The sequence below is a fragment of the Beta vulgaris genome, chromosome 7 (genome assembly GCF_026745355.1).
Source record: "Beta vulgaris subsp. vulgaris cultivar EL10 chromosome 7, EL10.2, whole genome shotgun sequence".
Classification (NCBI taxonomy): Eukaryota; Viridiplantae; Streptophyta; class Magnoliopsida; order Caryophyllales; family Amaranthaceae; genus Beta; species Beta vulgaris.
This window is the reverse complement of record NC_079208.1, coordinates 52,231,075-52,298,884: the sequence shown is the minus strand read 5'-3', so window position 1 is coordinate 52,298,884 and position 67,810 is coordinate 52,231,075. Positions and strand designations below refer to the sequence as shown.

The following is a 67,810-nucleotide window of genomic DNA, read 5'->3' as shown; positions in this document are numbered from 1 at the left end:
TTTATGTTGTGAGGCCATCTGCGTCGCACTTCGAACCCATGCGACGCACCATCATTTTTTTTATTTTGGTCATTAATTCACCCAACACATCTGCGTCGGATGGACCTCTTCGTCCGACGCAAATCATCCTTTTGCAACGCACCTTCATAACGTGCGACGCACATTGGTTCAATAATCTCTCCAGCTGGTGCGCGGTATATGCGTCGCACCTTCGCGACAAGCGACGCACATTGTTTATTTGCGTCGCATGTGAGGAGGGTGCGACACATATACCGCACACCCGCTGGAGAGATTTTTGTGATTTGCGTCGCACAGCTTCCCCACATGCGACGCAAATCCCAACTGTGCGTCGTTTCCGTTTCTGTGCGACGCAATTGAGGGGACGTAAATCGTCCTTTTTCTACTAGTGGTTGCATCGTTTATATATAATTGGCTAAGAAGATTAAGAAAGTGAAAATGTAAGTTGTTTTATTGGTAAGTTGGCCACTATTCACAATCATGTTTAGAATTCTTTGTTAAATTAGTTTCCCTTCACAACCAAGCCTAGTTTTCCCCTGCCGGCGTTTAAGTTGATATTAGTCCGACCAAATTAAACTAATTAAGCTAGCGGGTTATGGCTTTATACTCTTTTGCTTAACTTATAAGTATTCCACGTAGGCTGTAAAAGTTTTTCCATGATTCTTCTATAAGCTAACTTTTTTATCTATTTTTTTTTTTTTGTATTTTTCAATAATGTTTAGTGAACTAATACCTGGTTTCATCAAATAGTCTCATCCTCGTATGATTGTTAAAATTCAACATTAACCAAGTAAAAAGTTGCCAATTTGCATCAAAATCCCTTAGTTCCCCCCCCCCCTCTCTCCCTCTAATGGTGGATAAATTGTATATGTAATTCAGTTGTGATGTGGCACATGATAACAAGTAGAAGGCGTGCAAAAATGCATAAATTAAATAGTAACTTTACAACTATGCTTCATTATTAGTGTTTTAAAACCTTATACCTTATTATAGGACGATGTAATTGGCCGGCAATTATTATTGCATGCAATGTCCAAACTCGACAGTGGTCGATTAAGGCGTCGAAGCGACGCATATACGTATCATACCAAGTGTTAGAAGGTCATTATATGAGTAATTATTTATCATCAACATGCATAATTAAGGATATTGCACAACAGCTTACAAGTTTTAAGGTGATGTATAAACTTACCTCTTGTTTACGATAATTTGATAAAAGGATCTTGCTAACGGACCCCCCAGGACGCTAGATAAGAAATATATTGTTGTACTTAATTATTCATATTTATACAAAATAATAGAATAATGTATAATTCCAATGCAAAACATTTAATGTTTTTCAAAAGGAAAGGGGAAAACAATGCAAAGCATTTAAATGCATTGCATTGGAATTATACATTATTATATTATTTTATATAAATATGAGTAATTAATTAGAACAATATATTTCTTATCTAGTGCCCCCGGGGCGTTCGTTAGCTTTTGCCTTGATAAAAATGCATACAATTAGCACATTACTTACAAGTAACATATAATTCTACTACATAATTAGAAGATCAATTAATTATTGCTAATTATTATGCTTCTTACCAACTTGGCATTGAAATGACATTATACTGTGTCCTCAGTCCTTGCACCCTCTCCGGCTCTCCCCGTCCTATCATTTTAGAGAAGGGAAAAAAATTTGGAGATTGATTGAGTGATCTTTATGGATTGTCAACTCTTTTATTATTGAATTTTTAGTGGTTAAAAATACATTAAAAATTATTTTTATATTACTTCTCCCCTCATTTATTACATACATATTATTATTATATTCCAATGTGTCTAAAAGGGCTGGCAATTCTAAACATTAATCAAATATTTTCCAAAAAATTTTGGTCCACAAAATAAATTTAAATTCTAAAGGTTATATGATTGCAATTGCTGCCTCTCTTTGATAAAAATGATTCTGAATCACAAACTTGTCGACGACCATTGATGTGTATATATTCTTTAACGAAAAGAAAGTTTACTTCAACGAGTATATAATTGGCTCAAAGACTATGTATACGAAATTTTTTACATAATTACGCTAAATTAGCTTGTACTTCCTCCGTAACAAAGTAGTTGTTATTTCTAAATATAGTTGTAACAAAATAGATATCACACTTCCTTTTTAGGCAACACTCTCTCTTTATCTCTCTCCTATTACATGGATCCCCTTTTTTCTTTCTCTCTATCTCTCTCCTATTCAAAAAATTGCTTAGAAAAATATATTTTTGAAAGTGTAATATCTATTTTGTTGTGGAGGAAGTATTTATTTTGTACTGTAGTAAAGGAATATTTATTAACACTGCATCAAACAACACTTGCAATAACAATGTACGTACATGGAACTCGACTGTGTTCATTCTTGGCAAAAGATCTTTCCGGACTCCTTATTAGAAGCCTCAAATCTAAGAAATGGTCTTCTCCAATCCTTTCCTTTGAGAAAAATGTAGAAATTTTTTTTAGATCAATAATCTTATCATTATATTAAAATTTTGCAAGGTACATAGTACTTATCAGTATATGTCTGATCTGTGGAAGATCCATCTACATTGAGGATGTTAAATTTAGAAACAATACGAAACGAGCCTGGGTGATCCGAACAAGGAGGAGAAGAGATTTGGTCCACTTTATAAAAACCAAAGGAGGTTCCATACTAAATCAATTTTTTTTTTTTGAAAGATCCATACTAATTCAATTGGTAATACTAAAATGTAACAATCTATCTTCTTTCTCTAATGTGGGACACTTATAAGTGGACTTTTAATGGGTTTCAACAATGAAAAATATTAACATTTTGTATTTTCACTATATATAATCTATGACATAACATTCGAATAGTTAGGGGGTTTTACCAATTCTAACAAATGCTAAAGTTGATGCAATACAACAGTTGCGTTAAAATATTTGGTGTTGCACATTTTTTCCTTCATTATTTTCTCTTTCATCCGTCACATATCTCTCTCTCATAGTCTCATGCTGTCATTCATAGACATCCTTGTATTCTCCATCATTCAGTGACCTACGTACACTGTTCTTTCCCAATGCAAGATGATGAATAACATCGAGAACAGCGCTAACATATCTCTCTCTCAGACACTGTTTCTTCTCTTTGCTGCGGTTATGACGTCTCTCAAGTTCTCATATATTTGACTTAACTCCAGGACAGATATGAGACCATATATAAATCGCATGAAATACAACATATATATGGTGTATAATAATGCCAACTTTTACGGTCTGTTCGGTTAATGGTATTGAATGATAACAATTTGATAGAGTATAAATCTATTCTTATTTGGGACTCCAACCATTAGCTTGAGCTTTTGGTTGAGTTGGTCCTTTGACATGGTATTAGAGCCAGCGTGACATAAAGGTCACGGGTTCAAATCTCATCTACCCATCATTTCTAAGTGAAATATTTAGCGTCAGGTATTGAGGGAAGCTAATGGTTAGAGTCGCAAGAATAGATTTATACTCTATCATGCCTCCTCACGTGAGAGCTCATTGAACTTAAAGTGTGGATGCAGCATAATTGTAATGGTTTCTAGTGTAAATTTATAAAGACATTTTCATATTAACATACATAGTAATGCCAACTTTTAGATACATGCATGTCCATAAAATAAAAGAGTGGATACCGATAGCATACCAATTACAATGTTTTATGGTTTGTGACCGACTATATGTCATTCTTCGGCACAACCACTCCGCCCATATCACGTAAATTATGATCAATAGAAATCATTGAAGCTTGTACACTTGTAGTAGTATTAATTTGATATATTTAACTTAATTGTGTTTTTTATTTTCATTCTTTGGTCTTTTATATTATGAAAGTCTCTTAAATGTGAGAGCTTTCATCATTTTCTTTTCACAATAAATTACTACTACCTTCCGAAGTAGTTTCGTTTATTTATTGGTCTTTAAAATTAAAGTTATGTATATTTGACCATTACAGATAGTTTATATGATTAAATAGTTAAAACTTTTTTTATCTATAAAGTGAAAAAAAATATTTTTGAAAGTCAAATTTTGAAGATATTTTTTTATTCTAAGCACACAACAATTAGATTAAACAAAGTTCATATAGAGTTTAGGGTTTGTTTCAATATGATGATATTTTTTCACTAACACGTACATAATATTATCATCGTGGGGTTTTAATTAAATTTGTTTCAATAATTATTTTTTACACGATTAACTATTTAGCTTTTACCAATACATAATTAAAGACATTAATAATTTTTTAAGTGAAAGTATTGGGTCAGACCGTCTGACCCAACACTTTCCGTCGGACGGGCTGACTTTTTTAACTTCTTCTCCACTTCTTCTCCACTTCGACAGGCAATAGTTTTTCCATGAAACTTAACTGCAAGTTCTGATGGAAATCGTCCCTCGAGTCTCCACCGCAACTCGAACTCGAACTCTCGAAGATGAACACCCAAAGAGCTTCTGTGGAACAACCAAACGAGGCAATCCTGTGCGCCAATGGATGCGGCTTCTTTGGAACAGCAGCGACGATGTTTTTGATCCTAGGTTGCAGCGAGGTGTTCTGGGAATTCCTCCACTATGGTTTCAGCTAAAATTGAAGTGGCATTCTTTGAGGGGGAATTACTGAACAATATTTCTGTTGTAATAACATCCAAACTTTCATTGTCTTAGAAACATTTTGAGTAGAGACAGGTGCGTTGGAAAATTAAGTGGCAAGAGAAGGAGGAGGCAGAATTAGCATCATCATCATCTGAATCTGATTCTGATATAGATGAGTTGGAGGATGAGATGAGCTTAATGTCATTAGAAGGGAGAGAAAAAGAGATATATATTATGGACTACATTCAGGCTGAAAAGAAGGAGAGTGCAATACCCAAGTGTTGGTTCCGTAGGAAGAAGCTTGGATTGGTCATCAGATTTCAGATTTACTATATACTTTCATTTAGAGCGAGGTAAGTTACTTTCAGTTAGACCTAAGTTACTTTCAGTTAGACCTAAGTTACTTTCATTTAGAGGTAACTTACTTTCATTTAGACCTAACTTACTTTCAGTTAGACCTAAGTTACTTTCAGTTAGACCTAAGTTACTTTCAGTTAAACCTAAGTTACTTTCATTTAGACCTAAGTTACTTTCATTTAGAGGTAACTTACTTTCATTTAGACCTAACTTATTTTCAGTTAGACTTAAGTTACTTTCAGTTAAACCTAAGTTACTTTCATTTAGAGGTAACTTACTTTCATTTAGACTAACTGAAAAAAAAATGAAAACTAACTGAAAACAAATTCAGACTAACTGAAAAAAATGAAGACTAACTGAAAAAAAAATGAAGACTAACTGAATTTTTTTTGAAACCAACTGAAAAAAATTTGGAACCACCTGAAAGTTGTCCGACCAAAGATTATGGTCGGACGAGTCCGACACAATACGTTCTCATTTTTTAATCTCTATGCAGTTTTTATCAAGCAAACAATAGTAGTAATAGGTTAGTTGGAAGCTTTTATAGTTTGTGTATATATATTAACTTTAAATATCAATTGCAATATTTCATGTTAAGTGCTAAGAAGTAAGAACTAATTAAGACACGGTAGCTACTTAGCTAGGCCGTAGGCGCGTATAGCCATGCTCCCACTAATGCTTAATTTTTTGGGTGCTCTCTAGCCATGTGATTAGGTGATTTAGGTCCTTATTGTTACCGGCCTAAGGAATCTTTAGTTATATATATCGAGTCTTCAATTATGCTATGACATTATAATTTTTCAGCATATACAATTAATTCACATTATCCCTTTGTCCATGCATCGATGTCTCTTATATTTATAGTACACCTGGGTGTACCATGCTCATGGTATACCCAAGATTATTTTCTCCAAATGAGTAAAATGAGTGAATGAACAAATGAGCAAAATGAACAAATGAGCAAACATTTCGACTCATTTAAGAAAATGAGCAAACACTTTATTACAAAGTGAGCAAATGAGTAAATGAGCAAAATGCCCATATGAGCAAATTTGGTGTCAAATGAACATCTGAAGTTCTAATTTATTACAAAAATACCCCTAGGTGTACCATGCTCATGATACACCCGGGTGTACCATGAGTGAACTCCTATGCTAGAGTCACATCCGACGTTGGATTCTTCTATATACAGGACGTTGTAGCTTAAATTGGTAAAATAAATCATGTAATAGGTCCATATACTATTCTAGTTTTTCCACAATATTGCACTTGACTCTATCTTCTTATGTTCCCCATTCTAGCTAACTCTCCTCTTATATTCACACCCTTGCTCTCTTTCCTCAATGCTGTCTTCTTGTTTACATTAGTGTATAAACTCTTGATCGGTCATGGCATACAAATTACGGGTGCATTAAACTCGATGTATGGATACATCCTGATAGGGTGTAAGTGGATTGGACTGGATTGGACTTTGCCAAATCCAAATCCAGTCCAAAGTTTTTTGGACTCGAGAAATTGAGTCCAAGTCCGATCCAAATATTTTTTGAGTCCAGTCCAATCCAGTCCGATAATTTTTTCTTGAGTCCGAATCCAGTCCAGTCCAGTCCGATTATTATATCTTTTTTCCCGATTTAGATTCAATGATTCACAACTTTTTTGAGATGCTTGAGCATTTGACATCTAATTCAATTATCAATATCCACAAATTAGATTGAAAGCTTAAATTAAAGTAAAATAATATGAATAATAAAAAGTTGAATTAGATGCTTACCTTGATCTAAGTTGAGAGGAAGCAGAGAGACCGAGAATTAATTTGAGGGAGAAATAGAGAATGCGAGAGTCGATACAGCAAGGTAGAAAGAAAATGAAGAGTAAGAGGAAGTGAATAGTAAGGACTGAGGAGTGAAGTGAGATAGAATTAGTCGGCTACTAGCCTACTAATGCAGTATTACTAGTATAATTTCCTTATTTAACAAATGGAGCTAAGTGCAATAGTCAGGCGCCAAGTAAAATTGTCTAGCGCCAGTTGAAATATTTGAAGAGGGAAGATTGAAAACTCCAAAATTTTAAAAATATTATTAATTTTTTTTAATGTATACATTATATATGTATTGAATATATATTATATATAAATATATTTTTGGACTGGATTGGACTTATTGGACTCCAAAGGGATGAGTCCAAATCCAGTCCAAAAATATTTGGACTCGAAAATTTGAGTCCGAGTCCAGTCCGAAAAATTTTCAGTCCAATCCAGTCCGACAAGTTTGGACTGGACTGGATTGGACTCTAGACTTTTCGTAGTCCACTTACACCCCTACATCCTGATGTACGATAGCTAGCTACTATAAGTGACCCGAGTTTATAATAAATTTATAGGGACTAAAACATCTCTTCACCTTCTCCAACAACAACTAACAGCCATACCCCCCCCCAAAAAAAAAAAAAAAATTACCATCTTTCGTGATAAAAAGAATCACTTTCAAACTTCCTAGTATGAATTGATGTACCGTACCATAGGAGTTTCTTTTGCATTCAATCAACTAAACACATTTTCACAAGTTTTGAGAAATTTAGTTTGATGTTATCTGAAATCACATATGCAATGTATATACTAGTATGTATTAAAATATCTAACTCTTTTTTTCAAAAGATATCTGTATATTTTACTAGTTAATATGTTCATATAAAGGAAATCAAGATTAATAAGTATACAAGCCTAAATAGGATACTACATATATACTACCAAACAAACAATTTATAATCCGTCGATTTCCTTAAATTCGCTATTGAATTGTTAATAGATTTATAATATGGGCCTTAAAATCGAGAAGAGCCTAACTATATGATCTAATATTTGTTGATTTCAACATAAAACTAATTGGTAACAATCTAATGGATATACTAGAGCTGATCATTTTGGCCCGGCCGACCGACCCGCTTCTTGGGTGGATTTTGGGCAGATTTTTTGGCCCACGGTCAGGCCCGAATATTTTTTAAGTTTTGGGCAAGCCAAAAATGACTTTTCAGTCTATTTTTTTGTCTGGCCCGATTTCGGCCCGAAAAGCCCGCTCATTTTGACCGGAAACAGCGGGCTTTGGGCACAAAATTTTGGCCTGAATTTTGGCTCGATCCGACCGATGGGTAAATTTTTTTTAGACGCGCAATATGAACCCAATCCGACCCATGATCACCTCTAGGATATACCATCCCAAGTAGCTTATATATCAATCACCCTCCTCTTTTAGTTTTTCAATGTTAAGACAAATAAATTATAGTATGATTGATATAAGCTACTTGGGATGGTATATCCTAGAGGATAACACCCACTAAACACGTACATTTCCTCGTAACAATTATAACACACAAATAAATTATAGTCAATTTCTACAGATTTGGGTTAAGATTTCCTTTGTGTGAGGTCTTGTAGTCCCTCGACCACTCGGCCCACCAAGTCGTCACAGTACGAAGTCCAAAGAACTGAAGTAGTAAGACGACGATTATATTGTCAAAAATGCATGTGAAATAATCACTCCATGGCCATGCATGTAGGATTTCTTGGTTCCTGAACCTCGTGATTAGTTTACATTTTCGTCAATAATACCTATTTAATTGATGTCATTTTTGTCCATACCCGTAACTGTCGATGCTAAAGCCATACCGCACGGTGCATAAAATGTAATATTTGTGACTGAAAATTGATACTATGGACTGAGGAGCATAAAAGTTTTATCAATTTGGTAGGAGACACAATCTTGCCACACATGGATTGCCTACACCAATAAGATACTCTGGAGCTATTTCATGAGAGTCCACTGTTTTCTATTTTGAACTTTTATGTGTATGGTCAATTCATCAATTATCAACTCCTTGATCATTTAATTTGTTGTTCCTTAAAAAAAAAATTAAGGTTCCTCTATTCAAAGAATGCATTGAGTATAGCATTGTACATGGCATGAAATATAGGAAATTTTGCAAACCAATTATTCGGTGTATTTACACATAAAGTCGAGTTGAGTTGCCCTATCTCAAAACAATCCTCAAATTTTATTTTCAGTCCCTCTTGTTCCCTATGAGAATAGAACATTTGCCACATGTAATAACATAGTCGAACAATAATTATGAAATAAAGAGGTTGTAATTGAATTTAGTGGGTGTTAGGTTAAACAAAAAACAATTATTTGTAGAGAAATTATCCCCATATATATATGGATTTATTTACTAGGATATGTAAAAAGTTGTGCCTACAGTAAACCCTGGATAGCACAACAGAGATAGCTATGCGTTCTCTGCCTGCAGGGATGGAGCGACAAATTTTTTGAGAATTCAAGAGAATATCACGTTTATTAATGATAATAAGTAATTTTTTTTACAAAAGTTCCTCTTACTTAAGAAGACTTTGGGTAAACAACATACTCTACTCTAATTTATTCGAAGTTGGACTTCATTACTATTGGATAATATTATATGTAAAGGATAATATTATATTGTAAAGGGTAGAATGGTATTTTACTAGTCATAGGTCTGTATTGTAAACATTATAAATATTGAATACCATGTTAACCTACAACAGGTTAACACAATTATTTCCCACTCTTGTACATGGTATCACAGCCTAGTATTTCCTAAAAGAAATTTTTTTTCAACATTAATTTTTCAAGTAAAAGATTTTTTTTTCTTTTCTCCACCGATTTCTTTTACGTACATATTCCCTAGCCATGGATTTCACATCCACACCTTCCGCTGCCTCTGCTGCCCTCATGCAGCCCCTGCCAACGACATCCGCTGCCGCCCCGACGTTCTCGTCGGCGCTCGCATCCGCCGCCGCGGCCACAGTCGCCTCTACTGCAGGCCCGCAGCCCTACGCTGCCACCTTTTTCTCGCGGCCTTTTTTGCCGCCAGCGCCTGATCGTCGCACTCCCTCGGCTACTCCACGGCGACGTTCTCCGGTCTCGACGCTGCCTCACAGGTATCGTCGTCCCGCACTCCTATGCGCTATCCGCCTGGCTTCCCGCGGCCCAACCTGACACCGTCGTCACAATGTTTCTGCTACGTATCTCACTGCTAATCCATTTCATCATGATCGTAGCAAACATATTGACGTGGATTATCATTTTGTTCGAGAAATGGTTGCCAAGGGTGGTCTTAATATTAATCGACATGTTCCTACTCAGTCTCAGGTTGCAGACAGTTTTACTAAGAGCCTTTCTACTGACTTGTTTGCTAAACATCCTACCAATCTATCCTTCGTTTCACCCTGTAAAGATTGAGGGGGTGTATTGGATAATATTATATGTAAAGGATAATATTATATTGTAAAGGGTGAAATGGTACTTTACTAGTCATAGGTCTATATAATAAACATTATAAATACTAAATGCCAGGTTAACACAATTATTTCTCACTCTTATACAATTACCTTAGGTTGATTAATAAGCAAACAAGACTTATCTCACTTGGTAAAAACTTTAAACTTGAATAATAGAAGACCTAAGAATAAAAAAGACGTGAGGGTTTAGGCATGACCAAAGTATCTCACTTCATCACAAGAAGGTTGTTGTAATACTTTAGTTGATATGCTTTGATAGTTTACTACTAGTCCTATATGCACGCGATGCGTACAAAAACAAATAAAAAAGTCAATTGCATACTAATATATACGAAAAATTATTCATAAAGTTCATTTTATATTTTTCTTCTGTTTTCTGAAAGCCAATAAATCAATGATGATGTCATAAAGTTCATTGTATATTTTTCTTCTGTTTTCTGAAAGCTAATAAATCAATGATGATAAAAGATGATGAATTTGTGCTTTATTACTTAAGGGTATAAAAGAAAATATCATTTTTGGTGTCCCCCTCCTCTTCCCTTATATAATAGAGATGATCATCAACTTAATTTGTCTGATTTGTTCTTTTATAATACATAAGGAAAAATATAATTAACTGAGATACTGTTGAATTAGATTTGTTTAAATATTATGTTTTTAAATATCAAATTTATAATTTTCAATTATGCATAATTAAAAATATTAATACTCAAAATAATACATTTAGACGGCGTGAAAACAAAAGGTATACTAAACTCAAAAGATAGAAGTTGAAGAGTATAACTTACTCCCTGGGCTTCCTCTTAGAGCACCCTTACTCACAATTGAAAAATAAGATCAAGTCATCAATCTTAAAAAAAAAAAAAGCCTCTTAATGGTGATTGAGAATAATTGTGAGATGAGTGGGGATGATTGGGGAAAAAAATGCATGGGGTGAGTGAAAACTTGATCAGGCGTGGGGTGGGACCCATTGCCTGATCTGACGAAAAATATTTTTTTTGGCTTTTCCCCAACCAAAACGACGTGTTTTGGCTAGAGTTCAGCCAAAATGCATCGTTTTGGCTTGGGGAAAGCCAAAAAAAATTAACTTTAGTCATATTTCTGACGTGCGCGTCATAATTTGACAGCAGGTGAGAGAAATAATACAATTATAAATATTAAAAATGAAATATCTTAAAAAATACAAAGCGAAAAAAATAAAAAAAAATACCAATGGCTCTATTTTTCAGAGATCTACAATTAGAGACCCATTTTGTAATACTTTGGATAAATTTTTTTCTAACTATTTACTAATTTTCTATAATTTTGCTTAATTTATATGAAATATCTTCCATTTTTACACTTTAAAAAAAATAAACAATATTTTTGTACATTTAATTTAGTTAATGCTAAAAACACTAATTATGTATTTATAAATTAATTTTTTAATCAATTAGTAATGAATATTTAATATTATTAAAAAGTAAATAATAAAAATATTATATAATGGTGACGGGGTGATGAGAGAGAAAAAAGTGGTTGGGTGGGGTAAAAAAAAGTAGTTGAGTAGGTAAAAGTAGTTGGGATGATCTTTTTTTTGGTTTATTGTTAAGAAGATAAGTGGGAAAAGATTGTGGGATGTTATTTTTTAGAGAGAGAAAGTTAGAAAGAGAGTGGGATGATCTTTTTTTAAGATTGTGAGTAATGGTGCTATGTTCAGTTCACCTTATTTTTGCTTATTTCAGATTAGATCATATCAGATCATGCTTATATTTAAAAATTATTATTATTATTATTATTATTATTATTATTATTAAATATCTTTCATTACATATTAGTAATAATTAGAATAATTGAATATTAATAAAGTACGCATTGAGACGAATCAAACAAGACCCCACATGACTATATTTTTTCTTATATATTGAGAAAAATCTAAAAGATAAGATCTTGTAAATCAGATCAGATCATATCAGAAAAAATAAGTTCAAATCAAATCAGATAAGTTCAAATCAGAAAATTTCAGGTGAAATAAACATAGCCTTAGTTGTTGGCTTGTTGCATGTTTGGGCCCAATTTCTAAGACGTTTTTTAACTCTTGGGTTATGTTTAGTTCACCTGAAATTTTATGATCTGAACTTATCTGATCTGAACTTATTTTTTCTGATCAGATCTGATCTGATTTGATTTACAATATCTTATATTTTATAAATTATATTATTACTATTATATTATTACTTTGTAATTCATTATTATGCAATACATTATAAGATCTTATTTATAGTATTACTAGTATTATCATTTTATTTCTATTACAACTTTTACACAACTTTTATTATTAATAATAATTATTATTATTATTATGATTATTATAATAACAACAATAATAATTATAATCATAACAATAATAATTATTACTAAAAATAACTATATAACTCAAGTCATTAATTTATAAGAGCACTTATACAATGTTTCACACTTGAGAAGTCTGCAGACTCAACTCTTTTTTTTCATATAAAATAAAATAAGATATACAAACAACTATGACTTGCGCAAGAAAGAGATAAATAACGTGCAACTTCAAATAGCTAGAGAGATTTGGAATTCGGTAGAAAGAGGTATACCGAATCTAAATTTATAATTTGTATCTCGCACTTAGCTTATTTTTGAAATGTAATCCGAACTTAGTAGTTTCTTGTCATGAATTTGAGTATCATATTTTATATATTTCTTAATTTTGCGTCAATTTTATGTTCTTAACGCGTGGCTTTTAATTTTCTATTATTTAATAACAACAAAATAACTTAAAATAATAATAACAATGACATTTATAATGATAACAAGGTTAATAATAATTACCAATATTAATAATTAATAAGTACAACACAACAATAATAATCTTTTGAACAAATGTACTAGTAAATAATAATACTCCCTTTGTATTTTTTTTATCTTTCTCACTTAGAATCTTGACACTATTCACAATTGAGAGAATCTTTTAGATTTTTCTCAATATATAAGAAAAAATATAGTCATGTGGGTCTTGTTTGATTCGTCTCAATGAGTACTTTATTAATATTCAATTATTATACTTTTTACTAATATGTAATGAAAGATATTTAATAGTAATAATGAGTTTTTAAATATAAGCATGATCTGATCTTATCTGATCTGAACTTATTTTTTCTGATGTGATTTGATCAGATCTGATTAAATCTGAAATAAGCAAAAATAAGGTGAACTGAACATAGCCTTAATATCTCTTATTCCTTCTAACAATTTTAAAATTTGATATCATAAATCTACAAATCGAGACAAATCTAACAAGACTCATGACTATATTTTTAATTATAAAAAATATCAAGATAACCGGTCAAAAATAATAGTGTAATTTTCCAAGATGAAATTGTAATCATTAAAAAGAAACGGATTGAGTAATAAAAAGAAGATCGGTACTGTACAGGTAAATATGTGCTCCTTCGTCTTTTTTTAGTTGCTATATTTTACAATTTAAATATGTGTCTTTTTAGTTGCTACATTTGCTAAATATCTCTACTTTTATTATGTGGTACCCACATATTATTTACTTTCATACCCTTATTTTTTTGTTTTCTTCACGCAAAAAGACAATTATTATTTTATACTTTATTGCTCTACGTTTCAATGGTTGTCACATGTTTCCTTAGGTTATGTTTAGTTCACCTGAAATTTTCTGATCTGAACATATCTGAGATGATCTGACCTGAACTTATTTTTTCTGGTCTTATCTCATCTGATCTGATTTACAAGATCTTATCTTTTATAAAATATATTATTACTTTGTACTCCCTCTGTTTTTTTTTTATCTTTCTCACTTGGAATCTTGACACTATTCATGCATAGAGAGAATCTTCTCAAATGTTCTCAATTTATAAGAAAAAATATAGTCAAGTGGGGTCTTATTTGATTCGTCTCAATTAGTACTTTATTAATATTCAATCGTTATAATTTTTACTAATATATAATGAAAGATATTTAAGTTTTAAAACGTGCATTGGAAGACGCGCACAGAAAAGTAGGAATGATAAAAAAAAAACAGAGGGAGTAATTCATTATTATGCAATACATTATAAGATCTTATTTATAGTATTATTACAATTATTATCATTTTATTTCTATTACAACTTTTACACAACTTTTATTATTACTAATAATAATTATTACTAATAATAATTATTACTAAAAATAATTATATAACCCAAGTCATTAATTTATAAGAGCACTTATACAATGTTTCACACTTTCCCTTAAAAAAAATATTTCACACTTGAGAAGTCGACAGACTCAACTCTTTTTTTTCATCAAAATAAAATAAGATATACAAACAACTATGACTTGCGCAAGAAAGAAATAAATAGTGTGCAACTTCAAATAGATATAGAGATTTGGAATTCGATAGGAAGAGGTATACCGAATCTAAATTTATAATTTGTATTTCGCACTTAGCTTATTTTGAAATGTAATTCGAATTTAGTAGTTTCGCTGTCATGAATTTGAGCTATCATATTTTATGTATTTCTTATTTTTGCGTCAATTTTATGTTCTTAACACGTGACTTTTAATTTTCTATTGTTTAATAACTTAAAATAATGATAACAATGACATTTATAATGATAACAACAAGATTAATAATAACTACCAATATTAATAATTAATAAGTACAACAACAATCATAATAATCATTTTGAACAAATGTACGAGAATCTTTATAGTAGACCTGGGTGTACCATGAGTACCATGCTCATGGTACACCCAGGGACATTTTCGTAATTTATTGCAATTTAAGGTATACACCCAGCCCAAACTTTTCAGCCCAGGTCATAATGTTTCAAATGGATATAAAATTTATCTGATTTCTCTCTCCTCTTTTTCTTTACATTTCTCTCTCCTCTGTCACTATGTCTCTCTCTTCTTCATTTTTCCTCTCTGACAATCTTTAACCGCCATTTTTGCTTGGTTCCAGCTTCTTGCAAGCTCCTTTTGATGCTCATTTTCAAGATCTTTGTTCTTTTTAATTTAATTTCTTCAGTTGTTATATCTAGCAAAGAATAATTTTTTGTCACATATGAGCAAAATAAAATATGCTCATAATACAAACATTTTAAAAAGATAATGATTAAATCATCAAATAACAATGCACATTTTGACAAATGAACATATAAACTTGTTCTTGCTAATGAACAGTGATTTTGGAGAATCAATTTTGCAACAAGTAACTGACACATATTTATTTAAAGCAACAATTGAGCAAAACTCTTCTTGCTCATTTACATTATTTTGAATCATTGTAATATTCATTTATCAAGTTTCAAAAACAGAATAAGAAAAACAATGTACATTTCAATAAATGAACTTATAAACTAGCTCATTTTGTGCTAATGAACAGTAATTTTGGATAATGAATTTCGCAACTAGTAACTGACATCTATTGTCATTCAACTCAACACTTGAGCAAAATTCTTCATGTTCATTTACAGTATTTTGAATCACTGTAAGATTAATTTATCAAATTCCTAAAATAACAAGTAAATTCCAAAAAGAATAAAAAAAAAATCAAAAAATATTGTATGTATGTTATCTACAGGAAAATATGGCAATATCTTGAGTTCATCATTGATGTCTTCATCTTCTGTTTAGGGAAAAATTAAAAATTGCATCACTAATTAGATAAATTTAGGGCAAAAATTTACCTGAATTAGTTTCTGATTGCATGCCAACAGTAAGTATTTCACTGAATGAAGAAATTTGCAATTTTATTGTTGATTCGCATGTTTGAATTGATTCAGCCATTAATTATTTGCACGAATGAGTTGAATCCGTCATTGTTGATTTGCAAAAATGAGCGAAATTAGCTTCTGAATCATCGCTAATACAATTTATTGCTTTTAATAAAAAAAATTGCAACTCTGATTCAGATGTTTGAGTTGAATCCGCCATGAATGATCCGCAAGGTTGTGTTGGTTCCTCCATTTTTTTCTGTTTCTAAGCTTTGGAAGGAAGAAGAAAGAACAATTATTACCCCAAAATTACCAGTGTGCCCCTTAACTTACAATTAACTACGAAAATGCCCTTGGGTGTACCATGAGCATGAGTGGACTCCAAATGTACTAGAAAATAATAATACTTCTTTTGTATTTTTTTATCTTTCTCACTTAGAATCTTGACACTATTCACAATTAGATAGAATCTTTTAGATTTTTCTCAATATATAAAAAAATATAGTCATGTGGGATCTTGTTTGATCGTTTCAACGAGTACTTTATAGATATTCAATTATTATAATTTTTATTTATATGTAATGAAAGATATTTAATAGTAATAATGAGTTTTTAAATATAAACATGATCTGATCTGATCTGATCTGATCTGATCTGAAACAAGCAAAAATAAAATAAAATCAACTGTAGCAATTAACAAAAGCTATGTACGGAAGGAGTAGATGATAATCGTAAAAAAGTTTGCAGACTCCACCTGTCCAGGACACGCCTCACATCCTAAATCTTGGCGATGGTTCTAGAATCTAGAGCAAGAAGCTTGAAGAACTACCCAGAATTTTCCAATTACCTCTCCTCTTACTATTTATCGTCTACAACACCGCCTTCATTTCACACTTATAGCAATCAAAAATCGCACTCTTCTAAAGGTAAGTTAATTCTACACTGTCATTTCAAGTTGTAATCTTTACTCTTCTACTGTAAAGTTTTCTTTAATAACCCAAATCATATGTTTTCAGTACTTTTGAGAAACTTGATTAATGAAAGTAATAATCTTTGGGTTGTTGATTTTAGGTTAATTGGAGCAGCTTTTTAGTTAAAAGGTTGAGTTAATATACGAGTACTGAGTAAAGTAGAAGAAAATGGCAGATAGTTTGGCAAATTTGATGAACAATGAAGATGTTTTGAGAAAGGTATTACACAGAATTACAAAGGGAGACATGAATTATGAGGATAAGACACTTTCTACTCCTTTGGCTGACATTGTTTCCACCTCTAATGAGTACATATTTTACATCGATGTACCTGGCCTCTCCAAGTCTGATATTCAGGTAATCTGTTTTTTAGTCGTAAAGTTATGTAAGATGTTATTGGATTTATGTCATGGTATGTTTTAAAATTTTAGCCTTTTGATTAATATACTATTAAAGATTTTAATCACTAACATAATGCGTTGCACATTTAACTTTAGAAATGTTTTATTTTAACAGGGGTGTGTTCTCTCTACTTCTAAAAAATTGGTAAAATTATAAATAAGATCTAATAAGTTTAGATAAGTTTAAGAGAGGAGAATGTGAACGTAGAAATTGTGTTGTTACTTGTTAGGTTGTTGTATTAAGAAACAATCCATTGTTTCTGAAACGACTTGTCTCATATGTGAGACTGTGAGTGCGACATTCTGAATAGGTTATTCTACTCAACTTCTTTTTAGTTCAATTCAGTTTAGTTCAGCTCAGTTTTGAATAATATTTTTACTTTTACATATCAATATTTATTTCAGTTCAGTTTAGTTGTTTAGTTGTTTCATGCTGAAGAGATCGTGTTAGTGTATAGGTTTGGTTATTTGTTTTTAGCTTTATCCAACAAAATTAATAATATAGCATGATTAATTAAAAATATTATTTTCAGTTAAATTATGGAAAATAATATTTTTAATTAATTATATCATATTTATCAATTTTGTTAAATAAAGTTTAAAATAATTAGTTAAGCTTATTAAGTATTTACTAGGTACATAGCCAACGTAGGTTAGAAAAAAAACGTTTTAATTAAACTTTGAGTAGACCATAGCTTGTTACCCTTTGGTCTTAACTTTTGAGTTTCCTGGTTATATATAAGAATTTTAATTTTCAAAGATTTTTGTATAACTTAGATAATTGTATGTTTGTGCAATTTTTGTTGCTTATTCTTCAATTGATTGATGATGGTTGGACTATATTTTAAGATAGAGGTAAAACGAACGAAGTTTATTGGTCAAGTGTTGTGAGATTTATATATTTCGTTTAAATAGTTCTTAAAGGTTGGCCTAGTAGTTGCATTGAAAGAATTTTCATGAAGATGCTAATGTAATTTGTAAGAATGCAGGTGCAATTGGAGGATGAGACTATACTAGTGATCAAGGCGAACGGGAAGCGGAAGAGAGAAGATGGAGAAGAGGAAGGTTGCAAGTATGTTAAGCTAGAGAGAAGCGTAGTTCAGAAAATAATGAGGAAGTTCAGGCTACCTGATGATGCCGATGTTTCATCCATATCTGCTAAATGTGAGAATGGAGTTCTTACAGTCACTGTTAAAAAGATCCCACCCTCTAAGCCTAAAACTGTTCAGGTTGCCATTTCCTAAAGATGGTTGTAGAACAATCAACAATGGGATCACTCAGTAGGAAGAATTGGGATGAGATTTTAATCTCCTAGTGTCCTTTCCTAGAAAAAAGATGTAGAACTTTTGCTGTCATTGTTGTATATAGAGTATGGTTCAAAGAAATTTGACCAGTTATGTTTATGTATTGTTGAACTAGAAGTATATGCAATCTCGTTTATGGTTTGATGAATCAAAACTATATGCCATCTCCCAGTGAATGGATAGTGGGGGTTAGGGGTGATAATTAACTTGACTTGTTCGTGAACGATTCGAGTACGGTTCATTTAAAGCTCGACTCGTTAGCTCGGATAGAGTTCGACTAGAGATTTTAACGAGCTTAGGTGAGTTGTGGCAAGTTCGGCTCGAGAACTCGTGAACAGGTTCGATTATTTTTTTTTTATGACAATATTTTAGATGTTATAAGCTAATAGTTTTATTGTTAAAAAATAAACTCAAAAAACAAAAATATCTGAAAGGTAAATAAATAGAAGATGAGTAAATAGAAGATAAACTATTAATAATACGTTAAGCTTGTTCATGAATAGCTCAATAACGGTTCCGTTAACGCTTGGTCAAAATTCGGCTCAATTCGTTGAGTTTTTTTTTAGCTCGACTCAAGTTTAAATAAACTTAAACACAAGCCGAGCTAACAAGAGTTTAGGCTCGACTTAATCAATAAACAGCTGGTAGTTGATAGACAACTGAAAATTACCAAATAATAACAGAGGCAGATGTGGAAATCTTGAATGAGAAAGGAAATAAGCCATTAATAATTCATCACAAATTTCATAAATTTCTAGAGCCGAAGAACAGAACTATAATTAGAGCCGTTTATTCCTGGAAAAAGTGTGTTGATACTGTTCAAGGATTTTGAGTCCTAGATAATAGTACAAAATTTTCAATATTTTGGCCTTCTAAGTTACAAAATTGTAATGGCACCAAAAGCCTGTTTCCAAGGTATCCTGAATATATGAAATCTGCCATTTTTCTATCCAAATCCCTTGTATTAAGCCTAAACTCCCCAAATAATGTGCTACATTCTTAAATTACTTGCAAACTCATTTAAACTATGGTTTTCAACTTTAAAATGGCCAATTATCGGAATACAATGACAAATTACAAAGACTAATCAACAGCTTAGTTACCAGTTTTGCTTTTCTTTTTCTTGCGTTTCCTGCTGCCATCTGAATTTCTGCCTTTCTTTTTCTTGTCGCTTTGAACATGTTTTCTTTTCTTTGATGACTCGATTTTCTCCTCCCCATCCAAATTCTCCTCTCCTGAATCGTCGTCATTTAGCAAATGCTCATACTCTTCAAGACTAGCAAAGGGAGATGTTGAGGATTTCTTCTTGCTCTTCTTCGACACACGTGCATCACGACCATCTTCATCATCACTGATGTCGTCAATGTCACCAATGTTGATATCATCATCACTCATATCATCTAGATCACTTACGACATTACCACCATCACTTCCATCAGAATCAAAACCAGGGGCATCGTCATCAAAGGCAGCATCACCATCATCCATGTCCATCTCGTTTTCACTAACATCGCCTATTATATCATCATCATCTTCATTGACAACCCTGTCTAAATCATCATAATCATAATGTCCATCGCCTTCCAGGGGAAGATCAGTGGGATCCAACAAGTTCTCAATCTCTTCATCATCACTGTCATCACCGCCATATAATTCTGCCGCTTGCTCTTCTTCAGCTCCTTTCTTCTTGGTTTTCTTCTTTGGTGCCTTCGTTGACAAACTCATTTTGTTCATGTAGAACTTGTGAAAGACTAGGTCCTCCGGCGCTACATCATCTTCAGCAAGTGCCAAAATTTCAGAACCAATCAAATGCTTGTTCATGTCAAGCTGGAAGAAAATCAGTAACCAAGATCAATATTATCAAATCTCAACATTCATATGTGATATTGCAAACTAAAGCTCATTGAGAAGAATTCAACAGCTTGATCAATAATTGAACAAACCAACAATCACTGCATAAAGAATTAACAAGCACTACCAAGAAAAAGGACAGGCAAAACATAGTATTTTTTGGTTAGATACGGACCTTCTTAGCAGGTTCAATGCGTGAACCACCGTGCCATGTGCTTTGTTTAGGCTTCTTTTCCATGAACTTGTCCAGAAAAGCAGTCAGAGAAAGATCATTCAATGGATTCCCATTGTAAACAATGGTGGCTCCAGAAAGAAGAGTCCTTGCCATGGTTGCCACTGACGGGTGCGTGTGAGAAGCCAGTACAGTCAGCTCCCACCAACTAGTATGGTCCGCATTGCTGTAGAAAAAAGTTCAAATCAGCTTGTTGTACAAGGGGTGCAACTGAAAGACAAGTGTATCAAAGATCAAAGAATGTTTACGAAGGCTTCTCATTTTTACCACTGGGAATACTTATTGGTGGCGATCCCAATGATATTCATCAAATGTGACAAAAACAATTTCCAGTGTAAGACATATAGGAATTAGGATATGTAGCAGAAACATACCAAAAAGAAGGTTCCCGGTGCCGAGGATCATATCCACCAGGTAGTGAATGCTTGGTTAAGGACTCGCGCCGGTTTCCATTGTCCACAGACAACTTACTAGAGTTAGATTCCTGGGGTTTCTCAACATTCTTTTTCATCAATAAGTCTTCATCGTCACCAGAAACATCCTCATCAGAAGAGGCTGAAGAGGCTTCTTCCTCTTGGGCGGAATCATCATCGGAGTCTAATTTAGAATTGGTCTGTTCATCATCAGAGTCCAATTTAGAATTGGTCCCTTCCTTATCGCTATTGTTGCTTATTGGCATGTTAGCTTCAGTATCAGGTGAATTTTCTGTATCATCCGGAGCATCTTCAAAATGTTCAATATCTTCATCGTCCGCCTCGTTTTGAATTGCCATATTCCTGCATCAAAGAGAGCACCATGAGTATACTGACAATATATTGAGATTAAGATTCTACAACGAGACACGAAGAAGAAAATAATCTTATCCTCACCAGAGAGGTGGCCTTGATTTGAGGACTTCAGAGAGAAGAAACAGGCACCCACAGGCGTACTGAGGAGGCTGTTGAAGTGAAACCTGCCGAAGTAGGAAGAAAGTCAAATTTTCTTTTTCTTTCTATTAACAGCCAAGCAGGGCATTCAAAGTACGGCAGCTCTCACAGCCAATTATCCATTCAAGATGGACAAACAGAAAAACAAGAGTGAAAGCAGGAAAGCAGAAAATAAACCAAATAAAGGCTGTCCATATGATATGATGATGTGGGTAAATCAATTAGAGCTGGAGGAAGTCAAGTTCAACAGGTACAGCAAATAGAGTACTTATAAGAAGAAAAAAAAATCAAATGTTAGAGACAGTAACAACAGACCTGTAACAGACGTTTTGAAAATGCAGCTACACGCTTCAAATGTACATCGCTCTTCATAGCTCTTAGTAGAAGTCCTATAAACATTTCTGCCTGTAACATAGATAAAAAATGAGAAAGTTACTTTGAGTAGCACAAGTATTCTATGCAGTTCTGAGTTCACTACAAAGTAAGTTTAATCAAAAATGTGCTTAACTTGTGAGATGATAAAAACTTTAACAAAATCTAAGGCGCAAACAATAAACCACCACAAAGAACAACAAAGACCTGAGCAATGCCCAAATATATTTCAAGTATTCCACCCAAATTCTTTTTGTTACACCACCATCTAGCAAGCACATGCATAGACAAAGCTATACATCTTCTAGATCATGATGATTCAACTTTTTCACAGTTATCCATATCTTGTAGGTGAGTAAAGCTATGCAATTCCACCAAAGCGGAGAAATTCACCATCTTTTGCATTTGAATTATGAAAGTGGATCCTTATATTGTTACTACTTGTGTATCAGGAAAATTTTTTGGGGGAGTAGCAAGCAGATGCATTGTGAACCAATGGTCTAAGGAACACCTATTTGTTATTGTGGGGATAAGATTGCACACATCCAACCAATCATACCCTCCCTTGGGCGAGAGCTTTTCAGAGGCATCAGGTCAAAGCTGATGCTCAAGTTGACGAGCAAAGCTTAAAAATGAAATTCGCTGTCCGTTTAATCATTGAACGTGGAAAATTTCCGTTCTCAAGTTCCATATTCAACGATCTTGTTTTCTTTGTGGAGTCTGTACACTTTAACACTATCCAATCCCTTTAGAGGCTCCCCTCCTCCGTGTGGCAAATGGGTCCAACGTGTGTAACCTTACCCCTGTAATAATCAGTTTCAAGATTAACACGCCTCACGTTAGGCAAGCAAGATGTTGGAAAAATCGCCTTATAAGTTTCAAACGCAGCGTGATACCAAAAGCGAGCCAAGACAAACATGGCACACCTATGTCGAGTCACGGAGCATGCGCCTGGGCCGCCTTTTGTAAGGACGCCCAAGGAAGAAAGAGTTCTGGATATATAAAAATAAAAATAAAAAAACTTAGAAAATAACCAATTTTAGGTCACTTCTCCCTCTCCCTTTGATATTCTGTTCTCTTTTTGTCTCCTCATCATCTATTTTCCTTCTTTCAATCGGGAACAATTCTGACTTCTGGAAAGCAGAGGAAGCCTGTTTCATTTTTCTTCTCTCTTTTGCCATTTTCAGTTAGATTAAGTCAGTTAAAGAGACCCCCTTGACACATGCATTCATTCTTTTTGATAAAAGTTATTTTATTCTCTTCTTTTTTTCTGATTTTAAGTTCTGAATTCTAGAGACAGAAGGTGGTTCAGCTTATTTTCCTTTTCTTTTAAGAGAAAGGCTAAACATCTAATTAGACATCTAAATGTGAATAGAACAAATGGTGGATACTAGCTTTCAATTCATATACAAACATATCCATAGGCTCCTACTAGACATTTAAACTATCAGCGGTTTAGCTATTCTCGTTTTAAAATTGTGTAGTTAGATTAAGGCTCTGCTCTTTTTACCTGAGCTCAAGAATTTATTACTTATCCTCATTAGAACCAGAATAGACCACAAAAATTTTAGACAGTTAGACCACACCAAAAACTCTTATTTCACTTTCTTTATAACCAAATATATACTTGAAGTGAGAATTTGAGAAGTGCTCCCTCCATTTCACAAGTCCCTGTAGTAGTTGTTTGTATAAAGGTGTTTGGTAAGTAATTGATAGTTAATTGCTACTTGATTGTGTAAAATGACCAAAAGGGATGGGTATTATTCCATTTTTATACTTTTTATTGTTTATAAGTTAGATGATTATATATTGGAAATAAGACATATTTATACATAACATATCTATAGAATTCAGGATTAGTCATTATTTTTATTTTTACATATTCAAAGTTTAACAAATTGATAATTTGCAAAATATTTAATTTCAATTATTGCTTACATATAGATATTTATTAGTCGTGGCTATATTTTAAGTTAACCTATTTATTAGCTGTAGCTATATACTACCTTCGTTTTTTATTATGTGCAACGATTTGACATAAAGTAGAGAGGGAAAATGTCTAATCGTTGCAAATAATAGAAAACAAAGGTAGTATTAAATTAAATTATTTATTATTTGTAGCTATATATACTCCCTCTGTTATGTTTTAAATGAAATGTAGGGCCTTCACACACGGATTTAGGAGAGGTCAGAGATAGACAGAAAGAAAAAGAGGGACTCATGTAATGAGGAAAGAGAGATAGAAAGAAGTGAATATCAAATAAAGTAACGTTTCATTTATTTTGAAATGGACTAAAATGGTAAGTGTTTCATTAATTTTAGAATGGAGAACATATATAAATTATTGTGCATATTGTATTCAATATTAGGATTTTTTGTCCGAAACTACTTTTAACTTTCATGTTTTTGCGAGAAACTACCTTATAAAAAAATTGTTGTCCTAAACTACTTTTACCATTTTGTTGTTGACAGCTACCTTATCCCGGTTTTCAACGTTGACTATTGTTTTTTCCGGTTTTTTAATATCACAGTATATCACTTTATCTCTTCGAATCCTTTTTTAATTTTCCCTACCATAATTTCCAATTTCCCTGTGTGCACGCGCTCTATCTCTCATATCTCTGTGACACTTTGTACCACCAACCCTCCATTAAATTCCTCTTCCATTTAAACTAAAATTGAAACAATCACCCTCCTCAATCACCCTCTAAGTCTCCTCGAATCTTAAGCAATTTCCACAAGGGTAATTCTTTTTCCCCTAAATTTTGAACTGAAAAAACAAAAGTTAACGCCGAAAACCGGTATAAGATAGATGTCAACAACAAAATTGTAAAAGTAAGGTGATTAGATGAAGTCAACAGCCGGAAAGTTGACTTCATTGCCGGAATATGACCATTGGGACCTAAACAGCAAACAAAGCAAGTTATTGGGTCCCTCTTCACATTTTTTTTGGGGTCCCTACTCACAACCAAAATGTTTTAAGAGGTCCCTTTTGACAAAAGATTCTTCATAATATACAAACAACAATCACTGTCTCCAACTGAATATGATTGCTTATGGGACTTTGTAATTTTGAGCATTCAGGTCATAAAGTTTCGATCACAACTTCTACAAGTACCCTTGCCAGTTGCCAATGAATAAAACTCAAATAAAATCTTTACTTGAAAACAGCTCGAGACTGTTGTCCATCTTTCTCCTTCCCTGTTACTGCAAACCATTCTCCTGACACTGGAAAAGGTGTAAAGAAATCTGGACGTATTCGGAAGATGACAGCATTAGCAACGAAATTTTTGTGTCTCATCACACTCCACTCTAACCAATTGTCTTTCTGAATAGAGAGCCTGCCTTAGGTATCTTACATAACAGCTTTATAAGGTTACCTTTTTTAACGAATCGGCTTGACTGGCTACTTTCAACTAAGGATAAGAGATTAGAAGATTGCTCTAAGAGCAATTCGAGTGCCTTATGAGAGGTCAAGTCAAAGATCAAGATCATTACTCCAAATGTTAACAAAAATCTACCTAAATCACAGCTGCCAGATCATAAATCAAAATTTTAGTTGCAGACCAAAGAGCATATCGTCACATGTGTCAAGATTTATCGACCATATTGCAATTAAGGTTAGGTGCTACACCGTTACTTCTCCGGCTCTCTAGTCATTACTCACTACTCTTCATCCAAAAACATATTTCCAGCACATAAGAGAAACAACAGAGAGGTGTAGATTATGACAATCCGTTAGGTGTACACACTCAGGTAGTCAGGTGTGTATGAAAGCTGATTTGCATTGAGATGGAAGAAAAAGTATGAAACCACCTACCTTGGAAGTATTAAGAGCAGCAGGGAGTAACAACTTTGAGTACAAAGCACGATAAAATCGATCACTGACAACTTGATTCTTGGAAGAAATTTTATCAAGAAGCATTAATGCTTGGATACCGACATTGAAGTTTTGTGAATGAACCTGCACAGTTGCCACAAATGTTAACACAAAATTTTCAATGGTGAAAACTTTTCCAAACTATATCCAAATTATCTCCAACCTGATATGACCAATACATAATGAGAAAATAGCAATGTTATTTAAAGTATCATACAAGTGAAACACATGACTTACAAGACGGAAAAGCATTGGAGTCTGGACATCAACAATTTCATCAGCTTCATCTCCAGAAACATACGGAAAAGCCCTATTGACTCCCTGAGAAAAGAAGAAATTTTGTGGACAATAATGAGCTACTTCAGAAACTCCAGGCGTAAAAAAAGAGACTCAAGCATTTATAATTCTCTCTTTAAAAAGAGACTGAAGCAAACAGGTGTACTAGTAAATTTGTGCAGAGGGAAAAAAAAAAAAACCATGAACAAAGTCCCCACAAAGCCAAGATTAAACTGAAGATCAATGGCAATCAATCCAGAAACCTCCAACTTTTAGAGATAACCAATAAGTTGTATTCAACACTTGTCATTCAAAGCTTAGATACTGGAATGATTCAAATTTAGAGTTTGACAACTGTTAAAACAACTAATGCGGTAATGTTCGAGCAACAAATAAATTAAAAGAAACACAAAGTCCAGGCTTTACGAGAAATACAGTGTCCTGAACATGCAAGTGAAATCTAACCTAGAGCTTACCAAGTAGCAACCCCTGAATAAGATTCCATAAACATATAAATAAACATTCAAGCAACGTAAAGTCTTTCTTTTGAAATACTTACTGTCAGAAGAGTAGATAGAAGCCGTGAATCCATTTCCACGTGAGATCCTGATGAATTTAGCATTTCCTTGTCCTCATCCGTTGGTTTCTTTGTCTCTTTGCTCTCCTTTTCTTTACTATTTCCCACCCCAGAGATTAGCACCTAAAATTAATAGTCCCGATCCAAGAAATTAACAAATAAGAACATGATTATTTTTTTTCATTTTTCTTTTTTTTTTTGGGGGGGGGGGAGAGGGGTTCCAATTTAAAGAAATTAAGATCCCAAAGTACAAGGCAAGATATCATTTAGAACTAGAAAGTGCAGTCTTGCTGAAAGGAATTACAGTGCAATAGTAGAAAGAAACATACCTTAAACAGTGCAAAATACACATCTACCAAACGCTTTGCTACCTTGGGCCCATCCCCCTTGTGACTTAGGCGAGTTTTACTTAGAAAAGTAACCTGCAACACGAGATGACAAAAATTAATATAACATCCTTCTTATGCCATAACTCACCAAAACCACTGCTTACAACCAAAGATTTACAACAGATGCTGTGAATCTTATACAGTACATACCTAACACTCTGGTGTCAGTTTGAGCTTATAAATCCCTATTTCAACATGGGTTCAAAACTCTGATTCGGGATTTACAACAAATTTAAAAATGATTGAACCAATGGGGGATAATAATTTTCAACCTTCAATGAACAGAGGCTTGAGAAACTGCCCTTTTACCTGCCAACTCTTAAGCAGGCATGACCTATCAGTTGCTCTAAGTCTGAAAGGTTTCCCAGATAACCAAGGATTCTTCAAGCCGTTCAAAAGAAGGAAAAAAAACTGTTCCTCTCTACTGAGAGAACTCAATTCCACATGGATACAATGTTTGAATCAATAGAAAACTGATCAACATCTATCTCTGCTACAATACAGAGGCCATGGGTCAATACATCACAATTGAAAAAGAGTCAATAGAAAAAGAAACAATTAGAATTGCTTGATATTTCTTTCTTATCTTGATTGTACCAGGCACTCTGCACTTTCCTTCGTTCTAAGACACTATGGCTTTGAGTTCGACCCAATCAGATAGTTATATAAGATGTTGTACAGGTGGTCTCGAGTCACGACTGAGTTCCGGACTTCCGGGTGAGGAAAGTAATAAGTCTTATGTCCCACATTAGAGCTCCAAATGACCAATTAAAATCCAGGCAATTCAGTTTCAGTGTCATCATTGAAGTTAAAACCACCAAGATATGAACCATAAGAATATGAAAATTAATGTCAACTCGGTCAAACAAACAGATGGAAGACATACAGCACGATATTTTGCACGCAAAACCAGGTGCGGACGAAATAGGAATGAGTCCACTTCATCAATCACCACGGCCTGAAAGTGTAGGCATAAGAAAAAGTATTCAGACACCTTGTGAGAGGCAGAAAATATGCACATTCAGTTATTCACAACTCACAAATATGAAAAATTCAGGAATTAACAACAATATGACCATTTGACCATTGCACACGCCAAAGAGTATGTTCTATAGTTATTGACCTGAAGAATATGTTAACATGCAAGATAAACATCTCTTGAAGCTAGAAAATCATGACTAATAATTTCTAGATCAGTATCAGATAAGACATTCTTTGACTCAGACAACTTATTAGAATATAGAAGTAAAAAGTCACTAATTGCCAAAAACCAAAACCTACATAAACATGTCTACACCCCAAAATTCGACACCTAGCACATATGCTTCAGAATCAGAATACTAAGTTAAACACCCACCTCTTAGCTTCCTGCTTCTGGTGACAAGCCAAACCTCAAGTTCGACAGATACGGCGATTTCCATATCCATCTTCTAATGCAAAAATTCAACACCTTCCCATATCTAAATGCAATAAAGAGAGCCTGGTTTGAGTTATAGCTCAAGTTTATGGTACCAGAATCATGAGTTCTTGATTAAAAAATGGGAACATTGTGTGTACAATCTTCAGGCTGCTTCAAAGAAGCTGCTGAAGTTTATAGAATACTGGAGCCAATGCAGAATGGAGGTTATAATGATAGCACCATTGTTGTTTGGTTTACCAAGGTTCTATTCTACCATTAACCATACCCTCTCCTACTATTACCCAATGCCTCCACTTACCATCCTGCCAGAGGTACATAGGGAGAAGATAATTACATATGAATGACAATGCAACCTAACTCTTACTGCTGTAAATAAGATGAGGCAGAGTTTGCATGGTTCTCATTTACTCTTTTGATGCCAGAAAGAACAATATTGTGCAACAAAAATATATCAACTGATATTAAAGCCAATAAGAACCTACAGATTGTACGAGTAGGAACTAAGGAAAATATTACTCAGACCTAGATTAGAAAAGAGAGGACTAGGAGTAATAGACAATATATTGGGGAGAGGAAGGAGACAGTGAACCCAAAATAGTGGATAACTGAATGTTATCTATCAGGTCAGAAAACAGCTTACTATTATCAGACTATACATTACCTAGGATGCTTGGCCTCGGGTACGGGTGTCTAACTCGGATACTTGTCCAAGTGTCGGACCCTTCAAATTCAAATTTTAAGGATTCATGGACTCGTTTTTGAAGAGTCCAAATTTTGGATATGGACTCGGGCACACGAGATATAGGTACCCAAATAAAAAAGTCCTCTTTCCAAAGAAAATAAAAATATAATAAACCCAGCAGAAATGCAGAAGTATTAACTCCCTACCTGCTAGGTGGTTTCAAATTTCAAACCCCACAGCTATCCCCCACTCTCCCTTACTCTCTTTTTTCTAAAGAAAAAATATAATGACCACTGTCTCCATTCCCCCTTTCTCTCTGCTCTTTATAACATTAATCACACACGTGACACAGCCCCTCCATCCCCTTTTTACTTACATCCCTGCTTTCCCACTGTCGAGCTCTTCAATAACCCCATCTATGGCTAGCAAAAGCTCAACTGACACTCTAAGCTCAGTAAATGCCGTGTCGCTTTCTCTTCCCTGCGTCCAATCCGGATTCCGTGTCGGCACCGGTACGGAGGGGTGGCTGGCCGATTCCGAGCTTCCCAGTATATTACAGACTATATACAGCTTTTTCCAGATTACCCTTCCGTGACTTTGTTCTTCATCGTTCCTCCTACCCTTGCCTTTTCCTCTTTTTCAAAAAGATGGTCCTATACTATTTGTGACATGCATAACACCGTTTATAGAAATACAAGTAAAAGTGCAGTCATGTTATAATATATAATATATACAGTTCTACCTTCATGTTTGGATGATCAGATAGAAGGTTGGTCAAATAATAATCAGCATTTGATGCAGCCTTGCTGTCAGGATCCCCTAGCTGTAGGTCATCAAAACAATGAAAAGGATGTCAAACAATATCCAATACTTCTTCTGAACAAACAAGAGTATCTACGAGAAGAGAATATTGGCTCATCAGAGAAGAAACATTCATCAGACTTACTTTGTTGACTAGTGCCGTGAGCAACCTCCGCTCTTGCTCTGACTTAGTGCTTAGTAATGCATACATAATCTACATACATTCAAGAAATGAATAAAAATAAAATAATTTGAACAGAAAAACCACGCAAAGCTACCCAATTTTCCTGATTCGGTCATTCGATCTATGATTTATCATTCATGGACGTTGATAAGCACATATATACAAATAATACAATGTATCTCTATTATATAAGGGAAGGGGGGAGCAATGGTGTCCTTTTTTGAAATGCCTATTTTGCCCCCCCTTCCCATTCTAAATTACAATTTCACTTACAAATCAAAGGGGGTTTCAAACAAACATACCAAAAATATAATTATAACAATCACTCACAAGTCAACTAAAATCATAAAATTGCATAATTTACGTTATGCAAATCACTAAAATGAGAAAACTTTATAAAAACTTAAAAATTCACTTACAAACTACAACCTATGAAAAAATTGACTTGAAATCAAAGTGTCCACTTTCTTTACAATTTATGAAGTACTGTACTTAATTCAAAAATCAACTAAAAAATTATAATATTAGAAATCATACACAAATTTAATAAAATTTCTATTTTGTTCTTAGAATTCAACTTTGAAAAGTAAAAAAAAAAACAAAAAGAATGGTAAGAGACTTAAGTGACAGAAACTAAACCGATCAAATTTTGCAACTAATAAAAACAATTATTCTTTGTATGTCTAATGTTCAAATTTTGACTCTTATGCCGAAAAAAATCGAGTTTCTGTTTCGAAATAAATTCAAGCACGCATCGCGTGCAAAAAATTCTAGTACGCATAAAACTGATCTCAGGATCGAGAGTTCTACTGGGGTTAAGCTGACAGAAGATCAAAGAAGGCAGAAATAGAGAAAAGTCATAGCAACCAATTCCACCAAACTGACCTTTGCTGCCTTGTCTTTAAGTATGCGCAACATATCCCTTGATGCCTCCTCTAGTGCAGAGACAAAACGTTCATACCTGATACAAGAAAACCCAGGAAAGGAAATGTTTACATACCATGAAGAACAAGAGATACATACTGTCTACTTTAGAAGAATGTAATCACTATGCACTCATGGTGATTGTCTCCCATTCTACTGGAACAACTCAACTTGACACCTAGTTTTTCAATGAAAGATCACCATGAACTGATTTTCCAAAACATAGCAACAATTTTCAGTGTGTGTGTTGAATTTTTTATTGAAGTTCCAAACTTGTTTTTATTGAGTTACTTGTGATTTAGTTTGGTTAGTAATTTTTTCTTAATAATATCAACTCTTTAAATAGAAAAATTCAATTGTAAATTCCATATATTTGGAATTGATAGCTTAAGAGAAGTGATATGATATAAGTAAACTAGAGAACTTAGAACCCACCTTAAGAATATATTGCGTGATGATACAAGGTAGATCCTAGGTTTAAGAAACATATATCTCCACTAAAAACTAGTAGTGGGTTGTTACGTCGTTAGAGGATTACGCATGATCATTTAGGGTGTGATCGGGCAACATCTTTTGAAGTACGTTTTAGTGTTTGGACTAAGTCAAAACTCTAAAAATGGTGAAAAGTAGTTTTTGATGAAGTAGTGTTTGAAGTAGCTTTTGGTGTTTGAGCTGTGTTTTGGGGAAGTTATAACCTATAAGTATTAGTTTTTTTAGTCGGGATAGCTTTTGAAAATTGAATATAATTCATTTTTGTTACTTCCTCCGTCCCAAAATACTCTTTACGCGTTCCTTTTTTGTCTGTCCCACAATACTCTTTACACTTCTATTTTGGGATATGACCCACTATTATTTTAATCATTCTACCTTTTAACTATTGGCCCACATTCTCTCTCCTCCAAATAAAATAATACCACTCTTATTACCTAAACTCTAACCATGACCTACATTCTCTCTCCTTAAAATAAAATAATACTACTTTTACTAACTACTATTTCCTATTACATCTACTTTTTAATAAAATAACAATTGATAATCAAACAACAAGTTATCATCTAAAACTACATGCCTTGATAAGTGTCAAAAGTATTTTGGGACGGAGGGAGTAATTTTTTAAACTGACAGTTATTTCTACCAAACGCTAATTATTATAAAAGTACTTTTCATAGTCAAACTCTAATGCTAATATATGACAATTAACAACTATTACAACCGCTAACAACTACTGCTTGTGCTAACAGCTACCGTAATAACTACATTAGTCAAACTGACTCTAAATGATGGGAATTGAGATATTGTTTGAGTAAGTGGAGTATGTTATGGGATTATGCTCCCTTAGTTTTAGTGAGCTTGTTGCTTTCTTAGTACCATATAGTTGTAAGTGTATAACTTAAATTAAGTGGAATGGATTAGTAGTTTCTTCTGGCTACTCTCCTTCATCTCGGATATTATAACTTCAACAGAATAATCAATTGATAATTATCCACTACTCTATACTCATTAGATTATGAGCGTAAGAAGTATAAGATATAACCTGACTGTGCTTATGACATATGCGTCACAACTCACGAGAGGAGCTAATGTTGTCGCGAAGGTGTTTTAAGTTTGAGGTATGAGCCTCAGAAGAGCGGTTGATTCATTGAGGTACATAATAACCATGTTCCAATTTCCATGTCTTACAGCACTAAATACATGTAAAGTTGTAAACCATCAAGCAAATTCTCTACACGAATCATAAGGCTCATAACTAAGCTATAGATAGAATACCTTGACTTCAAGCATTCTTCCCAATACCAGAACATCAGAAGAGAATGACCATCTTTTGTTTCAGGAATATGGTTGAGGGGCCGTTGGAAAAGCGTCTTCAACTTACGATCAGGTAACAAACTGCAGCATGAAGTTTTTTTTTTGGTGTCATTGAGCATAAACCACTTAAACTGATAATACCAGCTTATCACAAACCAAGGCAATTCCCCATACCCCTTTTACACACCAACATACTACAAGATGGGTTGGGGAAAATAACATAGAGCCTAAAGGAAATACTATATCAAAGAAAGAGACAACAAATAGGTAGTAGATAAGCCTGCGGGTTAGTATATCAAATTATCAACCCATCCCTATGTCAAGCTCAAACATCTGTCCGAAATGACCTCTTTTTTAACAGGCACAATAAAGAGGGGCAAAAGATTGAACAGTCCCAGACCATGACAATCAGTCAGATACGTTATTCGCCTCATAACAGGCGAAAGTTATTCGGCTATTCCATTCAGCTACTATAATCAGGCCACGTGATAGGGAGAAAAAATTCCTCACAATATCATTAAGGACATATATATTCTAAGGCTCTGTTCCTTTCACCTCAAAACAATATGTTTCATGTCTATTCATAAAGGCCAAGTTCACAGTAGATTAGACTTTAGATAAGGGCCAATAAGTTTCATTTACAAATTAAAAAAAGCCCACCGAGTTCGAATAACAGCAATAAGACCAGAAAAGTCTACATCAGGTCTTATTAATTCAGATAAGTCCAGTTCAAAGAAGTTAGAGGTTTTAAAGTGAAAATAAGCACTTTAAGTCTCTAATACAGCAAACTCAAAACAATACACTCAAAATACCAAGTGCTATATGATTCAATCTCCCAAACACAATTGTACATCACATCAACCATGTTGCAGTTAAGTAACTTCCATATAGTGTACTATAATTCTTTGAATTATAGAACAATCAGGTCACAGAACAGAAGTAGACCTTTGTATAAACAATTCTTTTAGAGCTTCAAAGCCTGTAAGTGCATGACGCTTCCCGACCTTGGACGTCACCATTGCTGTAACAGACAGAAAAAGAAAAATAATAATGAATCCATAGATTAAGGAAGCAAAGACGTATAAGAATATCATTCCTGTCTCTCTATGACAAATGTTTGTAGTACTACACGATGTGTGCTCTTTATTGCCTGTAACATAAATGACATACAACTTGAGATTGACCCAGACGCATAAGGAACACCAAGAAGGCAAGAAGCCAGCGGAAAATCTATTCTCTCACTTGATTCTTAGTTTTAGAATTACTAACCATATAAGGATCACATGACCATTGGCTAAATTAAACATATGCAGTTTTACCAAAAGATATCAGAGAAGGCAGATAAGATATCCATACATATAACTTGAAAATTTTGAAACAATGATCCAAAAAACTTACTCAATCCATGTATTCAATACTCCAAAAGTATAATACATTTCAAAAAACCTGCTAATTTAAAAACAAAGGCAGCATCTTCACATCAAAAGAAAAAAAAAAGGCAAAAAGTATACCCAGAAGCGCATCGAGTGATCTCAGATTGGCAATTGGGTTATCACCAATTAAAACCGAATAAGCCGAAACCTTATCAGCAGCTGTTCCAGATCTTTGAGTGGCAATGAGCATTTTTATATCCCCACTTTGTCCCCTGGAAGCCTCATAATCAAAAGTATACTGTGCTAATAACCTCTCCCCGAGCTCCTTCTTCTTCTCCACCAGATTCTTCCACTCTTCTGCATCTCCAATCTCCATTTTCTTTCTCTCTCCTCCACCCATTACCTTCTCCTCCAACTCCCCCTGGTCTGCGTGCCATGTTGCCAAAGCACTTGCTTTAACCAATGGAAGCTTCGGGAGGTTCTTATACTTTTCAAATGACTTCTGATCATTATTATTAGCAGTAAATTCACCGTTATTGTTGCTAAATTTTCTGCTTTTCGGGTCATTCTTCATATTGGAATTCTGGTTGTGGGGTTTTTGGGGATTGGTTTTTGGGTTTTGGGGTTTTGAGGTATTAGGTTTGTGGTTTTGGGGTTTTTGTGAATTGGGGTTCTTGTTTTGGGGTTTGGCAGAATTCGGATTTTTGTTTTGGGACTTTTGAGACATGGGGCTTTTATCTTGGGATGAACTCTTTGGTTCTTGCGGTTTCTTTTTACGGGGTCGGAAATCAGTATCATTGAAGCCAGAAGAGGGAAGAGAAGATGCAAGGCCAAGGGAAGATGCAAACGAAGCAATGTCGGATTGGATCTTTTCCATATTGTCTGGTGTAGCTTGGGAGCTTTTCTTGGGCTTAGAATTCGCCATTAGCACACCTACAATAGAGAATTTAGTGTTTAAGGATCATATACAAATAGGAAATTTAGGGTTTAAGGATCATATACACCAAGTCACCAACAACACTTTGAAAAAACAAAGAAAAGATTATGAAATGGCAAATGCTTCATGAAAAATTATTAATATCCTTATCAAAGTATAAAGACCCATTATTAAAGCAAACATCTTATAAGTAGGGGTGGAACCAGGATTTCCGATGAGGGGTAGCGTAATTATGCAATAGGATGGAACCCCAAAGAAAAATTCCTACTAAAATCAAAACGTAAAAAAATTTTGAATACAACTTCTATTCACGGTTAATAAAAGAAAATTACAATTATTCACACCAAGTTTTCATATTTATGAACCGATTTTTGAGATGGGAGGAACAAAGAATACTACTTGATGGGAAAAAATTGTGTGAGCAAGGTTGAGTTGCAAGAAAATTTTAATTCAAACTAACTCGATTTTCATTTGGTGTCCCTCTAAAAAAAACTTGAGATATCTCTCTTTTTGCTCTCTTCATAATTCTGAAATACATTTATAAACATAATACAATTACACAAGAATTCACCAATCAAGTCAACTATGCCCAGAATTTTCTTATTCTCATTGTAGTTCAACATTAGAACACTAAAAAGATCCTCACAACTCAAATTATAAATTAACAACATCACACTTTGTAAACTACTATTATGCAATTCACAAATAATAATTCACTAACAAATTTACAAGTAATAATTCACAAACATATTCACAAATCTGAAAACTACAATTCACACAGATTTTACAATTTTATACATTCACGCAACCCATAAATCCATAAATTCAAAAATCATAAATCTATGATTGAACAAGTAAAGTTAGATGAAAAAGAAATAACAATGAACCTGATACCTTTACTGAATCAACTTCAACATCACTAGCAAACCCACTTACAAATACAAAACTCTCTTTCTTGGAAAGTTTTAAGAAGATTAAATATGATTGTACCACATATTCAAAAACCCATTAAACTACTTTCTCAAAAGAAAAATTCAGAAAAGCATCGAAATTGAAGTGCAAACAAGAGAGTATGTGACCCTAATAAAGAATAAAACTATATGTAGTTGTTTTATTATGGCAAAATCAGATATTTAGGAAAGTAAAGCATAATATAAATGTACAATACAAAGCAGAAAAAGTAAACATAGAGAAAGAGAAGCAGAATAGATTAGGGTTTGCAAGGGGTTTCTTTCTGAGTTTTTTTCTCGAAAAAAAAAAATCAATATACCCATCTAATGCAACCCCATTTCAAGAATGAAGACCTATAAAAATGCTGCAAATATACCCATCTAAGCTTAAACCCAGTTAAACTCAAACGCAATACTATTCACACACAACATATACACATCTTAGCTTAAACACAGTTACATTTAAATGCAATACTATTCAGTATTCACGCACAAAACAAACAAACAAAAAAGGCAGCAAATTTGCCAAATTTGATGTACAACAAGTCGACAAGTTCTGATACAATTACAGTTTATTCATACTAAGAACATATAATAAGATGGGTATGAATCAATTTGAACATTTTAATGTTTCTGCCCAACAAAAAAAATGAAAAATTGAAACTTGAGTCAATTGTTGAAATTCATACCTCCAAAATAGAGCAGTACAAAAGTTAAGAGTAATTATGTTTAATGGTTGGTCAAAATTCTTAATATGGCAGGAGGAGAGAGAGAGAAATGAAGAGCTATGGCGTGGCCCGCAGGAGGAGCGCAGGGCAATGTCTGTGAGACTGTGACCCTGTGTTGCTGCAAGTTTTGATGAGAGTTGAGAATGAGGAAGTTTGGACAAGGGTATATTAGTAAAAATGTGCCAACTTTTTTTTTGGCTGAATAGCTGTTAGGATTTAGGTATTGGAGAGAGGAGGATTAGGGTTTTAAAAGTTAGTAGGGATTTTGTTTTGTGAGATTGGGGTTTAACAATTACCATCACTATGTCTCATTTAATGTTTTAGGTTGGATTTTGACTAATAACTAGTTATTAGGTTTGGACTATGTCCCGGGTAAGAAAACATCTCATTTATTAATATGATACTTTATAATAATAACACTAAATACAACTTAGCCTAGTGGTTAAAACTTTAGTATATGTACTTGAGGTCTTGTGATCAAGCTCGATACTATGCAATTTCTTAATTTTTTTATTGTACATGGATTACATGAATTAAAACTCCCTCGGGTGAGTGCCACGTGGCGCATTTTCTTGTTTTCGCACGTCTTTTAATATATTTGTATAGATATCAACGATTAGGTATTTTGAATCCTTTTTGTAACTAGGTAAGGTAGCAAAATTATAAGACATTGGGACACTAATACTATATGAGACATTATATGGGATACAAGATCCATATTGAATTATGTCGCATCGACTGTTTAAGTACGTACACGTCTAAACTACGTCGCATCGACTCTGGGAGTGTTACCGCTGCGATGAAATGCAAAGCTTATTAAAATGAAAACATTAACTTACTCCTTAATACAAAAACTAAATTGTAGTGGAAATAAAATATTAACTACAACTCGAAAATCACTATTCACCCCTTTTTATTTAAAACCATTAATTAAGCAATTCATAAATAAACTCTAGAAGGTTCAATAAAACACTTTAAAAGTTCAGAAAACATAGAGTATCCCTTGTATTCCCAAACTCGTGCAGCATCAACAGCATACCTAATCTGCTCCCCATTGAATATCAATGGTTCATCACATGTCAATAAACAAACACAAATGAAAAACTATCAGTTATGCTGAGTACGTACTTAAACAATTAAATAATATACCAAGCATAATCAAAATAATAAGAATCATTCCTAGACATGATACTACGAGAGTATTACATTTTATTACTTTTATAATATAGTTGGCAACGAACGGGCGTCGTCATCTTTCTAGAATCGTCATACAGGCTACTTAATTCTTAATAGACAATTTTCAAACAATTATATAAGCAAAGATTTATAGAGATTGTTATTATTATCTAAACTCTCACTTGCAATAGAAATTTCAAATAACATACATTATCAAAAAATAAAAGAATTAAGAAACTTTAGAGAATATTCACTTTTATTTATTTATTTTGGGGCTCACAATCAGTTGGGAATTGGGATGATATATAATTAAAGAGATAAACATACATCATTAGATAATATCAATTTATAATTTTTTTTATTGAAGCACTACTCACCATATTATGCCTAAAATCTCAATTACCCAGTGAAAATAAATTAAACGACTACTCATAGAATACGCCTATAAAGTATATGTATTTTGAATAAATAAAAAATAACGTAGATCATTGTTTAAAAGGAGAGTTGTTGAATTATCTACCAAATATAAGATTAACATGTCCTACCTCGACATAGTCCTTTTTGGAAAACATTACTCTTTACACTAGAGCAATGCAAATAAAAAATCATAACGCTCATCAATAGTCAACATAAATATTACACACTTAATTAGTTTTTAATATTTTTTGATGTTAATATTAATTTTAATATACTGTGACATTTCATCACGTGCATATAGTGTTATTTTTGCTTATGTGAACCTATCTGAACTAATTTGAACTTATTATTGCTGAAAATAACTTCTAATAAGTTGAACAAAACATAACCTTTATTGAAAAATCTGTCAACTTAAACTATTATAATGAGTTATCGCTATATGTATTGCGTGCATGTAAAATTAACTATTCGATATTACGAAATATCATAAATAAAAAATTATTGTCGCACGCATCACGTGCTTAAAAAGCTAGTATAAGCCAAGGAGGAGCTATGGTGTCCCCTTTAAAAAGTCCTTTTTATCCTTAGCTAAATATACAATTGGATATTCAAATCTTCTACAATATATTCTTTCCTATATTCAATTCTTTCCTACAATATAAATTAAACGAAATAAGCATTAACAAAGTTACTCGACACAATTAGAAAAATGGTTATTTAATTAAAAAAATTAAAAATTTTAATTGACTATAAGACCTTATATCTAAATGTTCATTGCAATTTGTAATCACGTTCCATTAGTTTATAAAACAATAATTATAAATCACACTTTTAGAATTATATTTAGATGAAATTTATTAAGAACAAACCCAAATAATCAACGCACGCATCGTGTGCACAAAAGGCTTGTTGACGATTTCGAAACGTTTTTCAATTATTATGTTATTTAACTAGTAAGTTAAAAAGTACGTTTATTAAATAGAGAGAATGTGAATCGAACAAAGGAAAAAATGACAACTTTAAGTGACACATAAAGTAGTCAGTTCATCCCTACACAATTTGTGAGTTATGCTAGCGTGATATTTTTTACCTTCTCATTCATTCCCCTCCTTTTCTTTTCTCTCTTGATTCCACTAATAACTTCCTTTAGGAAAACTGCAAAAATGGTGATAAAGCCTCTTTAGTTTACTCATATGCGGGATTAGCCCCCTTAAGTTAAAAATGTAAAATTAAACATCTATACAAATATATTAAAAGGTGTGTGAAAGAAGATCTATGTGCAACGTGACACTCTCCTCAAATTTCTAATGCAAATGTTTTATGTCTATATATATGTACTCCTCATTTTTTTTTTAAATGTGTAAGTGCAAGATATCGAACACGTGACCTTTGAAATGAAAAGTAAGAGCTTAACCATCAATACACTATTACTTTGTTGTCTAATGTATAAAATAAAGTATGATGAAGTTTTGTAATAATTATGAATAACTAAAAAGACTTGAACAAGTATATACATTTCTAACACTCTTATTACGTAACTTACAAGAGAATATTGATGTCATATTCTCTTACCACAATTCCTTTTAAGGTATTGTTTTCAAACTTAAAACTTCCAATATTTTTATTTATCATGTCGTAATGGGAATTTTTCAATTTCCTAATGGACAAAAAATACAAAAATAGCCAACTAAATATGAAATTTAAAAATAATAACATATTTAGTTATTGTAACTGACCCGAGGCATCGCTCGGGCTAAAAGAAACTAGTTTATTAGTATATCTAGTAATCTTTTTTGACAAAGTATCAATTTATGATATAGCAAGAATAAGATTTGTATGTAAATAAATTAAGGGGGTTGTTTGGATTCTTAAATTTTAGTTTGAGAAGTGGAAAATTATTCTTTGCTACATCATAAAATGGCCAAAGATTTCCCAACTCTCTACTTCTATGGATATGTTGGTCAATTGAGACTTTGAGACATTAGTGTAAAAATTACCACAGAACTTGTTAAAACAACTAGCCTTTTAAGATCAAGATGGCTCAATATCATATCCCTCATTAGAAAGATAACTTGGAAAATTTTTAGTTAGTCAACTGTGTGATACAAACGAGTAGGAACTTGGATGCAATTGTAAATTTTTCTACATGAAATGGAGCCAAAATATGCAACTTCACAAAGAAGGCAAAAGAATGAGATGATTTTATCCCACATTAAAGAATTTGATCATCTCACCTCAATTAATATAACAACACCACCACAATTTATGCTGTCGAGTTCAGTAGCGTGGGCTTATGACCCAAGTGGGGACATCAAGGTGGTGGAACACGGATCTAGTAAATTGGGTCGGGTCTTGGGCTTGGCTTTATGCTGGCCTGCCCTGTCCAAGTTGGGAGTTGACCCATGGGCCTCGGGCGAAGGCCTGAGTCTCTTGGGTACTAGAGTGGAGGGCACTGCGTGAGGCTGGTTTCACAGAGCAACGACAACCTCCCGCTCCTGTCAGTGGACGGATAACGGGCCGGTGCCTACCGGATCCACTAGTGTCTAGTTGGCTTAGATGTCCATTGGACCATCATTTTTTTTTTGCCTCATTATCCTATTGTTTTTTGGTTGCTTAGAAAGCTAGTACTAATTGGACTGAGTTTATGATAATTTATTGTACATTTACGATAACTTTATCACAAAAATTTTGCTCCCGCTCCTGTCAGTGGACGAATAACGGGCCGGTGCCTACCGGATCCACTAGTGTCCAGTTGGCTTAGATCTCCATTGGACCATCATTTTTTTTGCCTTTTATCCTATTGTTTTTTGGTTGCTTAGAAAGCTAGTATTAATTGGACTGAGATCATGATAATTTATTGTACATTTACGATAACTTTATCACAAAAATTGACTATATCATATAAACATTAACTATACCATATAAACATTGATTATATCATATAAACATTAACTATACCATATAAACATTTACTAAATTAAAAAAAAACAAAACGTCTATATTACAATGCACTATACCATACAAAAATTGACTATACCATACAAACATTTACTATATCATATAAACATTAACTATACCATATAAACATTGACTATACCATACAAAAATTTATTGTACATTTAAGATAACTTTATCACAAAAATTAGGAGTTGGGAGTTGACCCATGGGCCTCGGGCAAAGGCCTGAGTCTCTTGGGTACTAGAGTGGAGGGCACTGCGTGAGGCTGGTTTCACAGAGCAACGACAACCTCCTGCTCCTGTCAGTGGACGGATAACGGGCCGGTGCCTACCGGATCCACTAGTGTCCAGTTGGCTTAGATCTCCATTGGACCATCATTTTTTTTTTTTTTGCCTCATTATCCTATTGTTTTTTGGTTGCTTAGAAAGATAGTATTAATTGGACTGAGTTTATGATAATTTATTGTACATTTACGATAACTTTATCACAAAAATTTTGCTCCCGCTCCTGTCCGTGGACGTATAACGGGCCGGTGCCTACCGGATCCACTAGTGTCTTGTTGGCTTAGATCTCCATTGGACCATCATTTTTTTGCCTTTTATCCTATTGTTTTTTGGTTGCTTAGAAAGCTAGTATTAATTGGACTGAGTTCATGATAATTTATTGTACATTTACGATAACTTTATCACAAAAATTGACTATATCATATAAACATTAACTATACCATATAAACATTGATTATATCATATAAACATTAACTATACCATATAAACATTGACTATATTAAAAAAAACAAAACGTCTATATTACAATGCACTATACCATACAAACATTGACTATATCATATAAACATTAACTATACCATATAAACATTGACTATACCATACAAAAATTTATTGTACATTTAAGATAACTTTATCACAAAAATTGGGAGTTGGGAGTTGACCCATGGGCCTCGGGCGAAGGCCTGAGTCTCTTGGGTACTAGAGTGGAGGGCACTGCGTGAGGCTGGTTTCACAGAGCAACGACAACCTCCTGCTCCTGTCAGTGGACGGATAACGGGCCGGTGCCTACCGGATCCACTAGTGTCCAATTGGCTTAGATCTCCATTGGACCATCATTTTTTTTTGCCTCATTATCCTATTGTTTTTTAGTTTCTTAGAAAGCTAGTACTAATTGGACTGAGTTTATGATAATTTATTGTACATTTACGATAACTTCATCACAAAAATTTTGCTCCCGCTCCTGTCAGTGGACGAATAACGGGCCGGTGCCTACCGGATCCACTAGTGTCCAGTTGGCTTAGATCTCCATTGGACCATCATTTTTTTTGCCTTTTATCCTATTGTTTTTTGGTTGCTTAGAAAGCTACTATTAATTGGACTGAGTTCATGATAATTTATTGTACATTTACGATAACTTTATCACAAAAATTGACTATATCATATAAACATTAACTATACCATATAAACATTGATTATATCATATAAACATTAACTATACCATATAAACATTGACTATATTAAAAAAAACAAAACGTCTGTATTACAATGCACTATACCATACAAAAATTGACTATACCATACAAACATTGACTATATCATATAAACATTAACTATACCATATAAACATTGACTATACCATACAAAAATTTATTGTACATTTAAGATAACTTTATCACAAAAATTGACTATATCATATAAACATTAACTATACCATATAAACATTGATTATATCATATAAACTTTAACTATACCATATAAACATTAACTATATTAAAAAACAAAACGTCTATATTACAATTGACTATACCATACAAAAATTGACTATATCGTATGAACATTAACTATAACTATACCATATGAACATTAACTATATCATATAAACATTAACTATACCATATAAACATTGACTATATTAAAAAACAAAACGTTTATATTACAATTGACTATAAAAAGTTTCCTTATTAAAAGCAACAATTAGCCAAAAAAACTTCTTTCTCTAAATTCTCTGCCTTCTCTCTAAACACAAAACTCCTTTCTCAGCTAACCCTAGGAACTCGCCGGAGTTCCGGCGCCGCATAGTATTCCGGCGAGTTCTCCGGCGAGTTCCTTTTTCAGTTTCCCTTTCAGTTTCCCTTTCAGTTTCCTTTTTAGTTTAATTGGTATCCTCCTCTTCGCGTCGCTTCGAATCGTTCGCTCACCCCTCATGGTCGTCCGGTGAGTTAGCCACCCTAGCGCGCCCCGTCTGCCTTCGGTCGTCGGTGACTTAGTCACCCTTGTTTCAGATCTCGGTTTCCCCCTCCCCTTCTTCGTGGTTGGTTTATTTCGGTCCAGGCTCCCCCTCCCCCATCCCCGGGTTATCAGTTAGTGTCTCCCCTCCCCCTCCCCCGTTTAGTATTTCTTAGTATAGGTCCGGGCTCCCCCTCCCCCATCCCCCGTGGTACCTGTTAGTGTTTCCCCTCCCCCTCTTCTTAGTATAGATTGGGCTTCCCCCTCCCCATCCCCCCTTTAGTGTTCGATCTTCATTGGGCCTCCCCTACCCCCTTCCCCTGCTTAATAGTTTAGGTGTCCCCCTCCCCCATCCCCTCTAGAAAATTGAGTCAGTGTATCCTCTTTTCTTTTTCACTTCATATCCTGTTGTTTAATTTTTTGTCTTGCAGGTTTCTGAAGATTAATCAGCTTTGATAACGGCGTAGGATTATGTTCTGGGATTATTTCCTTTGTCTTGTTTATGTTCCTAGCTTAAGATTTAGTTTAGGTCTATTGAGATCCAGCTATGAATTGGTAAGGGCTCAAGTATTGGGTAAAATGAGAGGTAATGGCTCTAGTAATCTTGGTTTGGTTCGATCTTCTAGATTAGAGAGGCCGTGGTGGGGTCTTCGGATCCGTATTTTGGGTGAATTATTTTATTACAATTCACACCAAGTTCTTGTGATGATTTTCATAGTCATCACACTCAAAAAATGCATCTTGTGGGAGGCCCCCCAATCTAATTTGGGGCAAGTTTCGACCTCCACCCTTTTAGAGTTTCAGTCTCGTGAGACTAAACTCTCGGTACCCTCTAAACAGGGTCAGAAGTTACCAATGGACGTAGCTTCTTTGTTACTTTATTCAGTAAGATCCCAGGAAGCTGTTTCTGTTCAAGGGCTTTGGGATCTGCGGCAATCTATTTTTGAAGATTGTATGGGTGTCGTCTCTCATCAGGTTTCCGTTCATATTGTGTCTTCTTCAACAAGACTTTGTCCCCATCTCGTCCTATCATTGTTCATGCTAAAATTAAGTCGGCCTGGATATGTAATAAGTTGCTTTTGTTCCTTAGAATATGTACGCAAAGAAGCTCGTCTAGCTTCAATTTGCTTTATTTTATGTCCGGTTGTACTACCGCTAGGATGTACTTCCATTTTTATTTAATGCAAATTTTACCCGTTGTCAAAAAAAAAAATTACAATTGACTATACCATACAAAAATTGACTATACCATACACAAGTTGACTATATCACATGAACATTAACTGTACCATACACACATTGACTATACCATACAAAAATTGGCTATACAATACAAAAATTGACTATATCATATAAACATTAACTAAATGAAAAGTCATTGCATCAAATGAAAATTGTTACACACAACATTATTGTGAAACGGTCCGTTAAATTTTGTTGATATACTAATTAGAACATGTTATTAGGCTTGGGCGATATTGGGGGAAGTTTAATGAGAACAAATGATATATTGTTCAATATTATAGTTTGTTATATGCAGTAGTTAGAGCTTGGTGGTTGAATAATGATTCGTAAAGTGAGATAGTAATGACATACTCCTCCGTTTCATTTTACTCGCCACACTTCTCAATTTGTAGAGAAGGGAAATGTAGAGAGTAAAAGAAAAGGGACTCATGTGAGAGGAGAGAGAGTTTATTGCCCAAAAAGGAAGTGTAGCAAGTAATGTGAAACTTCCCACAATAAAAAGTGTAGCGAGTATTATGAAACGGAGGAAGTAGTAGTTTTCAAACCTAATTTTTTAAGTTATTCTAATTTTAGTCGTTAAAAATGACAAATATTTTGATTGTTTTATTACCCATTATTATTTTAAAAATTTAAACAAAATTAATTTTATTAAAAAAATAAGGGTATTATAGTCATTTAATTGGGGATACCATACCTCCCTCTTTCACTTATACTCCTCCGTTTCATTTTACTTGTTACACTTTGATATTTTACACTATTCACAAATTTCACTTTGACCATCATTTACGATTGATATGTATTTTATTAATATGTACTTTTTCTAATTTTTACAAATACAAAACTAAAGATATACGTCCTCAAAGTTTTGCATTGACATGCGTGAAAAGTTTAAATGTGTAGATTAAAATGAAACGGAGGAAATATAATAGTGATGGATAGTTTCTTTCAAATTAGGACGAATATCTCAATGCTCGGATCCTAGGCTGTTGGGTTGACGCAAAAAACACCCGGATACAACATAACCCGAAGAATTAAAAAAGAGGCCCAAATAATGAGCGACATATAAAATCCCTAGGGTTTACCAGTACATAGTGCATAATCTCCTTTTTAAGCTTGACAAAGGCCGCCATCACTCGAATTTCTCTCTTTTCCTCCATACTCAGAGCTCCTTCGCATCATCAAACATGGCGAAGCAATTGACCCAAAAAGAGGCTGATATCCAGATGATGTTAGCTGCCCATGTTCATCTTGGTACCAAAAACTGTGACTTTCAGATGGAACGTTACGTCTACAAGCGCCGTTCTGATGGTATAGATTTTTCTGTCTTTTATTGTTTCTGGGTTTTATGAAATTTTGTGTTTTGTAATATTAAATGTGTTTGAATGAGAATTTCGTACTGATTATGTAATGAGATCTGTTAATGGGTTTTTGCTGTTTTGTGTTGATTTTTTATTATGTTGTTGGTTTTAATGATTAATGGATTCGGGATATGGGAATTTGAATTATGGGTTTTTCAATTTTGTACAAAAAAAAATGTGATTTTTATGTTTTTTGAGGTAATTATATGGGTTAATCGAGTTCATGTTATTGTTTATGCTCAATTGATGTTTGTTGATTAGATGTAAATGTTGTGGCTGTTTTGATCTAATTGTAAATTAGTGGGTGATTTATTATGAGAAAATATGAGGACTATAATCGAGTTATAGTGATCCATGAAAAAATTAACATCTAATTGGTCTGTAAATTAAATTTATGCAACTGTCTTCCTTACATAGTTTATATACGGGGATGTAAAGTCGGCTTAAGCATGTAATTTGGCTAGAGAATGATTATTTTTGGATTGGTTATGCATATAGGTATTCACATCATAAACCTTGCTAAGACATGGGAAAAGCTTCAAATGGCTGCTAGGGTTATTGTAGCAATTGAAAACCCACAGGACATCATTGTTCAATCTGCTAGACCATATGGTCAGAGGGCTGTTCTTAAGTTTGCTCAGTACACTGGAGCTCACGCAATTGCCGGAAGGCACACACCTGGTACATTCACTAACCAGCTTCAGACCTCTTTCAGCGAGCCTCGTCTTCTGATCCTAACTGACCCCAGGACTGATCATCAGGTGATGCATGGAATCTAGATTGGTGCCAATTGTATGATGTTGGTAATTCTTGTAGTATTATATACTGATCAATTTTTCTTTTTGAAATGTGTATCTTGCAGCCTATTAAGGAAGCTGCCCTTGGAAACATTCCCACAATTGCCTTCTGTGACACTGATTCTCCCATGCGTTACGTGGATATTGGTATCCCTGCTAACAACAAAGGAAAACACAGCATCGGTTGTTTGTTCTGGCTTTTGGCTCGTATGGTGTTGCAGATGCGTGGAACCCTTCGTCCAGGGCACAGCTGGGATGTTATGGTATGTGTGCAATTACAAAGGATTTTTGTTTTCCCATGTTATATACTGTAGTTTCTGGGACACTTTAATATATATGATTGTAATGTGTTGTATTTTCAGAGTAGTGTAATGTGTTGTATTTTCAGAGTAGTGTAATGTGTTGTATTTTCAGAGTAAGGTCCTAAAAGTTCGGCTGAGAAGTTTCTGTGCTTGTCCTTGTTTCTTTATCTGTATGTGGCTGCTTTGTGCAGGTTGATCTATTTTTCTTCAGAGAAGCTGAAGATACCAAGGATCAAGAAGAGGAAGAAATTGCTGCTGTTACAGATTTTGGAAACATCGAGTATGGTGGCGGTGCAATGGCTGCTCTTGGATCTGATCAATGGGCTGCACTACCCGACCATTGGGGGGCCACCCCTGAAGTCGCTGCTGCTCCAGCTGTGGCTCCAGTTGCTGGTGCTGACTGGACTGCAGCAGCAGCTCCAGGTAAATCTTTGTTCTTATTGTTGTGCTGTGCATTGTGTTGGAGATTGGTGTAATATTTCACTCTGAAGTTCCTTGAAAAGAAATGACATTCTTTGATGATTTAAGATAGCAACATAAAATTTTATCCTCTTGACATCTTGCTATGCTTTATACATTATATATACATTGTCTGCATTTATGAACATATAAAGTTTTGCTTAGTTTTTTTTTTTCTCTATGTGTTTAGAATAATCTTCACGATTATGAATTACATGCAACTACATGAATTAGTTTTTGCCAAGGTTTTAATGGATTCCTTCTTGCAGCTGCTGATCATGGTTGGGATGAGGTTGTTCCACCACCAATGGCAGGAGCTCCTATTATCAGCTCAGATGCTCCACCGGCAGCCACTGGCTGGGAGTAAGAAATCCGCCCTGTTGGGTTTTAGAATTTTTGTGTATCAGAAACTGTTGGGAAAGCCAAATTATGGGACGGAGCTTTAGCTTTAAGATGAGTTTAGATGTAGATGCTTAGTTCAAGGGCAAATCTTATTGTTTTTTTTTTCCGAAATCTTTTTGCTCTACTTTGTGTGAAATATTGGGTTCCAAAATTTCAGCAGATAGTATTATGCTTTATATTATCTTCCTGATTGTCTTATCCCTCTCTTCCTATTAGTGTTGCTATGATGGTGGCATATCTTGATGCCCTTTTGTTCAATTGTGCCTATTCTTAATGATTTGGAAAAACCAACAGTAGTGCTATTAGATTTGTGCTGTTTTTGGTCGTTTGATAATTTGATTTTCCGTTTTCGATCGGCTGTTAAATTTGAGATAGAAAAGGACACATTTTAGGCTATAGAGCAGATTTATATTTACTGTACCGTTCTTAACATGAGAACTTCTTTACAACCTTGTGCTAAACGCAAGTACAAGTTACCTTTTACTGTATTAGGTTCATTTTTTTTTTTTTTTTTGCATCTTCCAATTAAAAGAACGTATACATCTTACTAATGCTAGTGGAATGCAAAGAAATGTAAAAGTACGTTGCTAAAAAAAAGAATCTATAGATGGTGATAGAACGAACATCCAAGTGTATTGATGCGTCGTGAGCAAGAGTGTATTGATGCGTCGTGAGCAAGATTTAAGACTTTTGTACGCTCTCAACTTAAGAGTGTTTGGTTTGGCAGAAATTGAAAAAAAGGACTTGTTGAATGGTGTTAAATGGTGTGAAGAAAACGTTTTCCTTCTCAAAGGAAAGAAAGTCACATCCAATCTCGTGACCACCCTTCTATTGTTTTTCTTTCAATTACGTCATATCAAACGGAGTCGAAGTTTTCATGCAAAGAACATGATAAAGAGTCATTCACTTACATGATTACATTTTTGTTTTCTATTGGAATATATTTTTGCAACGATCATTTTTCATTAGGGATCGGTTTGGTTGGACGTTAAACATTTGTCAAAGATCATTTCTCATTAGGGCTCTCTTTTCCTCTCTTTTCAATTTTACATTGTTTGATTTGCAAAAGAGTGTAAAATCATTTTATCTTGGAGTAAAATTACTCTCTCAATGATTGAAAATCCTTTTTCCTTTCAATATGAAAGGAAAACTGTTTTCCTTCTCTCTCTTATATACTCCTCTCACTATCTCGTTACTTTTCCTTTTTTATTTTCATCTTTTTTTTTTAATCATTTTTCTTACATGGAACCAAACAACGAAAAACTAATTTTGGAAATGTGTTTTCCGTTGTTAATTGTTTTTCATGAAAATCATCCTACGCTGAAAATGTTTTACGTTGAAAATGTTTTACGCTGAAAATGTTTTACGCCCAATCAAACGGAGCCTAAACGTTTGTCCTCCAACGAACATCAATCTATATACAAAATACATGGTTGGACAACAATTATCTCACTAGAATGTGAGGCCACCTGGTTCGAGTTTGTTCTTATCTTTCTTCGGCGGTTTCTTCACCGACTCCAGAAACACCAAATTCCAGCTCACAAAATCACTGGTCAGTGACACCTGGCCCACCGCATGTACACCGGTTGTCATTTCCTTCCTCATCCGGTAAATTTCCTCAACTCTCAATCCTCAATCTGCTTATTTAAAGTTTTCACTGCACCAAAAAATTACTCGGTACTACCTTAACTCGCTTATTTCCAACGTAACTACTGTAATAAATTCCCCTGTAATTTTCTCCACAACCTATATAAATGCAATATGAGTTTTTCTGGGCACCAAACTAGTAATAGTGAGGGCATGCCAGTTCGTTCGGTTCACAAAAGAATGGGTGTTCTTCTTAGTACGCCACCTTCTAACCTCCCACCTTTACCTAATATTGAGTGGTCTCATTCCGTGGTGGGCCGGTTTTTCGACTTCGTTCCTCCAAACACTAGTTTAGTGGCTAATATTGTTAATAACCACTGGCATACTCGTGGGTCTATTCGTGTTTTGCGAACGGGGGTCTATTTCATTTTTGAATGTCAAGATCCGCGTGACAGTGCGGAGCTCCTCCGCAAGCATACTACGGTGATTGATGGTAAGCTTATTACCTTTCGAGCTAGTTCCCCCAATCAAGTTCCCTCGAGTATTAATTTTAGTTTGGCCACCCTTTGGGTGCGTATCCACAATCTGCCATGGCGGTTTTTGGAACCTGCATGGACGTCTCATATCCTGTCCCACGTCGGGGTGGTGGAATATGTGGACGATACCGGGCCGAGGATTACACCGGAGGCTTTTTTGCGCGCAAAGTTAGTAGTGGATTTGTCAAGGCCGCTTATACCTGGTTGTTTTCTGCCTTTGGGTGATGGCCAAGTTGTTTGGGTTTATTTTAGGTATGAAGGGGTGTTTAAATATTGTAAACAATGCGGTTGTGTGGGACATCATACTGGTCGATGTCCGATGTCTGCTTATGATGCACACCATTTCCTTCATCGTCGATTCACGGAGTTTGAGCATGATGGAATGACCATCATGTTTGGTCCTATGGGTATTCCACTTTACACAAACATTATTCGTGGGTTGCCAGATCGTTTTATTTACAGGAATGATCGTGTCGATTTAACCTGTCATGTGCCTGATCACGATCCCTATATTTTTGCTGAAAGACATGTTGATGTTCATGTTGTGGACTCGTCGGATGAGGATTATGTGGAGGTGGCAAGTTCTCAACCTTCGATGGAACCACCAAATTTACCTTCTCAGGCTAATAATCCATCAACTCATGAGTCGGATCACCATACTAACCCTCCCACCTCGTATTCGCGGGGTTCGCCGACAGTGTCACTCAACTTCTTTCACCTGCCACCAGCAGCCACGAGGTGTTACCACCTCCTGGACATCGCTTAGGTGGGGATGACCTTATATATGGAAGAATAGGGGGCTCTTCTCCCCTGCGAGATGGCCATGGGCCGTCGAATGCAGCCATTCCTTCTTCTCATTCTTCTGCCGCTGTTCCATTAGACGAAGGGCGAGCTAGGGGGGCTCGGTTTCCTTTTCGTCGCCATCTGGGAATTACTACGCGGCCTCCAACAGCCTTTCGTGTCAGCCTTGATCAGGAGGATATTTATGCGACTACAAATAATGAAGCATCGGGCTCTGGTAATCCTTCTCCTCTTCGGGTTCCTTCTAGGGATGTTGGGACTCTTGAAGCATTAATTCAACAAGGATGGTTTACTAATCCTCCGCCCGACCCTGATGAAGCTGGACCTAGTGCGTGGCTACGCCTTCATCCACCTCCGCAGTCGGTTCAAGAGGATACGTCTTCCAACTCCGATGGACCTTGTGGTGGTTCGGCACATCTTCGTGCCATACATGACGGGCCCAAGTGTTTTTTTTGCGGGAAACAAGCGTTGCATGGAACCTTTGCAGCATACTTTATCAGTTGAGGGCACGACATTTGGGCGTGGAACCTGGATTGGAGATTACTTCTAAGAAAAGGCAAGCTGTAACTTTAGCACCTATGCCTGCTGGCAAATGGATTTTCAAGAGGCAGCGAAGTACTGGTGGGGATTTGCAGACAGACAACATTGATTACCAATTCTCGTTGGTTGTAAAAGTGGCTGACGATTCGACTAGGGTGGTGACTGTCCCAGACCAGTCACCAATTTCACCATGAACATACTGTCGTTAAATTGTCGGGGGTTGAACTCCAGTGACGCCCCGATAATTCCGTATATATACTGGTTGTTAGCTACAGTTAAGCCCATGTTTTTGTTTTTGCAAGAAACCAAGTGTTCTCTCTCTCATGTACAATCCTTGTTACATAGTACTAAACCACGTACTGTAGTAGGTGTAGATGCTCTAGGTTCCAGCGGTGGGTTGGTTGTTGTATCGTGGGCTCCTTTTGTTGTTAACGTACTTAGTTCCAGCTGTAATTATATCTTCTGTAAAATCTCAGCTAATAATGGAATGATCTGGTACGTTTTGTTTTTGTACGGAGAATCGCGCCAAGAATTTCGTCCTTTATTATGGGATCAATTGTTACATTTGTTAGAGCCATATCCTGACTTCGTCGTTATTGGGGATATAAATCAACTTGATCATTATGGGGATAAGTTGGGTGGCGCTACTATTATTAGGGGATGGGAAGAGTTTACCAATTGGAAGCATACTCTGCAACTACAGGATATTCCCTTTGTTGGGCCTCGGTTCACTTGGACAAACAACAGGGATGGTGTGGATTTAATCATGGAACGTCTTGATCGAGTCTATGCTTTCCAACTTGGAATGAACGATATCCACTTGGTATATTAAAAACTTTCCTATTCTGCATTCTGATCATGCAGCTATCTTTACCAAAAGAGCGCACCCCAATGCCATCGTCGGCCATATCAGTTTGAAAATTGGTGCCTCTTACACCCTGATTTACCTCACATTATCTCTTCTGTATGGCGCATTCCCATAGCTGGGTCAACAATGTACCAGTTTACAAAACATCTTTCCATCTTTCGCACTAAGATTAGGCGATGGTGCCTGGATCATAAAGTTGTTTGGGGAATTGATTGGAAAGACCTTTCTGCAAAGTTAGCGGCCAATGCAACGCATATTTCCTCTCTTCGTCAAGGTAACGCCTTCATGCTCCAACGTCAGCAGGAGTTAGATAAGGCGGCTTTAGCACACTCTTACTGGTCGCAACGTTCTAAAGACAAATATGTTCAAATGGGAGACCTACCAACTAAGTTCTTCTATAATAGGATGCGACAAAAACAACGATCAGCATATATCTACCTACTGCGGACAGCAGATGATCAATGGACTGAGGATGGTCCTACCATAGTGAATACTATTTTACATCACTTCAGGGTTGCTTATGGTCCCTCACAGGTGTCTAATGCCTCTGACCAGATCCAAGATGAGGCCATAGATTTAGTACTTCGCGAATTAAATTTACCTCATCTTTCTCTTTCACAACAACAACAGCTCATTCGGCCTTTCTCTCAGGATGAAGTGCATGAGGGAATGTTTGGTATTGGTCAGGGAAAATCTCCTGGGTTGGATGGCTCTACGGCTGAGTTTTTCAAACATCACTGGGTCTCCCTTGGAACTGAGGTGTTCCAAGCTATTAATCACTTCTTCACAATCGAATTCTTACTTCATGAGTGGAACCAGACGCTGATTGTATTGTTGCCCAAAGGACAGAATCCGGAGGATGTGACACAATTTCGGCCAATTAGTTTATGTAACACAATTTATAAATGTGTTTCGAAGTGTCTGGTCAATCGATTACGACCGTTGCTCTCTGATCTTATCACTGACTATCAGAGTGCCTTCATACCTGGACGACATATGGATGACAACATTTTGATCAGTCATGAGTTAACCCATGTTCTGAATAAACATCGACACGGTAATGTTTATCTAGCGGCTCTCAAAATTGACATGAATAAGGCATATGACCGGGTTAACTGGAGGTTTTCTTTAAAAGTTCTTCAAGCCTATGGGTTCCCTGCACAGTGGATACAGTTGATTAGTCAATGTATATCTACAGTGACATATCGCATCCTGGTTAATGGACAGGTTACAGAGTCCTTTCCTTCCCATTGTGGTCTCCGCAGGGTGACCCTATCTCCATATCTGTTTTTGTTTGTATGGATATCTTTCTCGCATGATAATGCTACGGATATTAGACTCTTCGACGGTTTTCGAGCTCACAGGTACACCCCTTCTATATCCCATCTGTTTTTTGCTGACGATGCTCTTCTTTTCTTTAAAGCGTCGACTACTTCCTGTACGCAAGTGTCCTCCCTCCTTGCTCGCTTCTGCCATATCTCTGGTCAAATGCTCAGTTTACGCAAGGCATTTGTTAAATTTAGCCCAAATGTTTCCGAGGACATGGGTCAGGAATACAAACGTATCCTGCAATTGGACGCTAAAGATTCCCTGGGCACATACCTTGGCACTCCTGTGGATATTCAAGGGAAGAAAATTCAGCACTTCACCTTTTTATTAGATAAAATTTCTCAGCGTATAACTGCGTGGAATCATTCACCAATTTCGCAAGCTGGGAAATTAATTCTCATTAATTCAGTCCTCATTGCTTCTATCGCCCACATCCTTTCCGTCTTCTTGATTCCCACAACAATCACTAATAAGTTGGATGCGATGCTTGCACGATTCTTCTGGTCAAATTGCTCTGGTAAAGGCATTGCTTGGAAAAGCAAGGATCTCTTGCATTTACAAAAGGACGCTGGGGGCCTAGGCTTACGTAGTGTTGCGGTGCATAATCGTTCCCTTCTAATGAAGAAAGTTTGGCGTATTCATAGGAATTCCAATGGCCTCATCAGTAAAGTATTTGCTGATCAAACACTGGGCCCAGGTTCATCGATAGCTACACTGCGTCCTATGTGGAGTCAATGTTCTTGGGGTGCGCGAGGTCTAATTCAAGCTGAGAAAGTGCTCTTAACAAATTACGTTTGGAAAACTGGATCTAATTCTAGATTACTTGCTGGAAAGGAGAGATGGGTTCATGGGAGGATTCCCATCTTTCGGGATAATGTTTCTCTTCGCACTGCTGCTACTGTCTCCATTGCTTCTCTTTTGTTGCCTCACCAACAAGGCTGGAATGTTTCCCGGCTTCATTCACTCTTTCAGTCTAGTACGGTTCATGATATACGTGCTCTTGAGTTTCCAAGACTCACAATCCAAGATGACATTTCTATTTGGCCGTTTACCACATCGGGCCATTATACTACCAAATCTGGCTACTACCTCCTCTCTCGACATACCGACATTTACAGCATGACCTCCCCTCTTAATTCGAAGTTCTTTCGGATTTTATGGGGTTGCGCATCATGCCAAAATGGAAACTTTTCCTCTGGAAATTGTTCCACACAGGTTAGCAACAACAGCAACCTTTCGTACCGTGGTCTGGCTATTCAGATGGTTGTCCAAGCTGCAACTTGAACCTGAGACAGCCAACACCTTTTCCGCTTTTGTCATCTCACCACGTAGTGTGCAAACTAGCCAACTAATATTATTTCAACTCAACTCCCCTTGTGACTTTAAAGATTGGCTCATTGCTGGATACACTATTTCTACCAGCAGGATGGATACAATGGCATCGTCTTCCTTGTTTGTGGCTACTTTATGGGCTATTTGGCAGGGTCGAAATCAAAAGGTTTTCAACGGAATAACACCTGATCTTGCTTTGCTCCGTTCACTTCAGGACAAAGGAGTCCAACAACACTTCACCTTTCTGTCTACTCCTGTTCCTCAGCCTAGTTTGTTGCAGGAGGCACCAGGTCCTCCAGAGTTCCTTTTCGCACATTTTGGGTTATCTTTCTGCGGGATACCACAGTTACATATACAAGTGGATGGGTCCTGGAAGAAGTCCTCTTCTTTGGCTGGTATTGCCTGGGTTGTTGATCACGTTAGTCCTAATACAAGGGAGGGGGAAGGAAGCTGCATTTATGCTGAGTCCGCACTGGTTGCGGAAGCACAGGCTTGTCTGGGGGCGTTGCTTTGGGCTCAAGCTCGTGGTTATTGTAAAATTTTGATCTATACAGACTCTGAAGTACTGGTCCGGAGTCTACTGCATCAGGCCACACAACCTATTTCAATTGCCTGGACGCTCAACGACATTCGCTGCCTGGGACAACAACTCCACTGGTGTCGGATTATTAAAGCTACTCGGCAACATGTGCAGCGGGCACATGCACTGGCCAATCATGTCCGCCTAGGACATATACCAATAGTCACTCTGTAGTTAGTTGTCAAGTTTTAGTTTGTGTTTTTGTACGTTTTCCCGATGTCCAAAAAAAAAAAAAAAAAAAACAATTATCTCACTGTCGAACAATAGATGGTTCCTGAAATACCCAAAAAATTTCAAATGTCCTAAAGTGGAAAGAAAAATATATATTGATCAATGCAGATTCTTTTTGATCGAGTCCTACGGATCTTTGCACTACATTGTACATTTATGATTTATATAGACCTCAAACCTCATCACCTATTTCCAGGTGAAGATAGCAAAATCTTATACTATATATATCATATGCGGTCCTTGGTATTGGAACGATTCTTATTAGCCATTCCATATATGCAATTTAAATGAATTTTTTTTGAGTGAGAAATGTGTGGGCATGGGGGCATGGGTTGATGAAAAAAAGAGGTGAAGTAGGACATTTTGTCATATTAATAAATCTTAGGTGAAAGTAGCTAGATAAATAGATTATTATTAGTTTATGTATATATTATTATTTTTATTCGATTAGTATAGTAAAAGTACATTCTTTATGTCTGCAGTTACACAAAGTCTTTTAAAGGCCGTCTCACGTTAGCACTAACGTGAGACGCGTGTGTTTTTCCTCCAAGTCTTAGCCTCGGCCTTCATTTATGGTCTTATGGTTGATAATTGTGATTCTGGCTATTAGTTACTGTTTTCTGATAAATAGTTATGATATTTGGGTATTTAGTTATTATTGTTTTTTACACGGAAAACGCAAAAAACTCGGATTATCTCCTGCAATTTCGCCACCTTGAATCTCTCCAATGGCGAAAATGTTGAAGAAATTTCAACACTTCTCAAACACAACAACTAGGAAATTTTAATGGGTTCTTCAAACATCACTAAATAGCTAAACCCATATATTATTCAATTTGTTCTTCATCATAATCAGTTTTTTGATCCAACTAAACTTCTGGGTTTCTTCAACTAGTCACATTCTCAATTGGGTATTCATCAATATTTGTTTTCTTTCACAATTTTGGTTGTTATGATCTTCTTTGATATAGTGATCAATGTTTGTAAGAAAAAGGGTTTCTTGATTGAAGCTGCTAATGTGTTTTCGTGTGTTAAAGATGCTGATTTTTGCCCTAGTTTGGTTTGTTGCAATTCTTTGTTGTCCGACTTATTGAAAAAGAGCATGATGGGTTTTTTTCAGAGGGTTTATGATAGAATTAGTGCATTAGTTTTTTTGAGAAAGACATAATTATTTATGCGTGATATTGAAGTTATGGCCAATAAAATGCATTATAATTTGATTTTTATGATATAACTAATATATTTCAGCGCTTAACTAATATACTTCAGCGTTTAACTAATATACTCCATCGATTAACTAATATACTCTAGCGACTAACTAATATATTTCAACGACTAACTAATATACTTCAATGCTTAACTAATTCATCGAGACTCAATTTAAGGCTAGCATAACTAATAGGTGCAAGCGCTTAACTAATTCTACTGCTGGTTTGATGCACGTGCGTGATGTCAGCATGACATCAGCGGTCTCACGTTAACACTAACGTAAGACCGTCTTTCCAAAAACGGACTCCTGGAGTTAATAGTTTACATATACTATATTATTAGTTTATTCAATGAAGGCTCGATAATAAACCACGACTAAGAAAAATATTTTTGATAAATTTATATCAGCTTGTTTTTTTCAATATCATAAGAGATTGAGATCATATGACAACTCAATTTAGATGAGATTACTTATATATTTATGTGGGAGTGACCCCTCCCCCTCTTTAGTCCGCCTTCAATATGTGGACAATGAAATTATAATAGAACAAAAAACTTGCTTATTTCGGTCTTTAATTAGCATATTGAAAGAAGTGTTTTGTTTTAGATATATAGGGGTATTTAGAAGATGTATTCATTACAAAAAACAAAGGACCAATGAATAGCTACAATAAAAACCAAGAAAAAAAGTCATCTAATTTTTTTTTTTTTGAGTATGTACTATGTGTCTATGTACCTTACTTCAAGATCTACTGAAAAGCTTTACTTTTGACCTCATATAAAAGCTAAAAACTATAGCAATCAACTGCCAAGAAAAGATTAGTAGTTTGTCACAGTCACTACACAAAATCGATTATATGCTATGCTTGCAGAAACAAAGAATACGTGCAATAAGGCTGCAGAAGCACATAATGAACTCTCTCAAAGTGACAAAGTCTGTCTACATCACGGAGCAAATGTGTTCATCTTGCCATTAGCTCACATCTTCTAGCACTCTAGAAGTTGTAATCCATAATATCCTTCCTCGAGAGCAGGTAACCGATCCCAGAGAGATCGAAGAAGATGGCGACTATAACTGTGAGGATGCAGCTACAATTGCATCTTGTGTAATCTGAAAAAGCGCCTCTTGTTGATCAGTTATCGTCTGGAAATGAACTGCAAGCAAGTTAGAAAGAACTTATGGCTCGTTTGGTAGCAGTAATGATAGATCATTGATCAATATGCATATAGATCATTGCATCTAGATTTTTGTTTAACAATGACAGATTGTTAGGAATTATCTATATGTTTGAAGATAGACTTTAGGGATAGAGTGTTATCCCTAATAGGACTCTAGATGCAGGATGTATATATATATACAGATTCTAGTACAGCAGATGGGAGACGATATTAGACCATCGGAGAGTTTAGATTTCTGAAGTACCTTTCAGTTCTGATGGCAAGATGGCCATTAGATGTTGCAGAACATGAGCAATGTTTCTGCGAATAGACTACAAAGATGCCAGCATAAGATAAATACGCACACCACACAATTGCTTCCATCAGGGGACAATAGATGATCTCCTTAGCGCACAGGGTCAATGAGAAGGAAGATCCTTTGGCTTCTGTAGAACAATACACACACTAACACATCTCCGCAGATGCAGATTTTAACCAATTTATGAGCCAGCCGAAAAGTCTACCATAGAGTACCTGCAAAGATGATGTAAAGCATTAAATCCTAAAATAAGTCTCATGTATTTCATGCTGGTTCAAAAGTTTAATGGGAAGCTATATGTCCAACAACACCTGGTGCATCAGCAAAAATATTCATAGGAAACATACATAAAGGCTGTTTATTTGTAACTTATAAGTGAAGCGATCTCCATTAAGGCTCGGTTTGGTTGGATGGAAATCATTCTTAATGAATCTTGATTTCTTAAGAGACAACTCAATGGTAGATCAATTTTCCTTTGTTTGGTTTCTTGCATTAAAAGTTAGAGAAAAGGAAGAATGTGAATGGAAGAGAGGATGGGTGGGAGGAGGGAGGAGTTGTATGGAATAGGGAGAATCAACATTTGAAAAACTATTTTCCATCCTTTACAAACCAAGCAAAAGAAAAAAGGAAAATCACTTTCCCTGAAAAATGTTTTCCCTCCACCACACTCTCTAAAATAAGAATTCATAAATCACTTTCCCTGAAAAATGTTTTCCCTCCGCCACAATCACTTTCCAGCCCAAGCTTGCTCATGACTGTTGTGCAATACTTTAACTTTCACTTTTTAGAGTTAAGTATATTAAATGGTACTAAATTTTGCACAAAATTGCAGTTTGCTCACCGAACTTTCAAAAATTACACTTTGCTCACTTAGAATATAGCTTTGTTAACTTTTCTGTTAACTTTGAATTTAATAACAAAAAAAGTTGTGTAGCCCAAAAAATTGAGAATGACAGTTATACTTTACAGGACAAAAATTTAATTCCCAATGGTAATTTAATCTGGCTATCTATAGCTCCAAAAAAAAAATGTGTTTTTTCTCCAAAATTCTCCAATTAACGCCCAATTCTCCTTCTTTGTAATATCCCAAAAATTTAAACTTGATTAATATTAATAATTAGCTTAAATAAATTGTTTAAAATTTATCTATTTATTTAATCACTTCTCTAATATATTTCAAACAAAATAAAATTAAATCAAGTATATGATAAAATAAGCTAACTTAGTATGGTGTTAGCTTAACAAATGTTTCAAATTGTATACTGCATGGGTTTCTATTTTTCTATTAATGGGAGTTCTGGGTGTTGGTTTATATGGTTCTAACGAACCAACGTTAAATTTGGAAACATTAGTTAAGAAAGTAGGAAAGTACTTTAGTAATAGCAAAAGAATTAAAAATTTTCCAAAAATGGAAAATCACCATGACCACACAATTCAACTTCTTCTAGGAAAATACTTTAGTAATAGCAAAAGAATCAGAAATTTTCCAAAAATGAAAAATCACCATGACCACACAATTCATCTTCTTCTTCAAGCTTTCTCTCCTTGTTTCCCAAGACATTCTAAAACACCTTAATCCCCAAGTATTCTTCAACATTAAGTATCTATTAGTTTAATGAAGTTTAATTCCTAAAATTTACTATAAATAGTATGCTAATTTCACTATTCATCTCCACCCAAAAATCAGAAAGTTTCAAACACCAACTACCCACAACTCCAGCTGCCACCAAAATTCAAAATAAATATGCAAAGTTGGGTGAGCAAACTGCAACTTTATGCAAGGTTTAGTAACCTTTTAGTATACTTAACTCTTCACTTTTATATACTAGTATGAAATATATTTAGCCAAAACAAATATGGTCGAGGTTAATATATAAATGTTGTTAAAGTCAACATGTTACAACAACACGGAGAAAGTACAAAACTAAAGATAGCTCAGCAGTCAGCATGTTATATTTGCAAATCCTACTATTTTGTCCTACATCAATCAGATTCCTTCAGCATTCTTTGCTACAGCCTACATATATGCAAACCTACCCTTCATTTGAGTCATGCCGAGAGCGTCCAGATGGTCCTGTCAAGAATCGGGAACCACGTTTATGAGCATCATCTTGAAGCCCGAGCCTTTCGAAGCCAGAATAGATGCAGAAGTTACACCTGCAGATAACAGTGGAGATCAAATCTTACTGAATCAGGAATTTATCTCAGCAAAGTGTCCTGTGTCCTGCATCAACTTGGTATCATAGCAGATTGCTTTTGTACCTGGATAAGTTTTTCAAGTATAAAGCTTTAAGACATCCACAATCTTCCTTTTGATCTGAACTGCTTTTGGAGGAAGTCAATTCAACAACTTCAGGCTGGAAATTCCCCAAGAATCTGTGTAAACAACAATGTGCATCAGTTGTTTACTAAAATAACTCACCTCCAAGTATTTTCTACATCGACACCATTCGTCCATTGAACTAAGTCCACCAGGATACATAAAAAAAAAAAAACTTACATATCGATAGCCTGTTGCTTGGTGACCCCCATGAAGGAATTGCTGCAATAACGTTGAATGCTTTTTATAGACTCCTGAATGTGTGTTGCCACATTGGATTGACCCCTGATCTTCGAGAATATCTAACATATACAAAAATCTATAAGATTAGTAAGTAATTAGATATGAACCTACAAAAAGAAATGTAAGAAAAAGATAGACCAATAAGGTGTTCAAGTAGAATGAAGAAATCTAAACAGTTGAGCATCAAAGGAAAATAATAAGGAAAAACTAAGATGTACAGAACATAGTAGCTCTAAAGCTTACATTAAAATCGTACTGCGATGTTCTAAGATGTTTTCTAAGATCGTACTGCGATGTTCTGCTACTAGATCTTCCATTATGTTCTGTTATCTCAGCTATTATGCATATTTACACTATTGTACATGGGGTGTATTGATGTAATAGAAACTTAACTTAGTTGAAAGCCAGTGACAGAACTTTCAAGCATACCAAGTAGGACACATATCCTTAATTCTAGCACATATAGTATAAATTTTAAACCAAACAATAATTTGTAAATCTCAGGCTGATGTACAAGTGCCATTCCTGTATAATCTCTCAAAAAGAATGTATTTCATACAAAGATGATATAGTGATATCGATGCATGTTATCGATGATATAGTATAGAATAATTTCAAGCGTACCTTCTGATGTGCTGGAGATCCACTGTATTGTTTAGCTATGGCATCTCCCATGGCCTGATAAATGTTCATCACATCATATGCTAAAGGGTCTTCAAAGTCTAGCTCTTGGGATCCAGTTATTCCTAAAGTATAGAGCTGATGACCAAGAGCAACCATGCCGTAGACATATTGAGCAAAGTTCGTGCGATCCAAAGAATCAAGGCAATTTGTTCTTAGGATCCCTTTCTGCTGCTTAGAGATATAGTTGTTGCTATCGTTGTTGATCCTGCATCACATTTAAGAGCCCGCTAAAACTAAGTCAAAACTGATATTCGATCTAGCTTATTTTAGATGTTTTAGTCTTAAAAGAGAAAGGGATGAGAAATAAAATTGTAAGTCACTTGAAATTACCAGATGTATGACAAGTCAAATGATGCCTCAAAGTTTATTGATTGAGGCATTTGACAGGAGAAGATTCCAGTTTTCTCCAGCGCAGTTACAGCTTTTCCTTTTACTTCCGCAAGCTCATCAGTTGCCTCACTGTAAATAGATTTGGTTTTCCTCATGTCAATCTTACTCGGTGAATGCAATTATATGGAAGAATAAGACATGGAAGCAACATTACTTTTTGAAGGCTGCATCCAGGTCCAGGCTCGAATACTCCACCTGATCCTCTTCACCAAAGTCCCTGTTAACCGAAACAACTGCTTTCTCGAATTCTTCATGCAAAATATATTCACGGTTATTTATGGATGTCTGCAATTAAGAACACACTTTAAAGATCAGATATCATCATGCAATGGGAAATGAAAAATATCTAGTTGAATCATACTCAAAGTACCTTAATTAGATTCAGTATAACTACTGGAACTCCATATCTCATATGAAGGCTTTGGAAATGAAGTCGTGTTGCATTATAATTGTCGTTGCCTTCTGAAACTATACATAAAAGGCAGAGTGGTCAGACAGAATTTGACATTAATAAGAGCATAAATTTAGAGGTAACAGGAATATACATAGGATATCAGGCTTAAGATTCAACAATGAAGGTTTCTGCTTCCAGCGGAGTGGTATTGAACCCCGATTCTGCACAACCGAAGCCATTTCACTTGGGCATTTACCCTGACTAACTTCCCAAACAATCTGCTCAATCTCAACATCATTCGCAGCTTGACCCATTTCATTGACGCCTCTTCTCTCAAACCTTGCAGATTCAGAAGAAAACAAAACAAAAGATGGAGAAGGAATAACAATGAGCTACAATGCTGATAACAATAGGTTTCTATCAAGATATACAGGGCAGATCATGTTGAAGTAATCTAGAACTAACCTGGTGCCAGCAAACTGGCATGACCGTCTTGCGATAAGTGTTAAAATTAGAGTCTTCCCACCTGTGGACAGCTCGACCTGGATACGCATATTATAGTATGACAGTGATCAGCTTCAAATGTAAGTAACTTGACAATGTACATAGTATCTGCTCTTAGTGAAGTTTATTTCATTTTTGTGTATATATACAATTTCTCTGGTACCTGCTTGAAGAAGCCATGTATTAGTGCTACAGTCCAAAGATTACTCTTTAGATTGTTCCTAATATGATGAGTAAGATACTTATTCCAGACAAACATCGGCCCATCAGAGGTTTGTCTTGGCTCTTGCTGACTTAGGTTCTGCTGTACACTATGCATGAGTGGGTACGAGCAGCTGAAGAAGAAGTTATCCCTAATATCAACTAACTGCAGGAGTTTTTTGTACCTATCCAGATGATTAGATTAAGAAATTTATAAAATGCATCAACATAGGCAACATAATCACAACTAGGACATAAAGGAAAGTAATGAAACAAAATTTAAATCCCAATGAAAGCTGAGTACTCGTGTGATTCTAGGAAAGTAATATGATTATCAGCTGCAAAATTTTCAGATAAGCACTTTACAAGAGAAGAAGTGGAGGGAAAAAAAGTCCTACAAAGAAGGAAAGATAGATACAATCTTTCATATAAGCCATTAATTCGATTTTAGCATCGATCTCCAGCTGAGATGAACGACTAAAACATCGATTAAAACATCATTGCTATATAGCTTTTATTTCCAAGTGGATATATATCAGAAGGAAGCAACCAAAACAAAAAGTAAAGTTTTCATGTGGAATGAGCAATGTACCTATTTTCTTTTGTAGAGTTATACATGTAGGTCAAAGCAGTACAATGAGAGAACGGGATCATCCTGTATTTAGAGATAGAGTATACTGGATGACCACAAATCTTCCCAATCTCCCTTCTCTCTGTTATGATAAGGATATAATAAGACTCAACAAATTTGATGAAGCCTGAACACCAAAAAAATGGAAAAGAGAAAGAAGGATGTTATACACAGATAGTTGAATCATGTTCAATAATTGATTTCTTTTGCACTAGTTTCTTTCGCACTAGTTTTAACATACCTACAATTCCATAACAAACAGTAATTAATTTAAGACCTCCTGTTGGTTTGTTTATTTCATTAATCTTGTGCAGTAAACCTTTGCATTCGTAACTTGAATATCTTGTAGGATCTTCATCGACAACAAGCTCCGAAGGCTTAGACCTGCAAATCTCTAAAACTCTCCAATGTTTTCTTCTTACATCTCTTCCAATCATGTAAAAATGCTAATCCAAGAAAAAGAGAAGATTAGTCATAAATTGATAAACATGTTGCCATAGAGAAATTACATTGACCAAAAATCAGAACAATTTTGTTGTGCAGGTGAAGTTAGTCCTATGTCATAATTTTAGGCATGTAGTACAAAAGCAGGCACATCTATAAAAGGACTTTAGGTACCTCGGTGAGATTGCTGAAGTCTAAACTTGAGCTAACTCACTCAAAAGTTTCCCTTAAGTTCACATTACCATGAATTGCCACCTTAGAGGTGGGCATTGATTGAAAATGGAAATTTGTGGGCATGGGCCTTAAGACTTTCTTGACAAATTTACATAAAGATTACATTCGCATTACCACCATCCATTACCAAGTACTGGCCTACAAGAGTATCACACTCAAGTCCTAAATTCTCGAGTTATGCAAGTAATAGAAAAACTATATGCATTACATTCATAGAAAGAAGGAATTTAATTTGTCAGCTTAATCCCCTAAATCACAATTTCATATTACAATCAATATGTACCAGGTACCAGCTTCTAAAAAACCACAACCAATTCCACCATAAACACTACATCATCTTCATCATTATGATATAGAAATCCGGTACAACAACTAGGAGTTTTGATTTAGTCCATCTAAGTGAATAAATTATTGCAAAACACAACAGAACACAACACAACACAACACAAAACAAAGACTATCATGGTAGCAAATACAAAAATTCCTAACAAAATCACGCATTAATTCATTTGTTGATCAAATTTAGTGACAGGAACCATATTTTTCCGCCCTTGAAATTTAGTAATTTTCCGCCCTTGAAAAATGAATTCCAACCCATATTTTCCCCTCCTTTCTAGTCCAAAACCAACCAAAGGAAATTGAGGAAAATAGTTTTCCTCGAAAACACTTTCCTCACAACCAAATACATCCTATGTCCCCCCCTTAAAAATGTTTATCTTTAAGATTGTTTCCATCCAACCAAACTGAACTTTAATTGACCCAAAATCAAAGGAAATTATCAAGAATTGAGAAGTCAATAAAATAGAAAAGCAAGAAAAGGTCAAGAAACTTACAGATGATGTCTCAAAGAGGGTAAACTTATCCAAATAATCGGAAGAAGAGCTACTGCTGCATTGTCCTTGTTCTTGATTTAACTCGTCGCCGCCATTATCACTCTCTAACCCCATATTTTCCAACTCACAACCCCTGAAAATAGAATCCATATCTTCCCCGTTCTCTCTCTTCTCCAATTCCATAATTGCTCTGCACCTAAACAACATTAAGAACAACAACCAAACACAAACAAAAGTCAAAACTACGGATTTCGATAGCGAAAACAACAAACATAATAATCACCACCCAAAAATGGGTGGGGAGGGGGGAATTAAGGGAAATGGGGTGAGTAATAACGGAAAGAAGCAACCAAAAAACATACGAAATCGATGTCGAAATGAAGAGTTAGAGCATAGAATTGTTCTTGGGGATATTGAGAGAGGAGAGAGAGAGAGAGGAGAAGACGAGATCAAAGCAAAGTGGAGTGGAGAAAGAGAGGCTACCCACCAAAAAAAAAAATTGAACAAGCAAAGTTTTTATACTAGATGTGAGATAGGGGCTGTTTGGGAAATGGGGTGAGAATTAAGGAGGGAAAGGTCGTTTATTTTTTTTTGCCAAAGTACCGGTCAGTTATTCTGTTTGTATAATCAAAAAGTAGTTACTAATGTTACCGTTAAGCATAACAATGTTCCACGTTCAACAAAAAAATAAAATAAAAAGACTTACTCCTACTAAGCTAAGCAATGAAGATATATCACCAAGTTGAACTTCTTGACCATCTCTGAAACATGACGTCAAAATTAAAATAGACGTATTACTTTCTCTATCCGTAGAAGATTCTTCTACTCATTTGCTAAACGACGTCCTATTTTTTCCTAAATAAGAAATATATATATATATAGGGTAGAATTGTATTTATTTCATTTTGATTTGTATTTGTTTAGTTTTGACTTCTATTATAGATGTCGTATGACTTTGAATCAATGAATTAATATTAATTTTTTTAAAAAAATATATATAGGACGTTAGTAGAAAAAAAATAAGGCGGCATTTAGCAAAATCCTTATTATATATTTCATTTTTGTATATTTTTGAAAGATTGTCCTTTTTCTTTTCAAAGGTAATGTGGTTCGTCCCTTCAAAAAAAAAAAAAAAGTAATGTGGTTCGCATCATTTTTTTTCTATTTTATTCCTACCATAGATATTAAAGGATAAATCTACCCATCATTCAAACACAACTCTTCAAGGAATTTTTTCCTTGGATAATGCAAAATTGGGTTTTAATTTCCAAAATATGCCCAAAAAAACTAAAATTCCCTGCGTACCGTCCACGTAGGACGGCACGTGAGAATTTTTTTTTTTAGTAAAACCGCTACTTGCAGTAGCGGTTTTCAAGTGCCGAGAATTTTTTTTTTTTCAACTTAGGTAAAACCGCTACTCGGAGTAGCGGTTTACAAAAAAAAAAAAAAAAAAAAAAAAATTTTTTTTTTTTTTTTTTTTTTTGTAAACCGCTACTCCGAGTAGTGGTTTATTATGAAAATCGATATCTGCTTACCATATTTTGCGCAGGTAAACCGCTACTCGGAGTAGCGGTTTATATTTATAAACCGCTACTCAGAGTAGCGGTTTATTTTAAAATTAAACCGCTACTTTGAGTAGCGGTTTCCTTGGGTTAAAACAAAAAAAAAATAATTTTCTCGCGTGCCGTCCTACGTGGACGGTACGCAGGGAATTTTAATTTTTTTGGGCATATTTTGGGAATTAAAACCCACTTTTGCATTATTTAAGGAAAAAATTCACTCTTCAAGCAGAGTGAAATTAAAAAACAAAGGAAGTATTCTATAATTATTTGTGAGCTGTTATTTTCGCTGACTTGCTCATAGCTCCCAGCCTCCCACAATCCCTTCCTCCCCAACATTTCTTAAAATAAGATCCTTCATCCCGCCCTTATCTCCCCCATTATTTCCTTATCACTAAGGTGAATCTTGGATTTTCAAACCCATCCTCAAAACAGGCAGGTGACTTGCTTAGTCTTGGTAGAACAGGCAGGTGATCCTTGCAATTGCTAACT

The 67,810-nt window shown here is 34.9% G+C and overlaps 4 protein-coding genes across 5 annotated transcripts; 2 read left to right on the top strand and 2 right to left on the bottom strand.

Annotated features, from left to right (window-relative positions):
• The first annotated feature begins 16,783 nt into the window (after nt 1-16,783).
• Nucleotides 16,784-18,892, top strand: LOC104899709 (17.4 kDa class III heat shock protein). Its single transcript, XM_010686949.4, has 3 exons — nt 16,784-16,988; nt 17,134-17,390; nt 18,424-18,892. Exons 2-3 carry the CDS (start codon nt 17,202-17,204, stop codon nt 18,676-18,678), a joined length of 444 nt encoding a protein of 147 aa, XP_010685251.2. The 5' UTR covers nt 16,784-16,988; nt 17,134-17,201; the 3' UTR covers nt 18,679-18,892.
• A 616-nt stretch (nt 18,893-19,508) lies between these two features.
• Nucleotides 19,509-37,241, bottom strand: LOC104899707 (protein SLOW WALKER 2). Of its 2 annotated transcripts, none has more exons than XM_010686947.4 (17): nt 37,008-37,241; nt 34,570-35,364; nt 34,004-34,079; nt 33,020-33,139; nt 31,214-31,289; nt 30,290-30,358; nt 30,086-30,166; nt 28,128-28,199; nt 27,182-27,274; nt 26,835-26,975; nt 26,237-26,320; nt 25,940-26,083; nt 22,063-22,152; nt 21,691-21,773; nt 21,196-21,597; nt 20,765-20,987; nt 19,509-20,565 (listed from the first exon to the last, which is right to left on the bottom strand). In XM_010686947.4, the coding sequence occupies exons 2-17, from the start codon at nt 35,354-35,356 to the stop codon at nt 19,834-19,836; spliced, it is 3,273 nt and encodes a 1,090-aa protein (XP_010685249.2). In that variant the 5' UTR covers nt 35,357-35,364; nt 37,008-37,241; the 3' UTR covers nt 19,509-19,833. The 2 variants fall into 2 exon arrangements, with proteins under 2 accessions (XP_010685249.2, XP_010685250.2); XM_010686948.4 differs by lacking the exon at nt 37,008-37,241 and adding an exon at nt 36,263-36,410.
• An 8,918-nt stretch (nt 37,242-46,159) lies between these two features.
• Nucleotides 46,160-48,589, top strand: LOC104899706 (40S ribosomal protein SA). The gene is made up of 5 exons (XM_010686946.4): nt 46,160-46,381; nt 46,930-47,192; nt 47,294-47,491; nt 47,722-47,953; nt 48,259-48,589. Exons 1-5 carry the CDS (start codon nt 46,258-46,260, stop codon nt 48,354-48,356), a joined length of 915 nt encoding a protein of 304 aa, XP_010685248.1. The 5' UTR covers nt 46,160-46,257; the 3' UTR covers nt 48,357-48,589.
• Nucleotides 48,590-60,860: 12,271 nt separating this feature from the next.
• On the bottom strand, nt 60,861-65,996 carry LOC104899705 (phosphoinositide phosphatase SAC2). Its single transcript, XM_048633768.2, has 13 exons — nt 65,760-65,996; nt 64,490-64,694; nt 64,210-64,375; nt 63,580-63,802; nt 63,378-63,454; nt 63,064-63,251; nt 62,889-62,986; nt 62,673-62,803; nt 62,459-62,587; nt 62,069-62,333; nt 61,382-61,503; nt 61,144-61,257; nt 60,861-61,038 (listed from the first exon to the last, which is right to left on the bottom strand). Exons 1-13 carry the CDS (start codon nt 65,964-65,966, stop codon nt 60,915-60,917), a joined length of 2,049 nt encoding a protein of 682 aa, XP_048489725.2. The 5' UTR covers nt 65,967-65,996; the 3' UTR covers nt 60,861-60,914.
• Between the last annotated feature and the right edge of the window lie 1,814 nt (nt 65,997-67,810).

Coding starts and splice junctions, on each gene's coding strand:
- LOC104899709 (XM_010686949.4), top strand. CDS start 17,202: ATGGCAGATAGTTTGGCAAATTTGATGAACAATGAAGATGTTTTGAGA. Junction 17,391..18,423: donor TCTCCAAGTCTGATATTCAG/GTAATCTGTTTT, acceptor GTAAGAATGCAG/GTGCAATTGGAGGATGAGAC.
- LOC104899707 (XM_010686947.4), bottom strand. CDS start 35,356: ATGGCGAATTCTAAGCCCAAGAAAAGCTCCCAAGCTACACCAGACAAT. Junction 27,275..28,127: donor TGCGTGCAAAATATCGTGCT/GTATGTCTTCCA, acceptor CTCGTGTTGCAG/GTTACTTTTCTAAGTAAAAC. Junction 26,976..27,181: donor TGTATTTTGCACTGTTTAAG/GTATGTTTCTTT, acceptor TATTAATTTTAG/GTGCTAATCTCTGGGGTGGG.
- LOC104899706 (XM_010686946.4), top strand. CDS start 46,258: ATGGCGAAGCAATTGACCCAAAAAGAGGCTGATATCCAGATGATGTTA. Junction 47,193..47,293: donor ACCCCAGGACTGATCATCAG/GTGATGCATGGA, acceptor TGTATCTTGCAG/CCTATTAAGGAAGCTGCCCT. Junction 47,954..48,258: donor GACTGCAGCAGCAGCTCCAG/GTAAATCTTTGT, acceptor TCCTTCTTGCAG/CTGCTGATCATGGTTGGGAT.
- LOC104899705 (XM_048633768.2), bottom strand. CDS start 65,966: ATGTTGTTTAGGTGCAGAGCAATTATGGAATTGGAGAAGAGAGAGAAC. Junction 63,252..63,377: donor TGCCAGTTTGCTGGCACCAG/GTTAGTTCTAGA, acceptor TGAATCTGCAAG/GTTTGAGAGAAGAGGCGTCA. Junction 61,039..61,143: donor TACTTGAAAAACTTATCCAG/GTACAAAAGCAA, acceptor TGTTATCTGCAG/GTGTAACTTCTGCATCTATT.